General features: G+C 47.3%; 1 long non-coding RNA gene across 1 annotated transcript; it reads right to left on the reverse strand.

The window, feature by feature from the left end:
- Positions 1-37,077: 37,077 nt before the first annotated feature.
- LOC114088904 (uncharacterized) lies at positions 37,078-58,304 on the reverse strand. The gene is made up of 4 exons (XR_011708678.1): positions 58,056-58,304; positions 50,304-50,454; positions 46,374-46,447; positions 37,078-38,830 (listed from the first exon to the last, which is right to left on the reverse strand). It is a non-coding gene; the product is annotated as an uncharacterized lncRNA (long non-coding RNA).
- Between the last annotated feature and the right edge of the window lie 2,644 nt (positions 58,305-60,948).

The raw sequence follows: 60,948 nt of genomic DNA on the forward strand, positions 1-60,948 counted from the left end.
TGTGACTGGTGGATTGTGGCAGAAGTGATGCTGTGAATCATCTGAAGCTAAGTTACAAACAGTCTTGCAGCTGCCTGCTGAGCTTCTTGGGTAGCTCACTCTGGCAGAAGCCAGTCATGATGTAAGTAGTCTGACAACCTGAGACCGCCATGCTGTGAGGAAGCCCAAGGTACCTATGTGAAGAAGCTGCATTCATCAAGAGAAGTTCAGACAGTCCCAGCTGTTCCAGCCCTTCTCCCTGAGACACCCCATGTGTGAATGAAGAAACATCTGGGATGCACAGCCCAGACTGCCTTCCGATGACTCTAGCCTGGCCTCTATCTGCCTAGAACTGTGAAAGATGCCAATAAAAAAACAACACTAAAATGATTTTTGGGGGGTGGGGAGTATGGTATTTGCAGCAATAGGAACCCCAGAAGGCTTGCCATAAATCTGCATAAATTGGGATATTTTTATAGACCTGGAGAAGCTCCAGGCTCCACATGGCAACACTATTTTCCTCCGCTGGAAGCCATCTGCAATGCCATGAGAAGCATCCATTGGTAAGAGGCCCTTGCTTGTTACCTGGTCCCTCCACAACTAGCTGCATAGCCTTAGACCTGTCAATATTCTCTCTAAGTCTTATTTTTTTCCACCCACCTACAAGTTATGTAGAGGAGGATAGGCTCTCCTTCCCTGACAGGTGAAATATCATCACTGTGTGCTTGAGAAAAGAGACAACACCCAGAATCTAACAGATGGAGGTGGCCTCTTTTGGCTTGTTCTTGGAATGTGCATAAAGACTCCAGGAGAAAGTAGCCCATCCAGATTATTTCTGGGTTTCAAGAATCCAATCGCAGGGGCTGGGGTTGTGGCTCAGTAGTAGAGCACTTGCCTAGCATGTGTGAGGTGACGGGTTTGATCCTCAGCACCACGTAAAAATAAATAAAGGTATTCATCTATAACTAAAAACATAAAAAAATAAAGAAGAGAGAGAGTCAAATTGCCTTGTGAACCCCCGGGAGGGCCAGACAAGATGTCACAAGGTCCCCAACCCCATGCCCCCTCCTCAGCCTCCAACCCAGGTGGCCTGGGAATCCCACCCCTACCTGAGGAGGGGAAGTTCCTGCCTGCCAAGGAAGAGCAGGGCTCCTGAGAGGAGCAGGCTTCTGGGGCGGCTGTGAAATCTCTGGTGACAATATTTGTGTCTAAAAATATGGCAGCTGAGATCCAGCTAATTACAGCCTCTGGAGTCATTCATAACTTGGCGCTTCCCATCATCCCTGCTTGCCTACCCGCATTCCTCAGCAGCAGCTATGAAGGAGGCCACCGAAGGTGGAAACCCATCCGAAGGGCCCAGAAATAGGCCTACGGTTCTCATATCCTTCTGTCCCCAGGGCCCAGCCTGGTTGCCGGTTGGTGGCTGGCACCTAGGAATGAAAGGCAAGAGCAAGTTCCAGGAGTCCCTGCAGCTGCCTGCCCGACCACATGTCCTTGGTCACTGGCCCAGCACCATCTGTCAGATGCCCTGGGACTCCCAAAAGCCAGAGGTCCACGTTTAACCTTGTGGTACGTATTTAATCAGAAGAGATGCCCAGGGTCCAGGCACCATGTGCCGGGGAGGGTCTACTCTCCAGGTCCGCGGCAGGCAGTGTGCTAAGCCCTGGCTGGGACCCCACAACCCCGGCTCTGAAACCCTGGGCCTCTTGGAGCACTTGAGTCTCCTCCACCAGCAGGGATGTGGTGACTCAAGGTTGCAGGGAGAGCTGGAAAATCCAGGACCCTAGGCCAGTCCCTGTTGTGGCTAGTCCCTGCCTGGGCACTCAAAGGGACAAAGGTCATGGCAAAACGGGGTAAGGAGCCATGTGTGGGAGAGGGTCCTGACCCAGGCACCAGGAGAAAGGATATATTTTAGACCAGGGAGGTCTAACTAACATTTGTACAGTATTTTTCACTTAGCCAAGTGCTGTCAGAGACTCAGTGCTGTGTGGTTCCCATATTAATTAAACAAGGTAGTTATTAATTTTATGTCCACTTTATAGATAATTAAACCGGGGTTCAGAGATGCTAAGCCGTTCCCCAAGGTAACACAAGTCATGACTAGCCTTGAACACAGGGCCTCAGCTCAAGTCTAGGAAGCTGCTAAGCCAGCAGGGGCAGCCCCCACCACCTGGGCCCACCTTTGAGGCTTGGACAGTCAGCACCATGGGGGTCCCCACTGGTAGAAAATGCCAGGCTTATGAGTCCCTCCACTCAGCCCTTGAACCCAACCTAAACTCCCTTCTCTCATCCCTTTCGGCTTCTGAAATACATTTGAATCCCACTGGAGTCTGGATGCGCTCACCTTTGACCCATGAGAAATGAGACAGGGCCTAGGAGAAAGCAGGTATCCAGAGAGTACACGGAGAGTGAAAGACAGTGGCTTCCAAGGGCAGGGGCCAGCTGCCTGATGGTCAGCACCTCCTCAGGCAGCTGGGACAGGTCAGCTGGGGCTGTGAGGGATCAAGGGAGGGCTGCCCTGGCCTGTGGCTTTGAGAGGCCAGGACCATGGACAAGAGCCAACCAGGAGTCACTCTTAGCCCTGCACCAGGAGAGCAGCGGCTCAGAGACCAGCTGTTCACACCTCCTTCCTAATCACCTGGGGGCGTGATTGAACACCTTGACATTCTGTAATGAAAGTTCAGCTCAACCACCGCTCAGGGCACCACATGAGGAATGAGGTTTACTTTGAATCCCAGAATCATAGAAATGAGAGATAAAAAAGGATGCTGAGGTCAGAGGCAGCCATCCCCAGGGCCCGCATGCAGGTTCTTCCCGGTAATAGACTTCTCTTGTTCTTCCAGTCCAGGCAGCTGACTCCCCAAAGACCACGATCCGCAGTTTCTCAGAGAAGACATTGTTTATAGAAATGAGAGGTCCATGCCGATCCCTACATGATTTGCTTTGAAATTTATTAATCATCCAAAAGCCGGTGGAGAGGAGAGTGGAAGATGTAAAACCATCTCTTAGCCAGCATGCCTGAGCAGATGGGAGGAGGACAGCAGGAACACTCTGGGCTTCCAGCTCGCTGTGCCTCTGAGGCAGGATGGCACGGTGTAGGCTGATCACTTCCTTGCTGTGTAAACTTTAGCAACATTTTCACTTCTCTGAGCCTTGGTTTCCTCATCTGCAAAATGGGAGCATCCTCAGATGTAGGCATAGTTTCTTGTGAAAGTTCTGGTCCATGTGAATGACGGCTTTATAAAAAATAACTACAAATGATAACTATCATAATAATTGTTAATAAATAATAATTCACTGCTCTCCAGATCTGTCTCGCTGTCTGTGAAGATGGGCTAAGCAGGCTCTTTGGCACTGGGTGTTCCAGTGGTGCCTGAGGGCCACTGCCACGTGCCAGACTCACAAGGAGGAGGGTGACCAAGACAGACTCTCTGACCTCTCTGTGCTTTCCCTCTCTATGAGTCTCCTGGAAGCAGGGTGCCGAGATGCTAATAAGGATGCAACCTAATGCGCTCAATGTCGATTCCACATGGGTTGTGGCCCTATGACTCAGTGGGTACCCGAGAGAGGTCACATGTTCTTATGACGCTGTGTATGTGGGGTTTTCCAGTTTCTCTGCGTAACTCCCTACAGTAGCACAGGGGTCCCCGGCACCATCCTCTCCCGCTGAGGTCCTCCTTCCTCTGTCTCTGCTGGTGTCAGCCTGGAAGGTGCTTTTAAACACACAGAGACCCCTCTAGATGGCATCTAAATCAGTTCACTCTTAGCCACGGCTGTGCATGAGTGGTTTTTACCCTCAGAGAGCTGGTGCCCGTGTCTCACCTAAATCAATGAAAGCAGAACGTCTGGGGGCAAGGGTGGGAGACCAGGCGTCAAAATTACCTACGTCTGCCCAGGTTGGGGACCAGTGCTCTAAGCTGATGTGGCTGGAGGAGGCAAAAGGCACTGGACATGTGGTCTTTACTACCATTAAAGGGCGGGGGGCTTTTTTTGTAGCTATAGATGGACAGCATGCCTTTATTTTATTTGTTTATTTTTGTCTGCGGTGCTGAGATCGAACCCAGTGCCTCACACATGCTGGGCAAGCGCTCTCCACTGAGCCCCAGCCCCAGCCCTTTTCTACCTTTTTGCAGCACTAAACAGCCTGTTTCTCTGTCTGGGCACGGAGGGTGCTAATGCCTGCGCTGCCAGGCTCTGATGAGGGAGACTCTGTGAAAGAACTGGAGGAAGGTGAGAGGCGCGATCCTGTGACTGATGGCCTGGGACTCACTGGAGAGAGGCAGAGCACAAGCGCATCTTTGTGACTAGTTCTGAGAGCACCTGTGCTTGCTCTGCTCCAGGGGAGCTCCCGGTAGCATCCCCTTAGCAAATGCTGCTCTCAGAGCTCACTACATGGTCAGTCCAGCCTTGCCCTCTCCACCCCCTCGCTTTGTCCTCTCTCTCCTTCTCCACCTGGCCCAAGGTCCGCTATCTCTAGATACTGAATTTCCAATGCCTTCTGCCCAATAAATGTTTGGCCCTCACAGGTGTCAGGTTTCTGGACTTGAAAGGAGCCTCTATTAATCACAGTGAGATACACACCTGTCAAGAGTAGAGCCAAGGTCCTTCAAAGAGCCCTGGAGGAGAGCAGGAGAGATGGGGCTGGCCTACAGCAAAGTGAGGAGGGACCAGCAGGGTTTGCTGGGGACAAGGGGCAGTGCATGGAGTCCAAGCTGTGGGCTGGCCACTGTATCAGGCATTGCAAGGGGCTTCCGAAGCAAGCAGTGTTGAATAGACCCAACCTCGCCTGGTTCATCAGCTATATTGGGAGTGACGCAGTGACAGAACTGCTTACAAAGCAGCACACAGGCAAGTGCAAAGGAGTGGGTGAGGAGGAAAAAAACAGGTGAGAAGCAGACCTGGGGAGTGTGAGGACGGAGCAGGAAAAGCCCTAGAAATGGAGTGAACGAGGAAGCTACGCCCCGTTCATGGGGAGAGAATAGGGAGGGGAGGAAAGGGAGAAGGAAGGGAGGGGAGGAGAGCAGGGCTCCTCGCACGTAGTAAGGGAATTACTGTTTGATGAAACTTTTGTTGTGACCGTCCTTTGTTACTGTGGATCATGGTCTAAGCAATGTGTGTGGCTCCCTGGAGTCCGCACTCTGCTTTGAGGTCAGCGCTGCCCCTGATCTCAGGCAACTTGGGCCAAGGCACTGCACCTTTCAGAATCTCTCTTCACCATCAGAAAATGGGACTGATGCTTCCTGCCGGGGCTGGTCACCTTCCCAGATTTGTTGTGAGTCTGCAATAAGATAAGTTATGTGAAAGTGCTTTATAAACTAAAAACTCCAAGTGAGAATCATTCATTATCACTGGATGATATTCATCTGAAACCTATTCCAAAGACATAACAGAAGAAAAAGGAGGAGGAGGAGGAGGAGGAGGAAGAGGAGGAGGAGGAAAGCTAATGCTTAGATGGTGCTTGCTAGATGTTGCAGGATTGCTGTCCTGTGATGGGCAGAATACAGACCATGGGGAAGGAAGAGGCCATTCTCTTTGGCTAGGGATTTGGGACTGAGCTATTCCCAGGACTGTAATTAGAAAGCTGAGTTACTGGTCCAGCAGCAAATGGCAAGTTACACCCAACACAGATGGTAAAGGTGGGTGCAGGGTCCCTTTGGCACAGGGACAGGTAATCTGGAGTATGGACTGGTTACATTTGTGTGACACCAAAATCCCCAGCAGACGAGTGCTAAAATTTATCTAACCCCTGCTGTAGGACAGAGCAGAAAGAAGCAGCCTTGCTTTGAAGCATGGCGTGGTCCCTCTGCCAGGGAGGAGCCGTGATATGGGAAACGCTGCCTTTCTTTCCCTAGTCTGTGCGAAGCTGTGTCAGCCTCCCTTGTTCAGAAAAATCAGTTATTGCTCTAGGTCAGGTGCCCAGGGGCACCTCTCCTCCTGGTCAGAGGCTCATGCCCACTTGGGATGGGTACCTGAAGGAGAAATTCCAGGCCACAATGGGAGGGCTGTGATCAGCCAGCAATTGAAGACCAGCTGCAGGAAATTGGAGCTGCCAATCTCTTAACAATTGGAATGGTTTTTTACACTCTGCATTTCAGGAATGTATGGTAAGTGCTTGGGAATCACAAAGGTCCTATAAGTGCTCAGTATTACAAGTCAAATCCTGTTAACGAAAGTACCATTGCAATGAAACTTTCTGTATGACAAAAGCAATTTCCATGTCCTAGTCGATGGCCCATTTATTTCAAACAATATTCAATGTGCCGACAGTGATAGCTCCCATCTCTGAGCACTCAGCATGCTGATTGTCCGTCCTGCTCACTCTGTAACCATGTACCATCTTGTACCAGTCACCATTGTTCACTGCGTGTCATCCCTGCCTTCCCGTCTGAATTGAGGCGGTTCTCAAGGACGGGCTGGTCTTAGCTGGGGGGCACGGAGGTGGACTGGCCAGCCCTTCATTAGTTCCTATACTGGATGCTTCAAGCCGTGAAATGCTGACTCTGCTCTCCAGGGCTCACAGGCTGGCAGTGGAAGCAGACAAGTAAACCGCCATTGTGATTCAGAGAGAGAGGCTCATCCCATGACAGGACTCACCACAGGGATCCATGGAAATACACCTAACACAGACAGATGAACCAGGAAGACTTCCTGGAGGAAGTGACATCTACAATCACTTGAAAGATGAATGGTCATCCAGGAGCAGAAAGGGAAGGGCCAAGGCAGTGGGGGAACCAGACTGGAATTCCAGGTGCTTGGGCCAGCACCATGGATCGTACAGCAGCTCACTTTGATGGAACACGTGCCATTCCCAGGCATGCCATAAAGGTTTTTCGTGTGTTTGTTTGTTTTGGTACTGGGGATCCAACACAGGGCGCTTTACCACTGAGCCACATCCCTAGCCATTTTCATTTTTTATTTTGAGACAGGGTCTCACTAAGTTGCTTAAGGCCTTGCTAAGCTGCTGAGGCTGACCTCAAATTTGCAATCCTCCTGCCTCAGCCTCCTGAGTTGCTGGGATTACAGGCATGTACCACTTCACCCAGCACGTGATAGAGGTTTATACATATTGAAGCCTCACATCAACCCCACTATTCCATTCTGCAGATGGGGAAACTGCTGCTTGGGTTAATTTGCACCATCTAAATAGTAGCTGTCATTATTATCATAATCATCACTATTAGCATGACCTTCAAACTCTAAGTCAAAATTCATCTTTTCTGGTGAATTGGGTTTGTGATTAACCTCACTGAATGACGAGATCACACTGCTAATGATGAGCTGCATTGGGATTGCGAAGTGTTCTTGCACTTTAGAGATGAGAGAAACCACCAAGCTGTGGGGATGGGAACTGGCTCGTCTAGCCCGGTGAGGCAGGAAGGCTGAGTGAGAAGGCAGCTTGGTAAGTGGGGTGGTTTTGAGCGGCAAGAAGGAAGTGGAAAGACATCCATCCAAGTGTCCCAGGTAGGGGAGGACATGGCAGCCTGTGGTTTTGGAGATTCAAGGAAGCACAGCTAAAAGCAGGGAGATGCATTTGGGACTGGGTTCCAATCTAAGCAAGAGATGGGCAGCCTGGATCCAGGCTTGGTGCAGATGGAGGGGCAGGGAGCACTTCAGGGACGAACTAGATGGCATCCCAGCTGCACGAACTGATGAGGAGGAGAAGGAAGCTGGGACAAGTGGGGTGAGATAGGGAAGAGATGCAATTACAGAGGCTGGCTCCAGGGGAGGGAGAGGGCACCCTGAGGTCAGGAGAGAGGCAGGAGGGGCTGTATAGGTGGCCAGGCTGCTGTGTGGTGGATGTTTGGGTCCAGCAGGAACAAACAGCCCCCTCACCAAAGGTGACACAGCAGTCCCCTGGGGATGGTCTAATGGCCATCAGGTGTAGACAGGCAGGCTGCTTTCCAAATAGTAGGGAGCTGGGGAGTTAGGACCAGAAAGCAAACAACTTTCTAGATCCACATGAGCAGGTTGGCATAGCCAGGAAGGGCTAGGGTTGCTGCTCCAGAGCTTTCTTAGTTCATTGTGTATTGCTATAACAGAATACCACAGATTGGGTCATTTATAAACAATACAGGTTTGTTTGGCTCACAGTTCTGGAGGCTGAAAGTCCAGTAACAAGGTGCTGGTATTTGGCAAGGGCCTTTGTGTCATGTCATTCCATGATGGAAAGCAGAAGGGTAAGCATGTGCAAGAAGGAGAGAGGGGAGCCAGACCAAACTCGCCCTTCTATCGGGAACCCACTCCTGTGATAATAGCATTCATCCATTAACCCACGAGGCTCTGTCCTCAGGACTTCATCACCTCCAGAAGAAAGTTTCCTGAACATGCTTTTTTAAAAATATTTTTTAGTTGTAGTTGGACACAATACCTTTATTTTATCTATTTATTTTTATGTATTGCTGAGGATTGAACCCAGGGCCTTGTACATGGCAGGCGAGTGCTCTACTCCTGAGCCACAACCGCAGCCCCTGAAAATGCCTTTTGAGAAACACATTCAAACCACAGTAGAGGTGTTAGCAGGCTCCACGATTAACAGCAGAACCCATCTGATGGTGCACCTGATAAACTGGTGACCACCTGAAGTCCTTCCTGAGAACTGGGGCATCAGGGACTCCACCTAGGATGGCCTTAGACAGGAGCAGGACAAGAAGCAGTGTCCTTGTCCTGGGTGGTTTTATTTCTTCCCCAGAGCAAGGCCCACAGTGGGCACTTGGTAAACATTGTTAAAATCAGAGTCCAGCATTGTATTCCCAAGCACATGCCCCCCTCCAAGTTTTGAAGTTTGGGTATTGACAGTGTGTACTTTGGAAATCCTGGAAGGAGACAAAGTGCTCAAGGGGGTGGTTCTAAAATAGCTAGTGATGCTCCCCAGCCAGTCTGTTGTGGGTTGCAGGAAAAAGAAATATTTCCAGAGATAGCGACATCAGAGTGCTAAGGGAAAGCTCTAGAGAATTTAGTGCCTCTGTGTCTCTTCTCCCTCTCATTAGGAGAGAGCAGTGGTGTTTTAAATGCTTTAAAGTGGCTCTTCAGTCAAGGAGGAGTTTATAAAAACCATTTCTGTAGCAGGAGGACAGAGGGCAACAAGGAGCAGCTGGGTATGGGGTTGAGAGGGCCGGGAGGGGAGGCCGAGGAGGCTGGAAGCAGGAGCCGCTGGGCAAACAGGGAAGACCCCTGAGCTCCAGAGTCAATTGAGGAGGTTCCATCACAAACGGCCGTGGACAGCTTAGAAGCACAGAACAGGGAGGGGCTCAGTGGGTTCATGGCTGGGCTGATGACTGGCGGGTCTCCACTGGTGGCTTCTCAAGCCCGATTGTAGCATGGTCACTTCCAGTCCGCACAGAGCCTCTTTAGCAATGAGGTTGGGAACCTGCTCGAGGCAGATGCAGCTTTGCCCTGAGATAACATGACTTGGAGGGCAGAACCTGGCCAGGTGCCCCTCTGGTCAGGTACCCTGGTGCAGAACGACCTGCCCTCCTGCCCACAGCAGTCCAAGGGCATAGGCTGGGCTCCATATTTGTGAAGCACGAAAGCCAGAAAGCAAAACTGGAAATCATGGCAACCCAAGAGAACTGAGGACATTTTAAATGAAGCCAAAAAAAAGTCCATTTGAAGATTCAGAAGCAGAGAAAGCTCCTGGTTAGCCAAGGCAATGAGGGTGGCAGGGTGGGACCCAAACAATCCTGCCCCCTCTAGAGAAGCTGTCACGGGCAGAGTGCTTGGCCATGCAGGGCAAGTCGGGAGACTCCAATGGAAGGGCCTATACAGAGGAGGCAGCCACAACTCTGAGGTCTCACTATTTGCCCAGGTCTCTCGGCAAGGCAGGGGAGAGTGGGACTTGAACCCAGGTCATCTGTCTTCAAATGCAACCTTTCTCTTAGGCAGCCCCATGCCACCCACATTTCTGCCAACTCTCTACATATCTGCCCCTTTTCATCCAGAGGAGGAATTTATTACCCCTCTCCTCAAATCTGGACTGACTTTGTGACTTGCTTTGACCAACAAAATGTGAAAGTGGCCCCATGGTAGGTCCACATCCTGGTCTAAGACACCCAGGGGCTTCCACTGGAGACCTGGCAGCCTCCGCATCACAGTTGGATGTGGCTTGTTCCCCTGAAGGTGCACCATCAGATGGGTTCTGCTGTTAATCGTGGAGCCTGCTAACACCTCTACTGTGGTTTGAATGTGTTTCTCAAAAGGCATTTTCAGGGGCTGCAGGAGTTGGATCTTCAATATGAGGTGTTAAGAGCGTGGAAACTTAACGCTACCATGTGTTCAGAGGGGAGGGCTTGAGGTGATTGGAGTTGGACAAGATTATATCCTGGTGGCTTTGTAAGAAGACAAAGAGAGAGGCCACCCTGTGATGTCCCACACCACCTGGGAACTCCACTAGCCAGAAAGCCATCACCAGTTTCAGACCCTGGTCCTTTGGACCTCCAGAACCATGAGCCCAAATAAGCCTCTTGAAAATCCACCCTATCTGCAGTATTGTGCTGTTAGTAGCTAAAAACAGACTAACACCCGTGGTGAGAGGCACAGATTTCATGCCTGGCTGGGGGAGATCTCATGAATCAGTGGATCATATGAATCTTTAGATCCCGCGGAGGAGGAGAGGCCTGGCCAGTCCTACAGCCCCTCCAGCTACCTGATAGGCCAGGGAAGCTACATGGTGTTCCAGCCCCCGGCTAAATCCAGCTTCACAAATGACCCAACCTGGCACCCCGCGAAGGAGAAGCCTAGTCGCCCCACAGGACTGTGGAAAATAATAAATCACAGGTGTTTCTTATACAGCACTGGATACCAGGACACTCAATTAGTGCAGACTTCCCTCCTGGGGTCCGCCTGGCTTTGCTAACCGAATGAAACCGGCCAGGATTGATCTACAGAGACTGACTGCCATTCATAATCTCCCTGCTTCTCCAGCCCTGCTGCATAGCTGGGGTACCTTGCCCCTGCTCCCGCTGTCTGGTTGCTTACCTTCGACTGGGAATTCCATGAGGATGGGACCATTCTTTGCTTTGCTTTCTCTGCAGACTTACGGACAATTCTCTATAAAAAATGTGCTTGGTCATGATATTGGTGGGTCAGTAGGTCCTGGCTGAGTTTTAGGTTAAATGCCCAAATCAGACTCCACTGATAATTCACTGAAAGTGGCTCTCTAGTGAGTGACTTTTTTCGGTAGAATAATTCAATTTCCTTTTCTACTCTGTTGCTAACTAGGAGAGCTTGGTCCAGCTTGGGAGAGCAGGCTTTTCAGCTTCACTGTATAGGTCTGTGTGTCAGAGTCCATCATGGGCGGCTCAGAGGTTTCGGAGTGCGACCCCACCCCAGTCCGCCCATCCCCTAACTGGCTGTACCTTGTCGAGCACGCTGTGCCCTGGCTAATAATGTGTTGTCATATAAATTAATTACACAATGACTAATGTCAATTTCCCTTTCACCACAGATGACAGAAGGACCGGGGACCAGGGGAGGAGAGAGGAGGAGAGTGGAGGATGGTAAGTGGAGCCATATCTTTCCCACCAACAGAAAACTCCACGGGATCCAGGCACTCCCTGCATTTCTCTACCTTCAGCCGCCCCCATGAGCCTCTGCAGGGAGATTTTTCTGAATAATGGAACATTTTCCTGTTTTAATCAGATGCAATTTTGCAAGCAGTTTTTATGATTTAGCAAGTCCATTAAAACTGGCATTTGTTCTGCTCTGACACTCGAAAGGGGCTCCACAGAGCATAAACATTGGAAATTACTTGTAGGGAAAGACAATATTAAAATTCCCCAGCCTGGGCCTGTTGTCTGAGAAATTCTGTTATCAAGCATCATGCCAGCTACGATCAGAGGCGCTTGAGATAGATGCTGCTTCCTCTTCGTGTGCTAGCTGGGGGCGCTGGAACTCAGGCAGCAATAAAGACGCAATGTTGTTATCATTCAGCATTTGGGGCATTAGGAGAGGAGTGGTCTTAAAGGGAACTCCATGGAAAAGTAGGTCACAAAGTGCAATACCTCGAGGAAGAGGGTGGGTGAGCACAGCTTTAAGGGCAAGCCAGGAAATTACTCTCCTGCCTACAGTGAGTGAAAAGGTCTACTGGCATATAATTAAGAAGGTCAGCTTTGTCAATTTCACTTGTAGTCAATTCTCAATTATCCATGTACTAACAGATGACCAGGTCAAATGGAAATCCTCCTAGTGCCTGCTCTCTGCTTCCCCCCAGAGTCTCCTTTTCCCATAGAACCAAAGAATAGAAGAGCCACAGCAGCTCTGGCAGCATCTCCACCCTCCCAATCAACACGGAAGCCATCGAAGAAAACATGTAAGGTAAATCCTGGCAAACCAAACTACAGAAAATTAAGAATGTGTGTGCATAACCCACTATTTTAATAATAAACAAAAATTGAAGAAAGCATTTACCTCCAATATTTCAAAATATTAATATCTTTGGAATAAATAATTGATATAGAACCTGATAGGAACATTCTAGGAGCTGAGATGTGTTGGGACTGGGTGAGGAAAATACGCACAAAACAGGCAAAGGATGTAAATAACAGTTTATTCCACAAGAAGATTTGGAAAAGGAACATATATTGAGAAGGGCACCCTCCCAATGAAAGAGAAACAAAGCTAACATACTGTTTGGACTTACAGCTAAACATGGAGGATTGAACATGTGTGTTTATTTTCTCTCTCTTCCAAATCTCCACTAAGATGAAAATAAAATACAAAAGAAAACCATAAGCTCACAAGAATCAAAAGAACAGAAAAGGAGACAGCAATAATCAGACATCAGCCACTGGCGGACGATCGAAGGCTGCTGGAGAGGGGTAACTGGGGAGGATACAAAGACAGGGACTTCAGAGAGAGAACAGCCTGGAAGCCTGGCGACTGACTGTGAAGCTCCAAAGGCTCTAGACCTAGAGGGTACTTGGCCCAGGGATGGGCAGGAAAACCCCAGAGGCAGATCCCGCAGGCTTCCTGGGCTGAGAGAAGGATACAGACATTGGGTCATATAGCATTCAAAGTGGAGGAAGAAGGTGCAAGACTTTTGGTTCCAGTGAGGTAGTGGTTCAGATAACCAGAATGTGCGCCCGGGTCGAAGACCTAGAAAGGCAGGCAAGCATCCTTCAAATGCATAACTGACTCTTAAAGAGAGTAAGACAATTGACAACAAACCTGAGCAGGAAGTGCTTGACTTTACCAGTATATGGGGCTGATGCTCAGGTGGGACCCAGTGACTGGCACTGGGCTTTCTGAAGAGAAGTGTAAAACTAAGAGCTTTGCATAGATCCTTGATCTTCAAATGACAACATACTCATGAAAAAAATGCAATAGAAAATGTCCACCACTGGTCCAGGAACATGAGAGGAAGTTGGTCTGTTTCAATTTGGTCAAATTCTCACCTGGTTATTTGTAGCCATGGACCAACTCTTCATGCAGATTTGGTCTTTGACTTTACACCAGCTTCTCAATGAAAAAAAAAAAAAAAGAAAAGAAAAACATGTACACTGATAATATATTAAAAAGCAGTCCTGGATTAGTGATACATTTGGGACTTCTAACATAAGCCAACACAAAATGTCCTTAAAATATCATGTTCTTATGTAAGTTTGCTCAGGATTCCAGAGATAAAGCCCTGTCAAAGATAAGTTTATAATCTAAAATTCAAAAGCACATGAAGAACTTAGGTATTAAAAGGAGGAAGAAAAGGAAAGAAGATTGCCACAAGTCAAGACAGTGATTTTTTTTTTTTTTTAAGAGAAGGAGTTCTGTCTGGGAAGAGAGGGAAGATGACTCTGGGTGTTGGAGAAATTCTATTTCCTTTTTTTGGTACTAGGATTGAACCCCGAGGCACTTGACCACTGAGCCACATCCCAGCCTTCTTTTGTATTTTATTTAGAGACAGGGTTTCACTTAGGGCCTTGCTAAGTTGCTGAGAGTGACTTGTGATTCTCTGGCCACAGTTTCCTGAGCTGCTGGGGATTACAGGTGTGTGCCAGGATACCTGGCTTTATTTCTTAAACTAATTGAAGACATAAAAGAGGGAATTAAAAACATAAAAAGAAATGAAGAAAACATGAGGTAAATTTGACCCCCCCCCCACTAAAAGTTGTAGAAATATGTAGAGTTATTCAGGCCAAAATTCAGTAGGGAGTTTAGATAGTATATTAGGCATGGCTAAAGAGTTAATGAATTAAAAAATAAATCTTAAGAAATTTTCCACAGTGCGGCACAGACTATAAAGAGATTAAAACAATTAGAGATTGAGAGACATGGAGCCTGGAATGAGAATATTCAGTGTATATTTAGTAGTAGTTTAAAAAGCACAGAATAAAAAGACTAGGAAAGAGGCAATATTCAGAGAGATAATAAGTGAGAATTTTCCGGAATTAGAAATCCTCATATTCAGTAATAGGAAGAATTCAAAGTAGGATACATAAAACTAAATGCATACTTGGTGTGTTAGTCAGCTTTGCATTGCTGTGACACAATATCAGAGATAAGCAACTTAAAAGGAGAAAATGTTTACTTAGGATCAGTTTCAGAGATTTCTGTTCATGATCTCTTGGCCCTGTTGTTTGGGGCCTGTGATGAGGCAGAACATCATGGTAAAAACATGTGGCACAGGAAAGCTACTCAAGAGAGAGGAAGGATCAGGGCCCTAGTATATCCATCAAGGGTATGCCCCCTGTTAGGGTCTGTAAACAAGTCAGGATGGCGCCTGGCATTTTGTCAGAGGGAGTGGTTTGTGAAGTAACACCAGCGAGCCATTAAGTGTGGAGATTCCTTATTGGTTGACTGCTGTATCTAGTTTATGTTAATTAAGATAAGCTGTGTGGAATGTATATATACCCCTCCGGTCCTACAATAAACGGCTCCCTCTCCTGCTGTATCAATCTATACAAGTTGCTCGTCACCCCCTGGTTATTTTGCTGCAGCTGGACTGCGGCAGATGGTGGCCCGTACCGGGAGCCCCGGGACACTCGGGGGTAAGTTGACGAGGAAAAGCTGCCTGTCCCTAGGTAGGACGGGAGTAAATCTGCTCGTCCCTAGGCAGATAGGGCGAGAGGAAAAATGGCCATTTCGAAAAAATGGAGAGGATTGATGCAGTATGTTTGTGTCTTGTTTTGTCTCAGTGTATTGTATTTGTGATGAAAATATGGAAGAGGTGTTAAGTAAATTGATAAGGGAAAGAGGCACCCCAGTGGAACCAAGAATAGTTAGGGCATGTGTTGTTGGAAGCCCAAGAACTCTAGTCAGAAAGAAGAAAGTTCAAAAGAAGAAGGATTATCAGGAAAAAAGTTGCAGCAAAAGGCTATTACTGAATACTTTTCGTTACCGGAGGGTACGTGAATCAGTGCGGCGGCTGCCATGTGCGCAAGCTGGTCATGGCACAGTAAGGACTTTCCAAGTGGTGGCAGCCGGCTCTTCCCTGCCCACCGCCGGGGGAACGGGACGCCACTGCGAGAGCCCAAATCCAAACCTGACCCGGAGGCACAGTCTCGCAGGCTCTTGCTCCCTGTGCCCAGTGGCAGTTTGAGTCCGGAACACTCCCCAGACTCTCCCCAGGGCCATCTGGGGCTGCCCTGGACACTGCAGGGGGAAGATGGCCCGAGTCCCTGAAGTTTGATCATTTCCAAGGCCAGTAACTACAATGGTTCTCCCACACCTGGAAGCTAATGAGTAATGAGCGCCATTAAGGCTTATTTCAAATGTAAAAAACCTTGAGATAATGTACTAAATTGTTCAAAAGGTTATTTTCTTAGCGCCTGCTGGAATACTACAGGATTTTCTTTAGCATCATTGCCGGAGTTCCTGCCTTCGTCCCAGTACTGGTAAGGACGAGGGTGGAAGAATTTCCAGTGTTGCTGAGAACTGGACGAGACTTCGGATCAAGCTAGCTGCCTGCAGAACTTACCTGGACTGTGAACTTACCTGGACTGTGATTTACTTGGACTGTGAGTTAATCTATTGAGACACTGCTTTACCTGGACTGAGACAACAAACTGTAATCTACAATAAATTATAACTCGGTATCTTTGCTAACGGTATCATTGCTGGTATAATTTTTCCAAGGGCTTCTTGCATGGAGCCATCAATTGGCTTGGTATTGTGGCATGTTGTATCCTCCCCTTCTGCTTGTAGCAGGTTATTTATGGTGTTTCTGTAAAAACCACTATGGTCATTATTTAAATTAACAAAAGGGGGAAATGTTAGGGTCTGTAAACAAGTCAAGATGGCACCTGGCATTTTGCCAGAGGGAGTGGTTTGTGAAGTAACGCCAGCCATTAAGTGTGAAGATTCCTTATTGGTTGACTGCTGTATCTAGTTTATGTTAATTAAGATAAGCTGTGTGGAATGTATATATACCCCTCCTGTCCTACAATAAACGGCTCCCACTCCTGCTGTACACAAGTTGCTCGTCACCCCCCAGTTATTTTGCTGCAGCCGGACTGCGGCAGCCCCCCAGTGATGTACTTCCTCCAAGTAGACCTCACCTCCTAAAGCTTTTACCACCTCCGAATAGTGCCATCAGCTAGGGACAAAGCCCTCTACACATGGGCCTTTCAGAGATATTTAAGATCCAAATCATAGCATACACGTAGCAATATTGTTTTGATGTTTGAAAACAACAGGGGCAAATAAGGTCTTTGAAGCAACCAGAGATGCTAGGTACAGATTACTTTCAAAGATGCTTGTACTGACTCCAGACTTCTCAAGAACAGTCGTAGACTCCAGAAATTAGTGGAAGAACATATCTAAAGTTCTGAGAGAAAAAAAGACTGTTGGCTTTAATTTTATACATGGTGAAATCATTTTTACAAGAGTGAGGGTGAAATAAAGACATTCCCAGATAAACAGTTAGATAAACAGAAGTGTTTAACTTAGAACTTTGCTGCAAGTAACACAATGGAGCAGATGCAAGAAAACAGTAAAAACACAGTATAAAAAAAAAAGAAAGAAAATCTCATCGAGTGAGGTGGAGCACACTTCTAACCCCAGCGACTCAGGAGGCTGAGGCAGGAGGATTGCCACTTCAAAGTCAGCCTCAACAACTAAGCAAGGCCCTCATAAACTTAGTGAGACCTATTTGAGAATAAAAAAATCTTTAAAAAGGACTGAGGATGTGGCTCAGTGGTGAAGTGTTCCTGGGTTTAATTCCTGGTACCAAAAAAACCCAAAACCAAAAAACATGGATCATGTCAGTAAGTTGAAACAAACCCATGTTGTTAAAAAAGCAAATAATAATAATAGTAAATTAGGGTATATATCAAAGTGGAATTAAAATATGAACAACCTAATATATAAGTTTGGAAAAGTGTGATAGAAGTAGAATGAGTTTTAAGATCCTTGTTTTGTTTGGTAAGAAAATAGAGATTGATTCACTTATGATTTTATGTTAAATATAGATACAAAAACCTTAGGGGAATACACTTAAAAAGTCAAAATATATAAATTCCAAAACAGTAGGCAGAACATGAGAGAAAAAAAAAATATTTTTTATAAACTTCAATTATTCCAATAGAAATCAGAGACAAAGAAAGATGAAGCAAATGAAAAGCAGGTGTGATAGATTGCACTTTCTGAAAATTTCCCCCCAATAATATTTCTAATCCCAACAAGCTATTCCAGGACTTTGATACTACCCATCAAGAGATGGAGTCTGTTACTCCTTCCCCAAACCTGGGAAGGACTTTGTTACTACCTTAACCAATAGAATGTGGTAGAAAAGTACTACTGTCTAGTTTCTGAGCTAGATCATAAAGGAGATACAGCTTCCACTTGGCATTTTCTCTCTCTCTCAAGAATCCTTGCCCTTGAAACTTAGCTGCCATATTGTGAGGAACCTCCAGCCATATGAATAGGCTACCTGGAGGTCATTTGGACCAATAGCTCCAGCTAAAGTCTTGGCAGAGAGTCAGCATCAAACACCAGACGTATGTCAAAGGACAAAATTACAGCAACTGAAAGACCTTATTTGATTTTATTTTGTGATTCTAGAATTGGGCAAAACTTCATTCTATGAAATAGAATAAATTCCCCAATGGGCTAGGTAAAAGAGTTTGATTTTATAAACAGAGAAGTGCTGAGAAAAACAGAAACAAAGAACAGAGAGGATTAGTCATAAGTTTCTTTCCCTGTAAGACAGGAACAGAGACAGAATGAGAGAAAAATAACTGATAATAGCTGATCGGTTAACATGAGGTTATATTTTGTGAGGATTAAAGCATGCAAGAATTAAAGCAGAGGGAAATTCATTGTCGTGCCAGTTGGCCTGTTTGGGAAACTTGGCTATCTCTCATTCTCCTGATTGCTCTGAAGGTCAGGAAATGACTTAATTTTCGTTTGGTAACTTGAAACTTTACTACAAATAACTCTGTTTTGACATTTTAAAATATAATTTTATACTTAAGTAATGATTAGTAAGTATATGTATTTATGGGATGCAGTGTGACAGTTTGATACATGCATATAATGTCTAATAATCACATCAGGGTAACTGTCATGTCTGTCATGTCAGACAATTGTCATTTCTTTCATGTTTAGTCTGGCATGTGGGGACTCAGCACAGAAGCCTAGATCAAAACAATGGCCTCCTGTAATTTTTTTTTTAATACATATAAGTGAGAGAGTCCTGTGATGATTCCAGTTCTCTGAGGCTTCCAGATAAGGCCTCAAACACGATGGCGCTATGTACCCTGCCCAGTTCCTGACCCACAGCATCCGTGAGCATCATAAACGCTGCCTTGTACCGCTAAGTTTGGAGGAATTTGTTATGTAGACACAATAACTGGAATACAGAGTAAACAAAGGGCTCAAAATACAATGAAAGCATTAAATCCAATCTATAAATAATCACAAAAATGTAAATGAACCAAAGTTACTTGCTAGGTGCTTGTCAGTCCTGACTTTTAAGAAATCTATGTGCTACTTATAAGAGGCCCATCTTATAAGTAAGGGCAGATAAAGATTGAACATAACGCATTAGAGTCACATACCAACCTAAAAATACTCACATAGAATTATTTTGTTATATATCAATATACTTTTATTATTAAGAAAAGAGATTGTTACCACATAATATTAAAAGGAACAATTTGCTACGAATATGTAGCGATTCTTAATTGGCATGAAGCTAATAATGTAGACTTCAAATACATGAAGTCAAAACTGGCATAATTTCAAAGAGAACGTTACATATCTAAAATCATAATGATAATTGTAACACAGCTCTCAGCAATTATAATTTAAGCAGATTAAGAGACAAAAGGTTAGAAAAATACAGGCAGCAAACCTGAGCTACATCTAACAAGCGGAGAATACCCATCCTTTCAAACACACACTGCACATCTACAAAACTGGGCCATGGGCAGGTTCCTAACACAAGTCTCAACAAATACCAAGGAACTAATTGCATCTAGGCCGTGCACTTGATCCACAGTGTAATTAAGTGAGAAATAAATTTTAAAGTATTTTTAGAACATCCTATATAAGCATAAATTTAAAGATACCTTTCTATAACTCATGGGTCAAAGAAGAAATAAAAATGGAAATTAGAAAGCATTTAGACCTAAAAGATAATAAAAATGAGACATATCAAAACATGTAAGATGCTCCCTACAGTGGTAATTAGTGAGAAAAACGCAGCCTTAAATGCTTACCTCACAAAATGAGAGTTAGAGAGTTAAGGTTCCACACAAAGAGTTGGAAGAGGAAGTCAGGGTAAAGCCAAAGAAAGTAAAAGGGAGAAGACACGGGAAGGAACTCATGGACCAGTGAGTGTTGTAGGACAGGAGTTCAAAACAAGAGCTGGGTTCTCTGAAGCAATGAGTAAAACAGACAAATTCTGGCAGGGTCAACTGGAGGTGGAGGAGGAGAGAGAGAGGGAGTATGAAGGTAGAAAATGGAGATACAACTTCACATACAACAGAGAACTTTTAAATCATGGTTTATATGAATATTTTTTTATAAATACACTAAGAACGATAGATAAAACCTATAGTTTTCTAGAAAAAATATATACATTTTTCTCAGAAGATATTTAAAAATCAGAATGGGCCTATAACCATTAAATAAATTGAATAAGTAAGAATTTGCCTGTATCCGACCACAATAGCTACCTCTAACAAACATTTGCCACTGCCAGTGGTTGTGCAGGGAAATTATCCCAACTATCCAAGAAGCAGAGAATCCCAGTCTTATATTCAATTTTCAAACCAGTGTTTCTCAAATCACCTGACTTGTTCAAGTGAAGATTATGATCCCAGACCCTGTGTGAGGGCTTGGGAGTCCACATTTCTAACAAGCTACCAGGGTGTACCAGATACAAGGACTTGTATAAATCAATGAAATAAACAACCCAACAGAAAATGGTAAAAGTCATACACATTCAGTTTACATATGCAGAAACTTGAATGCCAATAAAAAGTTGTCCAAATTGACTGTTTTTAACAAATGCAAACTAAAAACTGGATCCTGTTTCTTACTGAGCAAATCAGCAAATCTGGTATGACGACGATGTGCGCTACCAGCAAAGACAGGGAGCAAGAAAACCCCCTGGTAGAGGAGGCAGCTTGGGGTCATGCACAGGGTTAGCTTACACAGGACCATGGGCTTGGTCCTAACACCAAAATGAAAGAAAAGAGCCGGTGGAGAGGGAGGAAGAAAGGAAGGAAGGAAGGAAAAGAAAGTTCTTTAATTCTCTAATGGCAGGTGGGAGGATAAATTAATACACCTACTTTGGAGAGCAATTTGACAACATCCAGTGATATTGAAGTAGCATGTTTGCTATTACACAAACACACCATAGATGTCTAGAGAGAATTTTCACATGTGCTCATGGAGAAAAGTACAATCATGTTCAAACTAGCATGGTATGGCAGGGTAAGAAGATGAAAATAATCTAAACCTCCATAAATGGGAGAATGATTGAATAATTAAACATTATATAGCAATAAAGTTATAGGTACAACATTAATAGATCCAAATTTTTGAAAGAAGCAATTTGAAGATTAATAGGTGTGTTCTGATGCCTTTAAATGAAAATACAAAAAATGCAATGCATAGCATGTATCATATTTCATGTAACAAAAGAATAAAAATACACATGGAAGTGAAACATACCAAAGTCTAGAGAGTGACTACAGCTGGGGAGGGAGGGGAATGTTTCTGCGTACGAAAGGATGGGATAGGGATATAAGTCAATTGAACACATATTTTATTCCCCCCCGAAAAAAAAAAAAACTTAAAAAAAAAACAGTAAAGGCTCTATAGAGATCATAAGGGAAATTAAGAAGATAATGTACACATACAACAAGAATAGGAGGCTATCAGAAAGAAACAATCAAAACACAAGCACATTTTTTAAATTATCTATTTATATCCCAATTTTTAAAATTTAGTAGAAAGTTAAGAAGATAAGTCAAGGAGATCTTTTCTCAAAGAGAATAAAAAGAAAGAAAAATATGAAAGACAAAGTAAAAGACATAGAGGATCAATTCAGGTATCACATCATCTGATTAAAAGAATTCGGAAAGAAGACAGGGAAATGGGGGAAGGAAATCTTCAGAAAATACTACAAAAGAATTTCTCAGAATTGAAGAGAATATTGACTAATTCTAAGGACTGCTCATGAAAATTTAGAACAACAGAGCTGGAGAAAAGTGGAGTGTGGAGGATGGTGTAACAGGTGAGAGAAGATTCTGGGTCATCTACAAAGAGCTGGAATAGACTGCCATGCACTTCTTACCTGTAATGTAGATGTAAGAAGACATGGGAGGGCTCAGGGGATAGCTCAGTGGTAGAGGGTTTGTCCAGCATGTGTGAAGCCCTGGGTTTAATCACCAGCACCAAAAAAGAAAAAGAAAAGAAAAGAAAAGAAAAAAGACATTGATTGAAGCAAGCCTTTCACAATCAAATAATTTTCAGCCCAGAAACCTAGCCTCCTATACCTAGGTACAACAGTAGAACAAATATACTTTGAGGCACATGGGACTGAGGTCATTCATCTTGCATGCACTCTGTCTTAGCAATTTACTTGGAGAGTGCTCCCAATAAATTGAACAAATCAGGAGAGAGGAAGAAACGGACTGAAGATATCACTGACTCCATCTCAGGCAAGAAGTAAGGGGCAGCCCCAGGATGGACAGCTGTCTAGACCATCCTGAGGGGACATCCAGATTGGAACAGGTGGACCAAGGTCTCTGGGAAGAGGCTTCCAGGAAAGCCAAGAGAGAGACTTATGGAATAACGGTTGGGATGGAACACAGAAAGACAAAATAGCCATAGGAGTTCTATAAAGGCAAACTAATACAAGACCCAGGAAAAGGAATTAGAAACTCCAGAGAGAATCAAAAACCATACAAAAAGGATGCATAACTAATTTGATGAGACAGTAACCTATATTTCCATGAGCAAAGCAATAGACATCATTTATTGATTTTTACCCAAAATAGTAACATTGGAAGGATGAGGAAGGGAGTGAAAGGTGGAATAAGAAAATTAAACACCCAGCCATCATAATGGGATCTATAGATAATGTGTAATCAATAGATAAAGTCAAGATGTATCCTTGAAAACATATTATTTGGAGATATAAAAGTAACTGCCAGAAAAAAATAATCAAAAAGATTAAATTGATGGCCCCCAATGAGTAGGACTGAAATTATTGGGAGGGATAGGACCAGGGACTGCTGTATTTCATCATAAGCCCTTTGGTACATTTGGCTTTTAAATTGTTCGTCTTATTTTGATTTTTTTAAAAGCAACCTCATTCAGGTTCTGGCAAGCTTTAAATGCTTCCAGACTAAAGAGATTGCACTCTATTCTGTATGCACAGGGAGCCTGGGAGATTTGGAAACCTAGGAGGGACATAATCAGATGTAGACCCTGGTACAGCAAAGCCCCTCTCCAAGTGGGCCTTCCAGGGCTGAATGCGTTGCCCATGGTGCTGGCAGATCCAATGTATAAACTAATCAAATGCCTAGGGCTACAGCAAAGGAAAGGCACTAACTTTTAAAAATCTGATCTTTTTTACTTCAAACATAATCAAAACCACTTTGATGAGAAAAGGTAAAATGTTCTAGACTTGACTTACCCTTATTTTATGGTTTACTATTGATTTATTCTGTATTACATAAGAGAGTTGGGGGTAGGCGTGTCATTCAATTTGTTTTGGTGCTTATGATTTTTAAAGTTTGCAGCTCGACCTTGACTCTAGACATCTTAATCTCTCATATCCCAGGCCCTATTGTTCTACTGACAAAGCCTAAGGTGGTACTGACCTTTACAGCGGCCACATATATGGCTCAAGTTGAGCTCCTTAGTCTAGTTCTCCCTACTTCTCTTCACAAACCACTGTCGAGCCCTGACACCCACTCACCTGTTCTTATGCAATTTATTTGTAGACTCAAGTGTGGTAACTGTAAAATCAAGAGAAACTGTAAAATCACTCCTTAGTTTCCATCTCATATTATACTCAGATATTTCTAAATATTGACCCTATCATCTTTCCCTCCCAACTTTAAGTCGTTCAGAAATTGAATATAGTAGTGTTCTAGGTTTTTTGTTGCCCCCGCCCCGCCCCCTGCATCATGGCCTTCTAAGCCTTTCTATCCATTGGGAGCAGATTGGGTTAAAAAAAAAAAAGGAAAAAAGAGCCCTATTGTTCATACCTGAGATTTCTCTAAAAGTCAAGAATCACTCATAGGTTGCAGCTGGAGAAACCTACTGGCTGACAGCTAATGGCTGCTTGGGTCCTGAGCAGAGGAGGATTCGGGAGATGGGCGTAGGTGGGGAGGAAAGGAGAGATGCAATGACTAGCCATGTCTGTCTAGGGTGCAGTGGGGGCAAGGTGCCACTGGTGTCAAGACGCCTTACCCACTCAGAACAGCCTCGAAGCCATTAAATGGTACCATTTGCATTTGTTTTTCCATCTCCTTTTAATCTGCTAAACAGTGCTGTCCTCCAGCCCACATTTCTCTACCTCATTCACAGGGATGGAGAGTCTCTGTCAAATATACTATGGAATCAATACACATTAAATCCGTAACATTCTCTTTATCTACCAGTCTAGTAACCCTATCAAAGAGGAAAATGAGGTGTTTGGAATGTTTCATTCTTGGTGAACCCGAGGCGGAGTTCCTAATGACAACTACTTTATTTTCTAAAATTGGGTGCAGCATCTTCAGATTCCCTGTCTCTTGGATGTTTCCCAGCCCCCGTGAGTTCTCCACATTTTCAGATCATGGCTGAGATCCTATCAGTAAGTTTTCAGCACCAGGGAAATCAGTCACTTAGACCTGGAGATGTGAGCTGGAAAAGAAACTAAGACTTCCCTTAATATCTCCTTATCCATCAATTACCATGTTTGTGTGTCTCATATTCATTACAAAAATAATGCATGCTTATTATAGAACACCAGGAAAAGATGGAAAGATGGAAGAAAAATTATCCATTGTCTCGACTTATTTTCCTTGCATGAATTTTGAGAGCCAGCATCTATGTCATTTTACATAGCCATGACTGCAATGTATGTGCAAATTTGTATTGGTTTCCTGGTTTTCCATAATAATATCCTATAAATTTTTCAAGTCAGTATTAATTTTTCATTAGCATAATTTTAATATCTGCATAATATTCTGTCTAGGGGATGTGTTGTGGTTTCCTTAACCATTCTGCTACAGTGTTCCCATAATTTCACAATGCCTGTTCTTTTATGTGTTTCTTACCTGATAAATATGGATTATGTGTGACGCCCTGTGCTGGGAGCTGAGATGCAAAGATGAATGAGGACTTCAGGAAATACACAAATAATGACATTTCCCGCATGAAGAAAACAGCCTGTAGGCAAGTTAGGGAAGTCTCAGCATAAAGGGAGATGGGTGCAGCTCATCGGGAGTTTTGTATGCCAAATAAGCAACCCAAGGACTTGGGGGCTGCAGAAGACCTGCAAGGAACAGCCAGAAATCCTAGGTGTGAGTTCTAGCTCTGCTCTTACAAACTGGGTGACCTTAGGCAATTCATTTCACCTCTTACCCCTTCTGAGTCATTTTCTTTTCCTGACAAGTAAAGATGCTAATTGATCTGCTACTTGCTTTTCAGGGTTACCCTGAGAATCAAAGGGAGATAGTACACATAAGTTTTATCCACCCTAAATAATACAGAGCACTGTGGTAGAGGCTGGATAAATTCCTGTGGAGTTGAATTTGATTCTCTTTCTCAGAAATTTAGGTGGAAATGGGGGAGGGGGAGGAGAAGACAGGGCAGAGGTGGAGAGTGCCACCCCTCCTAGGCACGTATAGAAGTATGAGTAGAAATTTAGGGAAGCAAGTATGAGACAGAGGCATCCCTGGGTGACACTGATGAATCATATGTAATCCATACATTTATGTACATACACCTCTTGGAAATCTTTTTTGAAAAGTGTCCATTACTTGAAGTCTCCCCACCATGAGAAGAGAACCAATAAGATCTTATTATTGTTCCCATTTTGCACAGGAGAAAACAGAGGCTCTGAGCAGTAAAATACCCTGCCCAAGAGCAGACTGTTAAAAAGCAGAAGTCAGTCTCCCACAGGATGCCCTGGGCTTTTCTTTGTGTTCCTTCAGGCTACACTTGCGCAGACAGAGTTAAAACAGGCAGCCTCTAGCAGGGATGAAAGAACACTGGGAGGTGAAGCCCAGCCCGGGTCAGCATCCTCCTCCTGTTTCCCAGCAATCTCCCTACAGCATGAGGAGCTCTGCCTGTGGACGCTTGGAAGACTTGCAGCGACCCCAGAAACCCAGAAAGAACTGGCTCCCCTGTTTCTCCTAAATTGGACTAAACAGCCCTGGAAGCCAGCAGATGAAAGGGAAACCTTAGGATATTTGATGTGTTGCAACAGTGTAACAGACTCCAAATTGTCTTGGCAAGATCAAACCCCAAGGCTAGGAAGGTAATTCCATCCTAAGGAATGTCTCTTGTTTCTTTGTTCTGGTTTTCACTTCTAATTTCAGGCAACAGGGTAAATAAGCAAACAAAAGTGCTCATGCAAATCTCAGAGTCTCAGGAAGGGGAAGACTTAGGCTCTGACATTCTCTGCATTTTTTGTCCCCAAGCTTTTGGAAGTAACAATTGCCCATTGAGGGGACTTGAGCCACAGATGCCAGGAGAGCCAGACTTTCCTCAGCCAGAACAAAGCCATTCCTGTGAGGTCTAAATTCTGGGCGAGGTTTTGCGGAGTTAGTGCTACACCCGACCTTGCCCTTGCCTGTGCTCCCTTGCTGATTTTCTTAAGGATCAAGTGAGAGCTCTGGGGTCTGGGGGTTCTTTCTGCTTTCCAAGGGCACCTGAGAAGGACACCTGGACAGACCAAAAGTTTTGGTGTCCCATTTGGGGCCCTACAATCAAATCCACTCTTTTCTGCCATCAAGCTGTGGAGTATTAGAAAAATTGCCACACCTTTCTGTGATTTGGCATCTGTAAAGAAAACCATCCCTTGTTCACAACTGGACCCATGTTTGTGCTACTGTCTTAGTTAACCTGTAGGGGGCACCTGTAAGAAGATGGACTCAGAAGGGATCAGTAATGTAATTATCAAAGAAAAAGAGGAAACCTGTAAATGGTACTTGGGTGAATGCGATGGGCATGGACACTGAGGACTGTAATTGTCTTATCTGAGCTGTGTTAGGTGATGAACACTAAAATGATAGCTTCCCCATGGAGACAAATACAGAGATATGGAACTCTTGGGACCAGCAGGGATGGAATAGGGCCTTCAAGTCCTGGAAGGCTCATCACAGCTGGTAAACCAGATGGCCCAGCTGCATCACATTCCCTGTTTTTCCCTTTTGCTATCCCCAAGTTCCTCATAAAGTATTACTTGAAGCAAATTCCAACTTTGTCTTCCCTGTGCCACGGGGAAGGAAGGGGATTCTGTCCCTCCCCTGAGGCTGAGTGTTAGGGACAGCAGGTTAGGGTTAGCAGCAGTCATACACAAGGATCCCAAAGGGAAGATGACTCTTAGATACAGAGAAGACACGTGGGCCACCCCACCCTCCCCATCATATAGACAATCCTCTCCAATAGCCATTTTGGGCTTTTCTTGTTTTTATTTTTAAAAGATGGCATTTTATAGTAAAATATATAAAAAGTTCATTCCAAATAATTTTCTTCTTCTCGAACAAAGGGACGATGGGAGGGAGTGGCTCTAGGGATGACAGATCATGTAAATATACTGACTTTCATACTTTTATGTTAGCAGCAAGTCCCCCTCCCCCCCAAAAAATCTTCTTGCAGAGTTACTGCTACACCGACCTTGCTCTTGATATCAAGATATAAAACTTATCAAAATGAAGGTGTTCAAGTTGAAGAGAAAGATCTGGAAAAGTTTTTCCCAGCTGAACCCTTTCTGTTCCTGTTCCATCCCAAATTATCCCCTGTAGCACTTCCCCAGAATCCCAGGGATCCATGACAACATTTGACAAACATCAATTTTATTCAAATCCTCCATTTATAAATGGGGAAACTCAAGTTTAGAGAAGTGAGGGATCCCACCCGAGGACACACAACTGCTCACTGGTAGACCCCAGTGCAAATGTTCAGAGTACATCCTCCACAATGGAGTGCCATGGCTCAGTGGTGTGAGGCCTCTGGGCCTCAAAGTTCTGCAGACAGACAGGTGAGGGCTGGGGCCACTGGATTCCCTTGCTGAGGTTGCTTGGAGACTGCAGGAGCTGAGCAGGATATGATGGGGTTTTCCCATAGCTCTTGTCCACTGAGAGTGACCCTGAGCAACTTCATCACAGTTTGCTGACCGTGACGTGCTAGATGTAATCTAGGAGATGCTCCACCACCAGATGTCCATTTGAATTGCCAGGTCAGAATAGGTCACTACCTTTTAGGGCAAGAGGCCCATGAAGTTGCTGGGGGACTTTGGGTTTTAAGTGCCCAAAAAGCATGGCACAGACCCCAAGGTGCTGCTAGGTAGGGGTGGGGGCAGGGAGGCTGGGTGGCGTTTCTGGTAGACGCAGCTCTAGACAGTGCTGGACTCTCAGTCTTCACAAACATCAAATACTTGTAAACACTGACAGCTTCTGTGTCCTTTTACTGGCATCCAAAGTGCAGAATGACTGCTTGATCAGTGCCCTCACCTGCTACAGGTTAAAGCATCTATTTTGAAATACTTGATATGAAAAAGTTTGATAGCATTCAAATCCATTAGCATTATCACTAGATATTTTAACATTACATCTGTCAATGAAAGAAAGGGGACAGCTCTGTGAGAGACTTTAGATGTAATTTCAACTGCTGTAAATTTTTTAATGTGCAGCTGGCTTTTGCACATAAAGCTTCTTGTCAATGGAGATTATCGAGAATCTGAAGAGAATGGTATTAAAAATCTGGATCAAGAATTACATGGAGCCATCAAATGTAAAGCCAGATTTAAAACATTATGTTCAGGAGGAAAATATGAAGTTATCATTTAAAAATTAAAAATTATTTCTAATGTCTAACATCTAAATTCTATGCAAATTTAAATTTTAATATCATCCCTAGAACTTTGCATTTCTATTCACTCCTTCCTCAGCTCTAAGTTGAGAGCCAGGCAGAGAATATATCATTGAGCAAACAGACATTAGGAGTTGACATTCTAATGGAGAGAAGCAAAGAATAAGTAAATAATAAAATAAATAAAGCATGTCAGATCGTGGGAACTAAGGGGGGAAATGAGCAGAGTAAAATAGACTGAGAAAATAAGGTGGTCAGGGCAGGCCTTATTAGAAGGCAACGCTGAGCAAAGACTTGGAAGAGGAAAGGAAGGAAGCCATGCAGACATCTGGGAAAGAGTACCTGGGCAGAGGAAGGAGCAGTGCAAAGGCCCAGAGGCAGAGCAAACTGACATGTTCACACAACAGGAAGGAGGCCTTTGTAGCTGGAGAGGAGTCCACACGGGAGAGTGGTAGAAAATGAAGTCACGGAGGTGATGGATGGAGACCAGATTGAGGGTCTCCATCACATGGGGCATTGTGAGAATGCCTCTGGGTTGGCAGCCACAGGAGATTGAAAGCAAAAGAGTGATATTATCTGTTATATGCTTTGTAAGGATCACTGTGGCCATTGTACTGAGAAAAGCCTCAAAGGGTGGAGATCAGAAATAAGGGGATTAGCCAGGTGTGGTAGCACACACCCACAATTCCAGGAGCTCGACTGGCTGAGGCAGGAGGATCCCAAGTTCAAAGCCAGCCTCAGCAATTTAGCAAGGCCCTAAGCAATTTAGCAAGACCCTACCTCTAAATAAAATATTAAAAAGGCTGGGGATGTGGCTCAGTGGTAATGCACCCTTTGGTTCAATCCCTCATATCTCTACCCCATCCCCCCCTCAAAAAAAGAAAACAAGGATTTTTTAGGTTGCCATTGTAAGAACCTGAGGAGGACCTGATGTTGGTTGAAACAAAATGGTCAAAGCAAAGGTGGCAAGTTCATTAATATGAGCTCAGGGTCAAGCCAGAGGGTTTTCTGATACACAACATGTAGGATATGCACATATTTTTGCAATTCAGATAGGCAGACAGACTGTGTGGAGGATGGGACCATGAGAGTCGGAGATGACTCTGAAGGCTGGGGAGAACCAGGTAGGGCAGTTGGTTGTGAAGGAGGGGAGAACAGGTATGCAGGTATCAGTGTACTCTTCCTGAGAAATCTATTGTGTGGTTAAGTGGAGATGTCAAGTAAGCAGTTGGATATAACAGCCTGGAGTTCAAGGGGCTTTTACTGGATTTTTATCATCATAATATGATGTGAACAATGTATCTTTTATACTAATTTTATTTCTATCTATCTATTCATTCATCTATTTTAATCCCCTCAGCTGTCCTGTTGACTGTTATCATTTTCTATGAAAAAGTTTGGGGAGCATGGTCCTAGTAGCAAAGGACTCCATCCTGGGCATCCAGGAGCCCTGAGTCCTAATTTTGCTCTATTAGTGTGTAGAACCGATAGTCAGTTGGTGGGCACTACTGTGTGGTTGAACTTGCTATTTCTTCTGGCTTCTATATTCCCTGGCCCCCTAGTATGGATCAAGCCCAAGGGCCTTACAAATGCTAAACTGGCACACTACCACTAAGCCATACCCCTAGCCTTTTTTATTTTTAACTTTGAGATAGGGTCTCACAAAATGACAGGGCTGGCCTTGAAATTGGGATCCTCCTGCCTCAGCCTCTCAAGTCACTGGGATTCCAGGCATGAGCCACACTCCTAGCCTCTATTCTGATTGGCCAGAACCAAGGCCCCACCGGTTTTTCAATAGTTTGATCTTCTCCCCTGATTGTGGTAGAAGGAGAACATGACTTGGAGCCAGGAGATGTAACTTGCCCTTGCTGGGCCTCTTACCAGTGGTGCAGTAGCTGGGAACAGTGGGTTGGTTTGCTGGCTCATCAGGTGTGGCTGCTGAGCTTGGAAACTCCCTTTCAGTATTGGGAACTCATCATGTGACTCTTGGTCAGAGCCAGAGTCCACCAAAGTGGCCCTGCCTCCTGTAAATGAGGTGTGGCACAGGCTTGCCAACCCTCAGATGATCCCACTTGAGAACTTGGGTGTTAAGGTATAGGAAGGGTTTGAAATGCATTTTTCCTGGCATCCAGTGTCCAGGGCAGTATTCTCCTAAAGACTCTTTGTAGTGTGGTCTTGGCCCTGACCCTGAACATCGTGGTTTGTGCCTGTTTTTTAATCTCCATACACTCTGTGAGCTCTCCATCTCTTTCTCCTGAATTTCCATTCTGTTTTAGTCATCTAGAGTCAGTTTGGGCTGCTTGCTGTCATGAACACCAACTGAAAACCTGACCCAGGGCAGACTATCTACCTATTCTGAGTCTCTGTTTCTCTTTTCTAAAATGAAGATAATGTCTATTGTGCAAAATTCAACTATGACGCAGTAGTTTTTCAAGCACCTAGTACAGTACTAGGCAAACAGCAGACACTGAAATGATGTTACTTCCCAACGATAGAGCTTTCTTTCCCCCAGCTAGCCCTAGTCACTTCATCTTGGCAGTAGAGATGACAGAGGATGCTAATGCATCTTACTGCAGACTGGTTCATAGGTTCATAAGACCTGGCCTGCTTAAAAGGCTAGAGAATCAGGAAGAGGGCACAATTAGGGCAGTTGCAGGCTTGCTGGTGTCAAGAGTCTCGTTAGCTAGTCCATAACTCAGCAGATCGTCATGTCTGTGCCCCTGATTCCTGAGCCTTCTGCAGCATGGGGCTCGCAGCCTCATCCATCAGCCGGCAGTGCAGGCAGCAGACAGGTGCGGCTGCATTGGCCTGAGTCAGCCACGGAGCAGTTAGTTCTGGAGGGAGGCCGAGGCAGCGAGGCGTCGGTTCCACCAGCACCTGGCATCTCCAAGGCTGTATTAGCAGGGGGCTGTCAATCTCCAGGCAGAAAAACAAGAGACTAAAAGGAAAGAAATAATCAAGAATCAGACAGCAACAAGAGAGAGGCAGTGAGAAGCCGGGGGACTATTTTAGGTAATATTTGATAAATCACCTGCCTGACCTGATCTCCTCATAAAGGAGATGCTGTGGAGTTGATGTTCACATTTGACAACTCAGAAAACAGTAGGCTGCAGGGAGGGGGCAGACAAGGCTGGAGGAGTTAGCTGTGTGCTTTCAGAGCAGGTGCCCCCGTGGGGGACCAAGGCTGTTGGTTACAGGCTCACACAGGGCCACACGTGCAGAACTATACACAGGCCTAGAAACATCCACACCCACTGGGCATGAGATGGCCATGCTCATTCTTACACACAGCCACTCATACAGCCACAGGCACGTCCAACCCATGTTTCCACAAGTTACACATGAGACACTGCCCTTACCAGATCAAGGGCAATGGCAGTACACCTTCCTTGGTTAAGGAGCTATCCAGGTGGGCAAGAGAAGACGCCCAGCTGGCAGCAGGCACCTTAATTGTTGGCATTGTAATTTTCCAGAAGTTAGCTGCTCCCTTCTGCATCTTGCTTAGATCTTTGTGCTGCCCCAGGGAACTCCCCGAAGACCTATTTAGTAAGGATAATTAATTTAAATAATAGCCTTCTATGGAAGTGGTAAGATTGATGTTGCAAGAATGTTTCTAGAGTATGAGGTCTGGCTGCCCTATCTTGCATTTCCTAACATCTAAACTGCCTCCTGTCACCCCCAATAGAACCATCTGGGCACAGGTCAGCACCCCAGATCGCCTTCTATAAAATGGGGATGAAACATTACTGCAGTATCTGCAGATTCCACATTTGACAATTCAACCAACTGCAGGCCAAAAATATCTGAGAAAAAAAAATGCATCTGTACTGAACATGTACAGACTTTTTTCTTGTCATTGTTCCCTTGATGATCCAGCATACACCTATTTACATAGCATTTACATTATATTAGATATCATAAGTAGTCTGGAGATGAGGTAAAGTATACAGGAGAATGTGCATAGGTTCAATGCAAATACCACTGTGATATTTTACATCAGGGACTTGAGTATCCATGGATTTTAGCAGCTGCAAGGGGGTCATGAAAGCCATCTCCCACCCCCTGGACACTGAACAATGGCTGCCGTACCTACTTTCATTTCCCTCTCAGGATTGTAATGAAACTAAAATGAGATCGTTAGAGTGTTCTTCATTTTGTCAAATATTAGAGAAGGCTCTGGCTGCCACATAAATCCAGAAGGCCTCAGTTGGGATCCCTCAAGTGACCTCGGGCAGTGTTGAATCTCTGCTCCTTAGTTTTCTCATCTGTTAACTGGAGAGAGCTACTCCTTCCTCTGCTACGGTTTTAATGCATGAAGCCCTCAAATGTTCATATATTGAAATCCCTCCCTTCTAGATGATGGCATTAAGAGGTAGAGTCTTTGGGAACCTCATGATTAGGGTTTAGTGCACTTATGAGAGACCTTCCTCTATGTGAGGACACAGTGAGAAGGTGTCATCCATGAGCCAGTAAACAGGCCTCCCCTAGACTCTGAATCTGCCAGCATCTTGATCCGGGACTTCCTGGCCTCCAGAACAGTGAGAAATCACTTCCTGTTGTTTGTGAGCCTATGGCTTTTGTTACAGCAGCCTGACAGACCAAGACAGACTTCTACCCTCTCTACCTTGTTGTTTTTCAGGTCCATTGAGACAGTGCCTGGAAAAGTACTTTATCATTGTAACTTTTATAGAAGTGCAAGTCACACTGGATCACTATGCTGATGATGGCACCCACAGGACCTGGCCTTCCCCACGGTGATGCTGAAGTTAATTGGGGAATGGGCTGGCCACTGGGATGCTGGCACTGTAAGATTTCAGGAGGCCAGTGCCCTTCTAGTACAACATGCAAGAAGTCTAGCAGGGACTAGCACCTGTTGGAAGACGTCACTGGGGCTGTGATGTCTCTGTCCTGGACCTCACAATCAGAAAGGGGACAGACTAGATGTTTCTCCTAGAATTTTGACCACTGTCATAGACTTTACAATAAATCCAATCATACCATTCCTTCCTCTTCCACAGTCCTGGGGATTCTCTATAAAAAAGGGAGACCCTGTACATCTTTGAGAAATGATAATCCCCATGCCTCCTTGCATCTCCACAGTTCCAACTGCATGATGCCACATGGTGCTTCCAATTCCTGCTCTATAAACAGGGCAGTATTGGCCGTACAAGGAAATGGTGAAAACTCATCCAGAAAGACCCATACAGCCTGAGTGGCAGAACATGGCTCAGCTCGGCTCCTCACGAATGAGACGCTCACCACTGCTCACCAGCCTCGTGGCACATGGGACTTGCTTTCCTGCCTCAGCAAAATGACAAAGGGCCACATGTGAAGGAACGATGAGGACACTCAAGAATGGCAAAATGGAAATCTAGGAATGCCATCTGGAATTCCCCTATAACAAGTATCCCAAAGTTTGTGGTTTTCCATGGCTCACCCAGGGCTCAACCCCAAATAGGTCATAAAGTCCACCAGGCTGCATCCCTCCACCAGAACTCCACCATGCACTCTGCTATCTTTTGGGCCTCCATGAGCTTTTCTGACCAGTGGGAATAACATTTGTGCCATTGGAATGCCCTGAAAGAATAGATAAAGCATTGTGTGAGAAACCAGGGGTCCCAGCCAGCCTTTCCTGGGCCTCGTCCAGCCAAGGGGAGCTGGGCAGCTGGAGATGCTGTGGCTAACATGTGGGGAGGAAGGGAAGAATGTGCTGAACTGTTCTAACCTCCCCGTGTCTGTGGCTGCCAGATGTGGGGCCTGGTCAGAGCTCGCTCCTGCTCTCTTCTCTAAGCTTTGCCCATCCAGATGCCCCTGATGACCTGGGTCAGGGAGAAGAGACGGACCCCTGAGCCACAGAAAGGACAGCAACAGTGCCACCTTTCATCTCCAAGCCAGTTACTATCTTCCCCATGAGGGAAGATGGTCTGAGCATTTGTTCTTCCCTGAAATGTTTGTTGAGATCAACACGCAGGCGGGTTCAGAGGGAACCATGTAATGGAACATTGTCTTCCAAGTTCTGAGCTGTCTCCCAGGACTCCAGAAGGCCAACCATGGCTGCCTGCCCAGCAAGAGCCCCGTGCAGATCTCTGCAGCGTTGTCAGGATTCTCCCCATCAGTATCAACTCACTCCTCAGCCGGTGGACACACAAATCCTTCCTCTGACCAAGAAGAAATGTGTTGAGGCAGGAAGAACCCTGAACTAGGAAACAGGAATCCCAGGGTTTTGTCCACCTCAGCCACCAATTCATGTGTTAATAAATCCTCTTGTTTAAAATAGGATGAACAATATCCATTGTGCTTGCCTCATGGACTTGAATGAACTAAAGAGGGCAAAGTCATTTTGAACAAGGGATTAAAAGACACAAGCATGAAACATCTATGTTGTGCCAAGTGTCCTCTGCAGCATGGGCATACTTAAAGAGGTAGCTGTTATTGACTCCTTATTACACATGAGATTAAATAATATGCTCCAGGTCTCACAGCCAGTAGATGGTGAGGCCAGATCATCTGGGTCTGACTGCATCCCCGTCACCTGGGAGTTTCAAGAAATGCAAACTCCCAGACTCCATGTCCAATGTAGGGATCAGAGCCTGCATTTAAATAAGATCTCAGCTACCTGCTGGACACGATGTTGATTTTTTTCCCCCTAAGTGTTCCGATGCAAGCCCCAGTATGAAGTGCTATGAGCAGCATAATAATAGTGTCATTATTCCAGGGGCAAATTCTCCCTCCAGGAGAAGTTTTTGGAAAACTCATGAATGGCTGAAATGGAAATGTCCTGCCCTCTGTAGTAATTCAGAAAGTTAGAAGCCCCAAGTCCATCTAGGCTTCCCTGCATGGCACCTTTGGACAGCCTGATAGTCACCCTCTTCCCCCACCCACCTTGGCCCGCAGCCAGTTCTCCTTCCCCAGAGATGAGGCAGAAGTCCTGCCTCCTGCCTCGTTAGTTAGTTAGTTCCTTCGTTTGTTAGTTCGGGGACTTTGATGAGTTCTCCAGTTGGAAAGGCTGTTGAAAGTTCCTGGGGCCCAGGAAGGCTTTGAAGCCTTTGCCCTCTGTGGTTAACGCTGCCGGCCCCCCACAGGGTATGATTGGCCCCCGCCCCTCCTTGCTGGGCACAGAAGCCACTCCTGCCGGGTGCCCCCCGTAGGTGACTTGATCTCCAGGCTGGCACGAGGTGATCTGTCAGAGCTGCAGCTGCCTTGGCTGTGCCCCCCGCCCCCCCAGGAGCACTCCAGTCATTTAGTTCTGTGACAGGCTTGGAGCCAAAATTAACGGAGCTTCCTGTGGGCCCTCAAAGCTCTCCACCCACTGCTCTGGCTCACTGTCACTCAGTAGAGAGGCAGCAGGGAGCAGGCCCGGGCCCATTCTCCCTGCCCAACACCCTCCTGCTCCAAGAGAACAACACATCTCCCAGGAAGAAGCCAGCTGGGACTGGAGCGGGGAGGGGAACCTTCCCTTGGGTGTTCATGCAGGTTGTGCCCAGCACAAAGGGACAACAGCCGTGGAGCACTACAGACACAAACACATGGCTAAGGCCTGGGACACCTGAGCCACCTCCCACCCCTGGCTGGCTTCTCAGGGGCTAGGCCAGGTAGGCCAGCCCAGGGAGTGTCTGGTGGTAGTGTAGCCCACAAGCCCAAGTCTTGGAGTTGGACACACTTGGGTTCAAGTGAAGGCTTTAATAGTTCACTGTATGTCTTTCAAGGTAGTTACCCTCTCTGAGCCTCAGTTTTCCTATCTGTAAAATGGAGATGATAATGCACAGTAGTACCTACCTTATATAATGAAGACTTAACAAACATTAAGAGTTTGGCAGATGCTCATCTGCTAAATGTTAACAGTTTTGAAGATGCTCAACAAGTAGTAAGCACTTAATGAACTGTAGCCATCATTATTATTTTTTTAAATATGTACTTTTTAGTTGTAGTTGGACACAGTACCTTTATTTTGTTTATTTTTTTTAATGTGGTGCTGAGAATCGAACCTAGGGCCTCGCACATGCTAGGCGAGCACTCTACTGCTGAGCCACAACCCCAGACCCCCTCCCCGGACCCCGTCATTATTATTTTGTAGGCCTGTGTTAGTTAGCTTTCTGTCACTGTTAACAAGTACCTGAGAGAGCCAACTTATAAAGAGAAAAGGTTCATTGTGGCTTATAGTGTTGGAAGTTGCTGTCCATGGTTGTTGGCACTGTTGCTTTGGGCCTGTGTTGAGGCAGCGTCTTCTGACAGGAGTGTGTGGTAGAGCAAAGCCTCTTCCCTCATGCCCAGGAAGTAAAACTAAAGAGAAAGAAGAAGGGGTTGGGGTCCCAATATCCCCTTCATTCCTTCAAAAATACACCCCAGTGACCTCCCTCTAGGCCCCACCTCTTAGTTTCTACTATCAAGCTGAAGCTTAAGTCTTAAACACATGGGTCTCTGGGGAGCATTCCAGATCTAAACTAGAGCAAGGCCTGACCCTGCTTCTGAGCATAGAAGTTAAAAAGAATAAAAAGAAAAGCTATAAGCAAGAGTCAATGAATTTGGTTGCTCCTGCAACAGCCCCTCCTCTGAGAACCTACTGTGTGCAGAGTGTCTCAGTCCATGTAAGCTGCTATGACAAAAATACCACAAACCACGTGGTTTATACACAGCAGAAATTTATTTCTCACAGTCTGGAGGCTAGGAAGTCCAAGATCAAAGCACCAGCAAATTCCATGTCTGGCAAGAGTTCACTTTCAGGTTCATTGATGGCACCTTCTCACTGTGTCCTTGCCTGGAGGAAGAGGCAAACCACAGCCTCCCCTAAGCCGCTTTGATAAGGGCACTGAGTGCAAAGCCCTTATGACTTAATCACTGCCCAAGGGCCCCACCTCCTCATACTGTCACCTTGGGGGTTAGGATTCATTGTATGAACCTGGGGAGGGACACATCCATAGTCCACAGCACAAGATGTTGGGGAGGGGAGGTGTATGCTGAGGTCCAGCTCACAGAGGGAGGGGAGCCTGGTGCACCACCAGTGTAGATTACAGAGGATAAGTGCAGTGGGTGTGGGGGATGCTGCAGAAGCCGGGGGCCACACTCACACAAGTCTGAGGGGCCCTCCTGTAGGTTTCTAGGTGGGGGAAATGGCATCAGAACAGAGTCTAAGATGAGTTAATGAAGTCTAGAGGGGCTGGTGGGGCAAGAGGAGGAGGAGGGCGTCACAGGAAGGGCTGAGCAACTTGGCATTCTTGGGGACCTGCAAATGGTCCTCATGTCTGGCACCCAGGGAGGGGTTGGGGGCTTGGGGCAGGGCCAGGAAGCCCAGGACCTTGTGTGTGTGCCCAGAGCACATGGCGCACAGTGGGTCTTAGCAAATACTGTTGCTGAACGAAAGGATAATACTAAGCCTAAGGATTTTAAGCCAGGGAGTCACGTGGTCAGGTTTTTCATTCAGAAAACTCACTCTGGGGTGGTGGAGAGAGGATGTCCAGAGGGGGCCAGCTGACATGACACAGTGACTCAGGGGAAGGTGGACAGGGAGGGTTCAGGGTCATGGTGATCAGGGTGCTGTCATCCCCAGGGTGTCAGGCCCAGGCAGGAGTAGCCATCATAGAGGAAGGATGAGGTGGGATCACCAGGGTAGGGCTAGACTGGCTAAGACACAGTACAGAGATGTGGAAGAACAACCCAAGGGGTGGCAAGTCTGCTGGCTGAGGAAGCAAGGAAGAAAGTTCCAGGCCCTGTCCACAGGCACCCAGGCTGGGAAAGGCAGAGCAGCCTAGCTACCATCCGTTCTGCGGAGCAAAAGACCACGTCCAGCATCGTGCAGGCCGCCGAGGACAAAGCCGGTGCTAGACTCAGTGTTTGCTGATAAAAATGTCATGAGGCTCTCACTACATGGTTCTGCCTCCCTGGAGGAGAGCCTCCTGAGCAGATGTGTCCTGGAGAAACCCCCTCTGAGGTCACACATCGGTTGACACTCAGTGAAGAGGCAGCAGGGAGAGGACAAAAACGGTGAGAATGGAGATGGACCTCCTGTCCACTGCAATTCCCCTGCAGGACGAATGCTGGGTATGAATTCAAAATCAAAACTCAGCCAGTGGTGCCACATCTCACTTCATCTCCAGCCTTCCAGCAGAGGACTTTTGCATCCTAACAGCTCCCTGGAGTCCCCCTGCCCTTCAGGAGGTCCTGGATTTCCTCCTTAATGATCCCCAGGACAGTTTGAAACCTGTTCCCAGGAGACAGCAGGGACTGAGAGGCACTGCCAGCCCCTCCTTCGTGCTTGCAATGAAGGCATCCTGCAAGAAGGAATTCCGTGCTCTTCCACACAACTAGAGACCAGCACCAGTCCTGTCCACAGGCAGGCACCTGTGGGAAAGAAGGCCCAGGTCCTTCAGCAGGTGGCCTGCAAATGAGAGTAGGAGGATGAGCCCGGCATAGGACCAGACAGGAGAGGAAGAGCTGCCCGACAGAGGGTGATGAGCTTGCCCTCCCTTCTCCCAGGCCCCTCTTCCCACCCTCCCAGGTCCCTGCCAGGTCCCTCCCAGGCCACTGACCCCTTTATGCTTCTGCTCTAGGAACCAAGGTTCCAAAGTCCCAAGATGAAGGTACAATTTAGGCCAGGGAGGATGGGGTGTGCCTTGCAGACACCCCAAGGTCTTAGGCCTCCATCAGAAACATCAGAGACGACCCACTTCCAGAGAGTAAGGTCAGAAGGGGACAGACTGCTCCAGCCCACACTACAACCCCTTGTCCTTTCATTCAGTCACTCATTTAACACATTCTAAGCACCTACTGTGTACCTGGCATCAGACCAGCCTCTGGGAATGAGCGAAACCGGCAGGGTTCCTGCCCTCAGGAGGCTTCTAGCGGGCACCACTGCACCCAGCTTTGTGCCCTTCTTGGAGCCAGGCAGCAGGGGAGACCCAGTTGAATGGCTAGGACCTCTGCCCTCAGGAGCTCCCCGCAGGGGGACATGAGCTGGTGAGATGTGCTTTGCTCAGCATACACGATAGCCTCTACATCCTAAAAGGAAAGGGTTCCCTCGACCTCCCTCTCCCTCTCTTTTCTTCCAATACCCTTTGTACCTCTTTACTGCATTTTAAAACGATGTCTTGCTCTTTTCAGTTGCAATGGCAGTCCTTCTTTCTCCAGAAATTTCCACTCGTGACTGTAACTCTTGAGGAAAGGAGACTGGGGAACTAGGGGCTGGGGCTGGTGCTGGATGGGAAGGTGGCACAGCTCCACCACTTCGATTGTGACCATGGGGCAACACTCTACTCAATCCAGCCTTCTTTTCTCCATGGGGACAATGACTCTTACCAGGTGTGCTGCACAGGCTTTACACCTGATATCTCAGAGAATTCTCCTCTGGACTTGGAAAGGCTGACCAAGGGCCCACATTTCCATGGGTTGAAAGTAGCCAGCTTCACATTTGAACCAGGTTCACTCCAAAGTCCGAAGCCCAAATATCACCAGCACTGCTGTCACCAAAAGCGCTTCACCGAATTGAATCGGGGCCACAGGAGCCCACAATGAGGATTCCTCTCAGAATGCAGAGTCCTGCATGGAAAGTGCTCCAGGCCACAGTTCCAAGGCCCAGATGCCTCTTCCCTCACCCTGTTCTGGGTGGGGCCTCTCCTCCTCCCCCTGCAGCCCATTCCCTCTACCGAAGGCGGTGGGATGCCCAGGACAGCGCACTGTTGTTGTGAGATTCATTTACTCTAATAAAAGTTGAATCTCCTTGGCTCCATTTCCATCCACAAACCATCAATATTTCAGGACTATTGCTCAGCCCTGGGTGGCAGAAATGGCCCCCTCCGTGTCTGAACAGCGGCTTCCAGTTAAAAGTTCACCACAGAAAATTTGATGCCTAATAAATTGGAGCCTTCCCTGCTTTAAATCATTTTTAAACCACGATTGCCTCACAAAATATAATTATTACAAACTGGTCATTTGTAACAGAGAAATCTCATTAAAGCGATTCCATGCTGGAAAGGCAGGTGGGAGGGGTAGGCGAGGGGGCGGTGGTGGCGGGGGCAGGCGGGGGGCTGAAGGAGCGGGAGGTCTGGGGAAGGCTTGGAGAGGGCCGGGGGATGCTCTTAATTACAGATTGATTATTTCTGGTGATTGAGCATGGAATATAATCAACTCAACATTTCCAGGCTAGAGCAGAAGGGGTAGGAACAGGCAGGGTGACAAGGATTGAGGAAAATTCTAGACTCTTCTATTCTGAGCTAAGCAACTGATTCAGGGATGGGTCAGAGGGGCATGAACCAGGTGGCAGCAGACTCCCCCATCAGTCTTCGGCAGGTCCCTGGCCCTGGGAGGTGTCGGTAGGGCTGAGGAGCTGCCTGCCTCATCCACACAGGAAGGAGGCTACTCTAGTGCCAGAAGGGCTGTGGGCAGCTATCAGGGAGACAGGAGGCTGGACTTGGGGTCAAAGGGCCTGGGGTTAATCCCAGCTCTGCTTCTCTGGAGCTGGTCCTGCAGGGAATTGATTCTCCTAAAGCACCCCAAGCCACATTCCCAGTGACTGAAATGGTCATCTTCCAGCCCCATAGGCCTGCGGGGAACCTCACCCTAGGGGAACCTTACCCTAGATGGTGGCATATATGTAAATTACTTTGCTTGGCTCAGAGAAGACTCTGGGAATCTGGCAAACTTGCATTTCCTGTCAAAGATTGTGAGAGGTAGAAAGCTGCTGCGAGACCAAGTAGTGGATCCTATAGTGCATGCCTGTCAGCCCAGGGACTTGAGAGGCTGAGGCAAGAGGATCTCAAGTTTGAGGCCAGCCTAGGCAACTTCTTCAGACCCTGTCTCAAAATAAAATAAAAAAGACTGGGGATGCAGATCAGTGGTAGAGCATCCTAGGTTCAATTCCCAGTACCCAATCAATCAATAAACAAACAAACAACAAGACACACTTCTCTTCCAGGGAAGGTCCTGGGGGTTTTCTTCTACCGAGGAAGAAGGAGGTTCTGGCCACAGAGAAGCACCTGTGCTGGCTGCCTGGCCGCTGCTGGGCTCTGGGTGTGATCACGTAGTTAGTCAGCATCTTGGGTTTGTTTCTTTGTTGTTTTGTGGTGCTGGGGATTGAACCCAGGGCCTAGCAAGTGCTCTGGGTGGGTGCCTCTGCATGCTGTCCCATTTGGGGGTTTTCATCCTCTTCTGTCACCTATCCTGGGCGCTCTGGTAGGAGCTGGGGAAGCCACAGGCCCATCTCCTCCATGCATCTGGGAGGCTGCAGAAGAGGCCTGGCTGAGAAGATGGGGGGAGGTCCAGAGCCTCCTAGTTCTGGTCCTCAGCTCCGGGCCTATGGAGACCCATGCCTCACGCTCTCCCCTTCCTTCCTCCAGGCCTCTGCCTTCCAGCCTCGTTTCTGAGGTGACATTCAGCAAAGCCCAGAGTGCCTCCTGTCAGCCTTGGTCATGGGCTTGGATTAGCACTCTGAGAGCAGGACCAGAAAGTCCTAACTCCATACGGCCCTCAGGAACCCCAGGTGGAAGCAGCTCACTGGCTCCTGCATCGTGGTGGGAGCCTCAGTCCTCCTTGGAGGGTCCTTAGGAAAGGTGAAAGCCATTCCCAGGGGACAACGGCCTCATAGCTCCAGGAGGAGGCCACTGACTGTCAACCCAGCTTTATGTGAGGCCAAAGAACAGGGACTGAGGGCATGTGGTCATTCATGGGAGCACAGGTGTACAGAGGGCTCCCGAGCATGCCCTCTATCCTGCAGAAGCTTCCTAAGGGCAGGGACACAGATGCTCCATTTTCCTCTGTCCCTGCCCTACCCCTGGCAAAACCTACACAGAGCAGACACAGATCTCCCCAGACACCCTCAAACCAGACTTCCACCATATACTGGGTTTGAGACCATCATTTCCAACTGCGTGGCCTTGAGTAGGTCACTTAACCATGATGGTAACAACTGTTCTGCTTACTTCAGGAGGACACAAGTTTGGCATGGTGGGATTAACAGGAGTTTGTCCATTGTGATCCTCAGTACTGACTAGCCCTGGTCCTGGTGGGGGAACAACAGGGTGCCAGAGAGTGCACCCTCCTTCTTAGAGCTCTGGCCTCTGATTTCTTTGGTCTTCCCTGTCTGACCCCTGGAGAAGGAGGAGGTGTCCAGGTCACGCCTGCCCCAGGGTCTCCACGTCCCACACTTTTCATATCCCTCTGGGATTGGCCAGCCAACACAGCCCCCTATAGTCTGGACAGTTTGCGGGTGGGAGCCACGGGTGGGTAGAAACCAGGAGCCCAGAGAAGTGACACCTGTGAGCATGTTGGAGCAGCCATGGATGCCTGGGTAGGCAGAGGCCTCCCCTGCTCTGAAATAGCTCTACAGCTCTGTGGGGGGTGGGGGGGACAGACCAGTCCACGCAGCCGGGAGTGGGAGCTGCCTGAGGGTTGCCAGGGAAACCATGGCTGCGGGAGCCCCCAGCCATTTGCCTCTTCACCATGGAGACAGTGAGCTGTGGGCAGCAAGGGTGGCGGAACAGGTGGCCCCCACCACGGGCTTCAGGAAACCACAGCGCAGCCTCGGCCCATCGCTGGGGGGGGGGGGGGGGGAGCGGCCCTGGGATCAATTTTCCGATTACAAAACCATGTTCAAATGTCAATTCCTTCTCTCCTGCTTGTGAGCTGCCCCTGCCCATTTCGTCAATCCATCCCCCTCCTCTCTCCTGTTCCTGGCTAGGGTCTCATGCTAGCACAACTCCGGTCTTTGAAGAATGAAATTTGGCAGCAGTCGAGTGCCTAATATGACCTCATCCTGTCTGGTGTTTTCGGAAAAAATCGACTTCTGAAAGGGAGATAGGGGTGCTTAGGGTGAGACACCTGGAAACCCAGCCCCGGTGCCTGTGGGCGTGCAGCCCAGCGTGGGGATGTCCCGGATGTTGGGTGTGGGGCTCTTCTTCTTGCACCAACCCCAGCCCAGCTCATTACTGTCTCTAAGGAAGACCTTCGGCTTGGCCAGCTGGCAGGTTCCCAAAACTCTTCAAACTTCTCGCACCAACACTTCCCTTCTAGTCCTCTTGAGGTGCAGAGAGGTGGCTGCTGCAAAGTGGGTCAGGGGACTCACAGGAGTGGACTACTTATCCACAGTACCCAGGACAAATGGCTGCCTCTAGGAAGGAAACGTGCCTCCCAGGTCCCCAAACCAAGGCCCACCAACCCTTTCGCACTGCCACCTACGTCCCTGCTCTGGATGACTGGGCTCACGAAAGGGGAGAGGTTCTCAGCAGCTCCTCAAAAAACACCCCAGGCCTGCCTCAGTGGGAGAAAAAGCCCCTTTCCATCTTCTCATCCTGCCCCTCCCACTCATCTGCTCCCCAGGCTCCAGAAATGTTGGGTTTTGTTTGTTAATGTTGCTCAAGAGTCATTGGCAATTTCTCCGGATAAACAGAGGACTCGGAGATTTAGACCCATAAAACTCACCAATTTATAGGGAATGGTCCATGCCCCACCTACCTCCTCCTACATCGCTGCCCTGCCCCTCCACTGGGCTCCTCACACAGGGACATGACCATGCCTCTTGACCCCTCCTACTCAGGTACCAGGTGGTCAGCTAAAATGACCTACCCACTTGTCTGTCCCACCCACCCTGGCCATCTGGCCATCTGCCCATCTGACCGACTCTCAGAAGTATCTCTTGCCCGTTTGATGTTCAAGCCCTTGGTTGTGACAATCATATCTGATCATTAATAATGCAATAATAGAATAGTGACTGGAGAGACACTTGGATAATCAGCTAGCACAGGCTCATTAGTGGCACAGAACAATCACAGCGATGTAATAACAGATCCCAGGAAATTTCAATTAAACCTGGAACTTTGTTAGGGTTTCATTTTATTTTCAGCAAGGAGAAGGACAGTGTAATTGCAATCAACTAAAGCCAATGCAAATCTCTTCCAAAAGAGACCCCTTCCCCTGGGTATGTGAGAGAATTAAGCCTCGCTCTTCCTTAGCTCCTGCCCATCTTAATTCTGAGCTGCTTAATGAACTCCTTCTCTGCCCTAAAGAATGTTCCAACTGAGTCTCTGGCTTCACTTAACAACGGGATCATTCTGGCCTCTGGCTGTATGATAAAGAAGCTGATGCTAAGAATTTGCATTTAGTGAGAGCTCAACACGTGCCCAGCACTGTGCTTACTCCTTTATGGGGGTTTTATCATTTAAACCATGATATAGCTTATTGAGGTTCTGATTAATATTATCATCATTTGACCACTGAGTCTCAAAGAAGGTAAGAAACATGCTCTGGGTAACATATTTCTAACTATTAGTGGTGCTGCCAGAATGCAAAGCCAGACTCGCCTAAGTCCAAAGCCCGTGACGGCTTGTACACTCTCTGTTTCATCTCTCTTCTCTCCCTCCTCCTTTTCCTTTTCTCTTCCTCCTTTCCTCCTCCTCCTCCTCCTTTTTTTTTTTTTTTCCTCTCTCTCTCTGTCTGGATTAGGCATCAGGCGAGACTTGAAAATGCTCAAGGAGTGGGGCAACCCAAATACTACACAGCACAGGTCTCTCCTATCAGGTCCTTGGTCTCCAGCCTACAGTGAGCAGCTGGGGAAAGGTTTTCTTGGGTTTTTTTTTTTTTCTTATTTTTTTTCTTTTTTAAAATAGCTTCCCTGAATCGTGCCTCCAAATCAAACCACCTAATCAGAATCTCTGGGGATGGAGCCCAAGCATTACATTTCTTCAAGGCTCTTTAAGTTAATTGAAAACCCACTCTGTTGTCCATTTGGAGTGGTGGGTTGCCTGTAGGTTAAACTTACAGGCTTTGGGGCTGGCTCTGGCTTAAGATTTGTGCTATTCATGGCAAAGTATTAACGTATCTCAGTTCCAGTTTCCTCACCTGTTAACCAGGGACCCTATAAGGACCCTGTGAGATGATTGTTGCAAAGTGCTCCGCTGAGTGCTTGGAAAAATGAGCTCTCAGAAAAACTGCTTTAGTTATTTTTTGATTTTTAAGTAAAAATTCTAGTTTTGGGTTGGGACAGACCTGGACTCCAATGCTAGATTTTGGACTTCACTCTGTATGTGGCCTTGAGTTTGACTTCTTTGAGCCTTGTGTTCTCATTGATAAAGAGGGTGCTAATAGTGGCCTCTCAGACAAAGATATAAAAACAAGGTCCCTGATGTTTTCCACTCCAACTACAGCCTGGGTCTCAGCCTGGAGGCCACATGCCCAGCCAGCACAGGGTCAGGTCCAGAGTGTCCCTGTTCCCACAGATTCTGTCCCACACCCAGCCCAGAGGAGCCCTTCCCAGGTGCTCTTGCTTTTTGATAATGAATTTCATCATCCTGAGCTCCACTGCACCAAAAGGACAGGACCCATCATCCACTGCTAGATCAAAGCTGGTCACCCAGGGTGGACAACATTGCCACTGACCATGACAAGGGCCATGTGCCATTTGGAGGGAGAGAAGGAAGCACCTCCCTGGGTGAGATCAGAGTGAAGGGCTGTGGAGAGAGGAAGGGATGGAGGTGGTGGGAGGAGAGAAGAGAGAACATATCCCCTCCCTTCTCCCTTTCTCCACCCTCATCCCTCCCAGCTCATCCACACCCTCACCAGGTCCCTGAAACTCTTCAAGGGGCGGCTGTGGCACAGAGACCAGAACTTCTTACAGAAACTATGTATTGGAATTCTGTTGCTGCCCTTGCCAGGTGAACTGCCCAGCAAGCCAGGACACCTTCATCACCACCCACCTGGGGACATGCAGAAGCCCATATCTTCAGGACATTAATGATGTAATTAACTCTGAGTTCAGGTCAGCATAGCCTGGAAGACCCTTTTTCGGTGATTAGAGAAGGGACAGATGATTCCTGCCCCCCAAAGAGTAATATTAGAGAAAATGAATGAGATTTGACACTGACCTCAGAAGGCACCCCACCCTGCCCCAGGCCCTGGAGGGAAGATGCCCCCTCCCAACTCTGCGCCTCCCTCACCTGGTATTCTGGGCAAGAAGTCGGCCGGTCCTCAGTCCACTCTGAAGTACCCCAAGCTCCATGCAAACGAGAGTCTGTTTGAAGCAAAAAAAAAAAAAAAAAAAAAACCAAAATCCCTTAGCAATTACCTGGAGAAACAGGATGGAGAGTGCTTGGAACAGAGAGAGGAATTTATTTATTTGTTCTCTGTGCTTTGAGTTAGTTTTAAATTGTCCTCCTATAGATAAAGGCATCTCTCCAACCGCTTGGCCCCAGATCGCAGCAGCTAATCTGCATCCGGTGGATCAAAATAGCCTTCAAACCAGATGGAGACCCAGAGCACACTAGGAAACCAGAACCGGTTCTGAGTACTCAGAGTGGGGATTTAAGAGTCACGTGAAGCCTTCTTGGGATTTTCTGGGGCAAGGGTGGGAGGGTGGGGGGGGGGTGGGGGACCAGGGATTTCCAGGACCAGGAAGATGCTGGAGGGAGGAGAGAAGCAGTTAAGGAAGGGAAGCGAGAGCTCTCTCGGACACTCTCGTATCATTTTCTTCCAAACTTGAGTGGGAGCAATTATTCAGGGGGTCAAGCTGTCAGTGTGTCTGCGGTACACAGCAGGAGAATGAGGGCTCTGTATGTTTCCTAGAGACAAATGAAGGAGATTGGGGAAGAGGCATAGGCTCTGCAGCCAGACCTGGTGATGTGCCACCAGCAGAATTTTGGATGACATGATTTGCTCTCTTGAGCATCCGCTTCCTGGTCTGTAAATTGAGACTGTACTGTTTATCTCTTAGGGTTTGGGTGAGGATTGAATTAAAGAATGTGGAACGTCCAAGTCCAGGTCTGGCACTTTAGGAACTGATCAAATGTTAGTTCCCAGTCCCCACACCCATTCTCTGGAACCCATCTTTGGGAGGGGTTTTGGAGAGGATGGTAAACTTTTTGCCTGGTGTAGGAGGAGTGGTTCCATTTGGATCCCTGCACAGTCTTGACACAAACTTCAGTCTCCTCTCTGGACCTGCCTGTCCCTCCCTGGACACCAGGGTGATTTTCAGGTCAACAGATGGGCTGCTTGTTTCCAGAGGCAGATCCTGCAGAGGGCAGGGCATGTCGGTTTTGCTTACCTCTGTATGCCCAGCGCCAAGCACGTGCCGGGCACGCAGCGGGCACTCAGCAAGCACCTGCCGATGGAGGGACTGAGTGAATGAGCCATTGCATCAGACCCTCCCTGTGACTGGAAGAGGACAGAGTGCAGGCATGAGTGTTGGCTGATGCCAAGGATGGAGCTTTGGAACAAGGGAAGTGACTATTATGTTGCCTACAAGAACTTCGCAAAATGTTCCCATCTGGCAGCTCCCCAGCCCCAGACCTGAGTCCCTGGCTTAGGTAACACTCAGAAAGAAGCACCAGCCAGGCTGCCCTGTCTTGGGCTGTTTCCTCTGCTTTCCTCTGATCCCCAGTATTGCAGGACCCCCATGGTGGGGGGCAACCAACACACATGGGGCACCCCAGGAGTAGGAGGATCTCCATTAGTACCTGCAGCCTCAGCTTGTTTCCAGAGACCCTTTTGCCCCTAGCCCTTAATAGCCCTTGGAGAGTTGACCCTTCAGTCCTCCCAGTCCTCAAAATGAGGGAGGAGGAGCAGGGAGGAGCTCCAGGCCTTTGTGTCCCTCGGACATCCTCCCACTCAAGTGCTCACACTTCATGTGAGTTGGCGGCAAAGAGAGAATGAGCAGGAAGGGAGGGCAGGCAGCGCTCAGGAGAGAAAGTGTAGGCTGAGGGCTGAGGGGGCAAGAGGACAGCCACATCCCCCCTTGCCATTGCCAGGACTCTGCTGGCCTGAGGACATGAGGGCAACCCCATCCAGGTGCTCCCTGTCTGACCCCAACTGACCCATCAGGCAAAGGGAAGGGGAGTTGGAAAAACGAGCAGCCCTGACTGCTGGCCTCATCTTGACTTTGTGCTTCAGAATCTAAATTGTCTAAAATTTCTCCAGTGAGTCACCTCGAAAATCAAGAACCGGAAGTTAGGGGAAATGCTTTAGTTGAAATACTCTGCCTCTAGCAAACTTGATCTCTGAATTGGGAATAACAGGAATGATTCTGGTGCTGCAGGACCTGGGTCCAGCCTGGGGGTGTCTGTTTGGGCCTGTTCTCCCACGGCGCAGGAGCTCCTTGTGGGCTGGAGTCGAGTCATTAGCAGTTCTGACCTCGTGTGCCCAGCACAAGGCCTGAGAGGTGTTTGGTGTTGGGACAATGGCAGGAAGTGCAGGTGGGAGCAGGTGCTAGATCCCTGGACAGGGTTCCTGCTGGTCCTGGGGATCCTGGAGCCCAGTTCCCACCCTTCTGGTCAGAGCAGAGGAAGGGACTCCAAGACATCCCACCTGAGCCTTACCCTTCTCACCCACCCTGCCCCACCCAGGGCCCCCTCTGCAACACAGCCCAACACTCCTCACGGCAGGCTGCCCTCCAGGTCCTGGCCTGGCGTCCTGCTCACATGTTTTTCCTCCAGCTGTCCCCTGGGACAGTCAGGACTTAATGAACTACTGAGTTGCCGAGGTAGCCTTTGATCCCAGCAGTTCAGTAGAAGAAATCAATACAATTAATGGAGAAAAATCTAGGTTGCGATGTGGAGATTGGGGTGGGCCTTGTGGCCACGTGCCTGCCTGCCCACCTGCTGGAATTGGAAGAGAAGGCACAGAAGGAATCTGGGCCTGTCTCCCAGGACAGAGCCCTGCCTCTAGGTAGTCAGAACCCTAGGACACTTCCAGACCTGGGCTGGGCAAGGGTCAGAGATGAGAGAGGAGTCTGAATAGGCAGGAAATGCTAGGAAGGAGGGCAGCTGGCTTGGTTGAAGGGAAGCTGGGGAGGGAGAGGGCACAGAGAGGAGAAGATGGGGAGAGGCTGGCGTGGAGCAGAAGAATTAGTGAGCTGCAGCTTGGCAGTTGGCAGTTGGTCCAGTGATCCTTGGAAGCCAGCTTAAAGCCCATGGAGCTTGAGGTAGATGGTGTGGCAGTAAAGGGCACCACGGGGTCCACTGGGATGGAAATAAGTAAGCAGCGCAGCCCGAGGCCCTGAAAGAAGAGAGCCATGACAGTATGCACCCCACACGGTCCGTCTCGCCCGCCCCATGCCAGCCCCAGGTTTGCCATGCCCCCTGCCCCTCGGCAGGCCCCAGGACGGGCCCTGCTATGATCTGTGGGCATCCTCCATCCTTGGTCACAGTCCCAGCCAGGAACACCTAGGTGGAGCCCCACCCAGCACACTCCGCAGGCCAGGCCGGGCCAGCTCTCACACCTGGAGAGGTGAGGGAGAGCTCCGTGAGGCACTCCCTGTCACAGCCACCTGAACAAGGAGTCTGAGTACACAGATGATCCGCGTCCTCCATTGTCTTCCCCCACCTCACCCCAGCTGGGCCCCTGCCAACAGGGGGAGGGGGAGGGGCAGGGCAGGTGTTCTGGGGCCTGGAGCCAGAAGACTGTTCTCAGAGGGGCCGGGACGGGGATCTGACGTCAGGGAAAGGTGCCAGCCAAGGGGGTGCGTGCCAGTGGGACTTGGTGGAGGCAAGTCCCAGCAAGGCCACTTGCTCAAGCACCTGAAACCAGCAGCCTTGTTTCCTCCCCAGCTCTGAACCCGGCTGGAGCTCCCTTGGGACTTCCCACCAAGTCACCCCTGTCCCGGCTAGGGATTGAGATGGGCTCTGTGATGCTTCCCAGGAACTGTGACTCTCATAAGAATAGGACAGACCCTGGGGACTGGGGTCTGCAGTAAGTCTAGAAGAGGTGGCAGAGCTACCGTGGCTTTGGCCAAGGCTGCCCAAGTCACACTTTCAAGAGTTGTGATTCACCAAGGCCAGAGTGAGAACTGGCCTCCAACCAGGAGACTCAGTCAGCTACTCAGAGCCTAAACCTAGGGCAAGTCATGGAATCTCTCCAAGCCTCAGTTTCCTCACCTGGAAAATGGGCATGCTATATCCACTTCCCAGGTTCATTGTGAGTATGAATGGAAGCCCAGTCTGGAGTGTGTAGCAAGGTATCCAGGCACCCTCCTCTGTTCTCTTTTCCTCTTTCCTCCTTCCCTCTCCCTTTCTGGATTTCATTTTCCTGAATTGAAAAAAGAAAGATAAACAGAAGTGGTGTCTATTGTGTCTACTCACCCCCCATTTCCAACTCTTAATTCACTTCAATAATCTCTAGTGGCCCAATGGAGCAATCAAACACATTCTGCATAACACCCCTTCACCACACACACACACACACACACACACACACACACACACACACACGCTCCAGGCACACGGACTCTGCATCAAAAAATAGAATTTCAGCCCTGGGTGACACTTGCCCTTTGAATTTAGCATTCATAGGTTTTTCAGGAACAGTTCTGACTTACACCTGTTTGTCATCCAAACAGTGACATTTTTAGAATGAAAGTGTTGCCAGGACAACAGGTATAAACCAGGAATGTCCTGGGAACCCTATGAATACTCATCAGGACCTGTTCTATTAAGTGAAGAAACTTCTGCCCAGAACCCTGCCTGGGATGCACACCATCATTCTTAGGAGAGCCCTGTGCCCCAGGCTCTCTGCCCCTTCCCTGGCCTGTCAACACACAATGCTCGCTTCTTTCTTCACCATCAATTGCTGCCCTAGTGTCACCTATTTGCTTCTCTGTGTCTCATACTCACCGTGAGCAACTTAGGCATGCCAACTCTGCCTGGCATGTAGTAGATGCTCAATAAATGTGTACGGAAAGAAATACCCACCTAGAAGAGAAAGCTAGGCAGAGAGTAGGGGTTAACATAGCTCCTGGAGGGAGCTGGAAGAAATCAGCTTAACAGTAAAGAAGAGAGCTGTTGTTTCCAACCAGGCAAGTCGGAGCATCTTTGGCCCCCTCCCCTCCACCCTCCATGTGCACAACTCTGCGAATGGCACCTGGTGGTTGGCCAGAGCTGACATCTTCATGCCTGCAGGTGACGAGTCAAGAGGACACTGAGTGCTTTGTTGAAATGCTTTCAGAGTTAGAGACTGTACCCAAAAGAGTGAAGGCAATTCAGAACCACCTCCTGGGAGGGTTCCCCATTTCCCCTCCCTGGCTGCCCCCCTCCACCCCAACACTGGCATCCAGAGTGGGTCCCCTGTATACTCTAGCCAGCTGCCTGGGTGCTGTCACTTGTCAGTTGACAATGGAGAAGGATGTTTCTCTATTTTCTAGCTCAGATGAGCTTTCGAAGACGCTATCTGGCTGTGATATAAATCCATTGAGAAAGCCCTGGAGGGAGCCCCTGCAAAGCCCTAAATTGGACACTAAAAACAGATAAAAGCTGATGGTTTAAAGGCTTTATGTGAGCTCCATTTGGGGGAAGGAATGAAAACAGGGATTTAGTTTGTCCTCTCCTACCACATACTTGGGGCAGCTGTGGCCTGAGGTCTTAAATACTTTGCGTCCCAATTGCATGGATCTGAGGAGTAAGGAGCCAGTGAGAGACGCAGGCACTCCATCTACACAACAAGCCCTACTCCCCAGTCCCCCTTACCCCTCACCCCACAGCCCTGCTCTGACACCAAGTGCAAGGTCAGGACTAAATGACCCAGCCCTGCGCAGCCCCCAGCTGCCCCAGGGAGCACCCAGTGTTTCTGCAGCTCCAGGCCCTGGTCTCCTCGGACCCAGGTGGTGGGTGGCAGGCTAAGCAGAAAGACATTGCTTCCCACCTGGCTTCCACCCCTCTTGCCTCTCTGCCTCTCTTGGTCACTACCCTGTAGCCAAAGAAAATTTGGAATTTGGGAGAATAGAAAGGCCAGAATGAAAATTCCAGAAGGTTTTAGCCCAACACGCAGCACACAGGGATGTCTGGAGTGACGAAGGACACAGGACAATCTCGTAGCCTCTCTTTGAGGTGAATAATGAAAGCGAGGCTATTCCAATCAAGAGGATAGGCCGTCACTTTCTCCAAATAGAGCCTCAGTGGCTGGAGGGGTAATGCCACTCCTGTTCAACTCAATGGTTCTCAATCTACACCCTAGAATTTCCCAGGCAGATTTTTTTTAATCCCAATGCTCAGGCCATGCCCCAGGCTAATCACTCAGAATTTTAGGGCTGAGACCCAGGCAGCAACATTCAAATTGGTTCCACCATTTTCCAGGTGATTTCACTGTGCATTTAATGTTGGACCACTCTTCTAATCCACTAGGCCTGCTAATGAACACCAGAGGGTAGGATCAAGGGCTCCCATCTTTGTCAAATCCCTTCCCACTCCTGCCTTAACTCCCACCCTTTGATTTAGACCTTTAGTGAAGAGATGTCCATTGATGAAGGTCAAGTTAAGAATCTACCCTTCCCTTCCTACTAGGCAGGGTGAGCCTGACACAGGTCTAATCTGCATCAAGATTTGCATGGTATGGAAGCAGTTTGAGGTCATGTCAGATCTGGGCGGGAGGCTGGGAGTCATATAAGCCAACCTCCCTCCTATCTTACAGGTGGGGACACAAAAGAGACTGAAAGTGAGATGTCACCCTCACTGAGATGGTCAGTGAGCACTTATCTGAGTCCTGGATTCTGTCCTTTATGCAATAGTGTCTAGCTTGAGGGTTCCAGATCCTTGGGAATTCTAGCTCTTCCATCAAATGCTGAAGGCCTAGAAAAGCAAAACCTTCTGATTTCTGAAAACCCCTCTATGAATGCGTTTCCGAGGGAGGAGAAGAGGAAGAGTCATAGCACCATGTTGATCAACGCTGTCTAGAACCTTGGTTTTGCCATTTAGAAGCTCTGTGACCTTGAAGGCCATCTTAACCTTTCTGAGTTTCTGTTCTACTTATTTATAAGCTAGGAAAGTATTAATTATCACACAAGGTTGATAAGTAATACTTTGATGAGATTGAGCCTGTCGAGTACTAGGGCCACACCAACAGCTTAGCAAAAGCTACTCATCCCTTCCTTCCCATGTCCTTGTCTTCTCCTAGAATCAAGGAAAAGCTTACTTCTTCCTCTGCAGTGTAGAAATTGTGTCCCCAAAACAACATGGAATCTTGGGGACCTACCCAAGATAATCTCCTGGGTTACAATAGGAAGCGTGGGTTGAGATCCTTCAAGGTTCATAGCATTGCCCTCAGGAAGTCACACCTCTCAGCAGAAGGTTCTGAGTTCCTGGCTGGCCCTGACCACTTGAGATATGGCATGTTCGTGTCCCTTGTCCTAACTGGCCTGGAATTAAAGGGAAATAGTACGTGATTTTTTCAACAAGTCACACCTGATGGCCTACTCCATACTGGGGATAAAGGAGGGACGAGCCACACATGGTCCCTGCTCTCCCAGAGATTCCAGGTGAAGACAAACGTTTGACAAATGACTTCAGTTCATTGATGATTTCATCTGATTTTGTGTCCCCACAGTATTCACATATTAAAATCCTGACCCTCAAGTGATAACATTAGGAGGTGGGAGTTTTAGGAGCCCTCATGAATGGAATTAGTACCCTATAAAAGAGGCCCTATTATGGTTAGAATGTGAGGTGTCCCACACAAGCTCACGTGTGAGACCATGCAAGAAGGTTTGGAGGAGAAATGATTTGGGTTATAGCCCTAACCTGATCAGTGGATTGATCCCTGAAGGATTAACTGAGTGGTAACTGGAGGCAGGTGGGCTGTGGCTGGAAGGAGTAGAGAATGGGAGGCGTGGTTATGGGGTATATATTTTGTTATCTGGAGAGTGGAAATTCTCTCTCTGCTTCCTGATCATCCTGTGAGCTGCTTCCCTACGCCACATGATGTTCAGCCTCACCCGAGCACCAAGGAATGGAGCCCATGGACTGAGACCTCTAAAACTGTGAGTCCCTAAATAAATTTTTCCTCCTCTACAGTTGTTCTGGTCAGGTCTTTTAGTCACAGCAGCAAAAAGCTGACTAAAACAGGCCCCAAGGTTTGCCTTCCCGCTTTCCATCGTGTGAGGACACTGTGGGAAGACGGCTGTATGGATCAGGAAGCAGGCCCCAGCAGACACTGAATTTGCCCGCCCCTTGCTCTTGGATTTACGTCTCTAGAACTGTGAGAAGTACATTTCCATGATTTATAAGCTCCCCAGTGGGTGGTATCTTGGCATAGCAGTCCCAATGGACAAAATTAAAAATGGTAGCTAGAAGTGCGGGTGCTACTGTAATGAACACCTAAAAACTGGGGAAATGGCTTTGGAAGTGGGTAATGGGTAGAGGCTGGAAAGGTTTTGAGGTGCATGCTAGCAAAAGCCTACTCTGCCATGGACCTGTTCTTAAAAAGGCAGGAGAAAGGAAGGCTCAGAAGAAGAGAAGAACCATAAAGAAAATTTCAGTTTTCTTAAAGAATATGTAAGTGTTCATGAATAGAATGTTCAAAGAAATATGGAGGGTAAAGGCCATTCTTATAAGGTCTTAGAAATAAGAGATATATTATCAGAAATTAGAAGAAGGGCAATTTTTATTACAGAGTGGCCAAAAACCTTGGCTGAATTTTGTTCATGTTCTAGTGTTTTCTGGAAATGCTATTTGGCTGAAGAAATTTCTAAGCAAAAGATCGAAGGCACGACTTGGCTTCTCTTCAATGCTTGCAGTAAAATGTTTGAAGAGAGAAATGATTTAAAGATAGAATTTTTAATAAACAGGGAAGTAGGATTTAAAGATTTAGAAAATCCTTAGCCTATTCATGTTGTAAAACTTGAGAACGTGTGTCAGAGAGAAAACACCAAAGTTTGGTCAAAAGGCCAAGTGACCATTTGATAAGGAGATTAGGCATGTATTATCCAGGTGTTATTCATCAAGATAATAGAAGAATGACCCTGAAGACATGTTGGAGATTACTGGAAGTGCCCCTTCTATCTCAGATCCAGAGTGCCAGGCCTGGGAACAGAATGACTTCAAAGAAAAAGCTATAGACACTTGTGGGGCCTGGGGTTTGCTGCCTAGAACCACCTCAAGGCTCTGCTCCCACATTCTGGCACAGCCGGCCTCAGCTACCCCAGGTTTGGCTCCAGCAGTTCCAGGAGTGGTGTGGCCTTGATAGTTGCCCCCAGGAGGGCACAAACAGTAAACTGTGGTGTCATCCATGCAGTGCCACCTCTGCCAGTGCACAGAGCACATAAGTCATGTGGCTACCTGCACCTAGAGAGTTCTCGCCAAAGCAAAGCCTAGCGGAGCTGTGGGCAGAGCCCCAGCAGGCCATGCCAGGCTGGGAGAGCTCCTGGCACCAGACTCCACCCCAGGAGAGCTACAGAGCAAAGCTCTGCCCCAGTAAAGTCATGAGGTTAGGACTACCCAGAACCTTGGGGGCCCAGGCCCTGGCCTAGTATGTCTGGAAGATGAACATCAACTCAAAGTAAAATCAGGTCTTAAGATTTAATGTTTGCTCTGCTAAGCTTCAAACTTACTTGGGGCCTATAACTCCTTTCTTCTTCCCTATTCTTCCTTTTGGAATAGGAATATCTGTTCCACTATTGAATTTTGGAAGCACATCATGTTTGATTTCACAGGTTCACAGCTGGAGAGCAACTTGCTTCAGGATGAATCCTACCTTGCATCTCATCCATATCTGATTTAGATGATATTTACATGAGACCCTGGATTTCAGACTTTAGAGTTGAAATGAGAATAAGGTAAGACTTTGGGGGTTAATGAGATGGAATGGATATATTTGCATGTGAGAAGGACAAGAATTTGGGGTAGGGGGAGCCAGGAATAGAATGCTAAGGTCAGAATGTTTGCCTCAATTCCAAATTTGCATGGATGAAATCCTAACCCACAAGGCCATGGTGTTAGAAGGTGGGGTGTTTGGTCAGGTGATTAGTCCTCAGGATAAAGTGGGGTGAATGTTGCGATGGGGGAGAGAGAAGGAGCTTAAGCAGTAAATAAGGAGACTTGCCCAGACTTGGAGGAGGTCAGAGGAACTTCCTGGAGAAGATGACTACTAACTGGAGAACTGAAGAACAGGTAGGACTCATCTATGAGAATTCCAGGGGACAGAATGGTGTTCTTGGCAAAGGGAAGAACACAGGTGGTAAAGACTACAGTGAAAGAGAACGTTGTGTTTTCAAAGATCTGGCAAATTGAGAAGATCTGGCAAAATGAGAATTGTTGAGAGATGAGACTGGAGTTGCAAGAGTCAGATCATGACTCTTCTGGTCCCGTAGTTCTCAAATTGGAGTGTGAATCAGAATCACCAAGAAGGCATGTTAAATATGGATGGCTGGACCCCACTCCAGAATATCTGATTTTCTAGCTGTGAGAAATAGAAAGTTAGGTGGTCCATTTCCTTAGCCTTAATTGGGACATAAGATCCAATTGTAGCCATTTTAACTATAACACTTCCCTTTGCCCACCCCAGTTTTAAAATTAGCCAATCTTGTAGATGATAACCCTGAGCTCCTCCTGTCAGGGCAAGGAACATCGCAGCCTTAGGGATAAAACTAGGAGCACTGCCTGCTCAGGTGCACTTGCTAGCCAGAGGGGAATATGCCCTCTAGCAGAAGTGAAGCTTGCCTTGCCTACACAATTCCAAGCATGTGTCTGAATTCTCACTGCAGATTTCTAACAGCTGTGGTGTGCAGCCTAAGAATTTGCATTTCCTAAACAGCTTCCAGGTGATACTGATCAGTAGTCCCCAGTACCACTTCGTTCTAGGCTGTGTTAAGTAGTGAAGACCTTAGTCTAAAAGAAAGAAGAGTGAAAACATTTTCAGCTCAGGGGGAGACGTATGCTTTTCAGAGATCTTGCCTGGTTGCAGTATAAAGAAAAAAAAATGCTGTGGAATGAGTGGGTGCCTGCTGGGAGCTGCTGGGACCCCAATGTGTCTGTGGCTCCCCACTGAAATCACAAGTAGATCTCAGTTGAGAAGACTTTCTGCTCTACTTCAAGATAGAGTCCTCTCTTGGGAGAAATTTTTCCATAGGCCTCTTGTGTTTCTGCATATTGTGCTATTAATTGACTGTTTGGAACAAACTTTTCAAGGATATTTGTATAGCAATCAGCCTTGGGAAATAGAGATTGCGTCTCTTCAAAGCAAAGAGAAATTTAGTTTAGTGTCCAATATAAAAAGACAATGTTTCCTTCTAGGGCAAAATGTAAGCCAGCTTTCTTGCCTATATAAATGCTTCAGGCTTCCAGAGCTCAGAATTATTCTTCAGTAGCATAACACACTGGATTTGCAGGTGTCAGCTGACCATCTCCAGTCACCCTGTAGGAATTGGGGTTTCGGAAATCATGCTAGTGCTGACCCTCTGGCTACTGCTATTGCTGAATGTAATGAAGTCCTTTGTCTCTGACCCAAGAGTCTCATGTCTTCCACCAGCATCCATGAAACTATGGCAGGCTAACTTGTCAGCTTGCAATTGGATAAAATATGAGACTCTCCACATCCTCCTATCGCGATGGACAAAAGTGCAACATCTGCAAGGGAGAGATAAAGAATGTCCACGTGTTTCTGCCCTTTTCAATGTTTTATTACTCAAATCACTTAATACAATTTCATTCTATATGTTCTTAATCAAGGAATGACAATCCTGAATGCTAGGGGCATTGCAATAGACATAATCAATTCAAAGCAAACAATTCTAAGTTAACTCTAAGCACTGCAAACACACTTAATCAAGACAGACCTATTATAGACATTCCCTCTGCATACTTAGCTTAAGTGCTAGATTTAAAGTCTTAAGTCTTAGGTCTCAAGTCCATCAGATGCATACTCACTCAGACCTCAGCGGCCAGGCCAGGAACCGATAGAGGCTTCTCCTGAGGTGGAGTTGATGGCTGGCTGAGGAGACGGTCATAAGGACTTTCCCCACCAGAGTCAAGAGGCTGCTGTAGAGTTTGAGAGTGGTGAGGACAACGCAGAGGATCAGGCAGATGAGAAGAGTTGTGATGTCAGTCCAGGTCCTCATCAGGCTCTAGGCTGATGTGCATCAGTGTCGGCTGGCTGAATGTCCTTTTGCTCTATTTTTTTTTTTTTAAGGATAGAGTGAGAGAGGGAAGGAGAGAGAGAGAGAGAATTTTTAATATTTATTTTTTAGTTTTCGGCGGACACAACATCTTTGTTTGTATGTGGTGCTGAGGATCGAACCCAGGCCGCACACATGCCAGGCGAGCGCGCTACCGCTTGAGCCACATCCCCAGCCCTTGCTCTATTATTTATACTAAATTTTGGGGCTTCTCCCACCCTTTGGGTTCCTGTCAGCTGTTAACAGCTTTCCTAGTGACATCCTGCCTCCTAGAGTCAGGACATATGGTCTGGTGTTTTCCACCTTGATATCACACTTCTGACTCTTTATCAGGGTTACAACAAATGACAGGTGACTTCACCCTGACTCTTACAAGGATTGTGGAAAGTGACTTGCTTTTATCAGGCTATGCCTGTTAGACATATTGGAGGGCTCTGTGGCTTGCCTAGTGAGACTGCAGGTTTATTTTAAGATGAAGTTTTAAAACGGAGTTGCTTAGGCTAAGGCCTGAGGCCATCCTGCCCCCTCCCCATCCTACTGCCCCACTCTGCCTCCTTCAGTGGCCTCTCTGGCCGACCTTCCTCTACACACAAAGCACATCAGCCCAGCAGATACGCTGAAATAGTCAGTTGTCACAGGCTCCTCCAAGGAGCATTGCAGCAGTATTATCTGCATCCAGGCTCCATGTTTCCCTGCAAGTGGGCTTTCTCTTAGCCTCCCATCCCCAGGAATCCTGTGTCAGAGGGCAATAGCACAGTTTTCTTGACCCACCTTGACCTTGGGTTTTCAAAAATCAATGGGTGCTTTGGCATCCATCGTGGTATTTTATCTTCCAAACCATGCTACAGGGGACTAGCAAAGCTTCATCTCACAGGAAGGGAAACTGAGGTAGGCAGACAGCGAGACTCATTAGCGGGGCAGGACCAACTTCAGACTCTGTGCTCTTTTCACAATGCCATGGTGTTGCTCGTTTTCATGTTTTAATGTCAACCTGAGCCGAGCATGATTAGGTAGGTAAGGCTTGATAGAAGAAAGGGGAAAACCCTATAAAGCAAAAGAGGAATGGTTGGAAATTACATTAGCATTTATGATGGAGAGCTACCTGTGTGTGCATTTCAACATTTCCAGGCACAGTTCTCACCCAGTGCAGGGAACAGAGCCGTGAGTCATAGTGCACCCTTAAGTAGGGGTGAGGCTTGGGACTGGAGGATGTTCCCTTTTAATAGTCCAGTGGAAAGGAGCGAGCCTCCCAGGTGGTGATGGTGGAGGGAAGGCTGCAGGCTCACTCCAGGTAGCCCGTTGTTTTTGAATTGTAGATTGCCAGGTTTGATTGGAAAGTCAGAAGTCTAGCCAGGCCCCCTGCAGACCTATTTATGTGCAACTGGTCTCCTCTCTGAGAGGAAATAAACATCAGAGACTGACTACCCAACCTGCCTGACACAGCCCTTCCTGTAGCCAAAGCAGCTGCCACGATGGAGCTGAAGCTGAATATTGGGGGGTTGCAGGGACCCTAAACAGCTCCCTGTGTGCTATCTGAATTTCCTTTCCCACCGCCACATGAAACTTTTAGCATCTGCCTCCTCCCCAGCAGCTCCTGTTAAGCCCCATCCCTTCTTTCTCCTCTACCACTTCCGTTTCATCTCTAAATGATCTAATATTAATGTTCTCGTCATTACAGTGTTCAGAGGAAAAGAACGAATTTCGTCCGCAGAGAGAGGGAGTTGAGGAATTAATATAATATTTGTTCAGGATTGATTTCAAGCCGTAATCCTTGCTGCCAGAGAGACCCATCTGTTTAAAACTATCAGACACTAATTACCTAGCTCGTGAACACAATAGCAGGATTGAGGAGTGATGTCCTGATACTCCCCCACACACTTGCAATTTAGCATTGTTATTTATTAGAGGGAAAAAAATCTCTCCGGGAAGACGGATCTCCCATCCTCTTGACTGGCAGAGGCTCCCAGAGGGCTGAGCCCAGCATGAACAGGCCCGGAATTTCTTGATCAAAGAATCCCAGGAACTGCATTCATCTGGCTATAAAGGTCAAATCCATTCCAAATTCATCCCCTCTCCCCTTTCTGACTCAGTCCAGACTCTCCACCAAAGCTCCTTTTTGGTAAGGCTTAATAAAAAGACTCTGGGTAAACCACGGTTCAAACTGCTGATTCATCCTCGCATCTTCCCTCTCCTTCATCCTCCTGAGGAATCAGACGCCGCGGCCTGCAAGGTCTATTTCCACCACCGCCCTCCTTTCCTTTAAAGGCTAGCATGTTGTGGATGTCCACCTCTGGTCTCTCTCCCCTTTTAATCAGTATCTGCTTGCAGCTATCATGATCCTTGTCACCAATAGAGATGGAGGAGGAGGGAGAGGAGGAGGAAGGGGAAGAGGAAGGTGGAGGGAGGAGAGGAGGAGGAGGCCGAGGGGAGGAGGATGGGGAGGAGGAGGCAGCTTTGGCATAGCTGATTTAGTCGTTCACCTGTTCAGAAATCTTCAATGGCTCCCCTTGGTCACCAACTAATTGGATATTTAACACCCTCCAAGTTCTAGCCCCGAGGCCTTTCCAGCTGTCCTTGTGACTAGTCTCTTCATTCTGTGAGTGAATAATCTGGATCAAATGAACAGCTCTAGTCTCCACATCCCA

This window comes from Marmota flaviventris, chromosome 9, assembly GCF_047511675.1.
Source record: "Marmota flaviventris isolate mMarFla1 chromosome 9, mMarFla1.hap1, whole genome shotgun sequence".
NCBI lineage: Eukaryota > Metazoa > Chordata > Mammalia > Rodentia > Sciuridae > Marmota > Marmota flaviventris.